The sequence below is a fragment of the Larimichthys crocea genome, chromosome XX (genome assembly GCF_000972845.2).
Source record: "Larimichthys crocea isolate SSNF chromosome XX, L_crocea_2.0, whole genome shotgun sequence".
Classification (NCBI taxonomy): domain Eukaryota; kingdom Metazoa; phylum Chordata; class Actinopteri; family Sciaenidae; genus Larimichthys; species Larimichthys crocea.
This window is the reverse complement of record NC_040030.1, coordinates 2,324,569-2,394,371: the sequence shown is the minus strand read 5'-3', so window position 1 is coordinate 2,394,371 and position 69,803 is coordinate 2,324,569. Positions and strand designations below refer to the sequence as shown.

At 42.3% G+C, this 69,803-nt stretch overlaps 6 protein-coding genes across 7 annotated transcripts in view; 3 read left to right on the top strand and 3 right to left on the bottom strand.

Moving 5' to 3' along the window:
• igf1 (insulin-like growth factor 1) overlaps positions 1-3,027 on the top strand; it is a 16,562-nt gene extending 13,535 nt beyond the window's left edge. The window contains 1 exon segment of the mRNA NM_001303334.1: positions 1,565-3,027. Coding sequence (NP_001290263.1) covers positions 1,565-1,624 — 60 coding nt within the window. The 3' untranslated portion in view covers positions 1,625-3,027.
• An 11,658-nt stretch (positions 3,028-14,685) lies between these two features.
• On the top strand, positions 14,686-19,129 carry pmch (pro-melanin-concentrating hormone). Of its 2 annotated transcripts, none has more exons than XM_019276862.2 (3): positions 14,686-14,961; positions 18,029-18,170; positions 18,932-19,129. In XM_019276862.2, the coding sequence occupies exons 1-3, from the start codon at positions 14,755-14,757 to the stop codon at positions 18,979-18,981; spliced, it is 399 nt and encodes a 132-aa protein (XP_019132407.1). In that variant the 5' UTR covers positions 14,686-14,754; the 3' UTR covers positions 18,982-19,129. The 2 variants fall into 2 exon arrangements, with proteins under 2 accessions (XP_019132407.1, XP_019132406.1); XM_019276861.1 differs by having other exon boundaries at positions 14,687-15,003.
• On the bottom strand, positions 19,096-34,555 carry parpbp (PARP1 binding protein). The gene is made up of 11 exons (XM_019276860.2): positions 34,464-34,555; positions 34,062-34,206; positions 32,473-32,709; positions 32,257-32,361; positions 30,495-30,665; positions 30,234-30,388; positions 26,281-26,464; positions 25,945-26,126; positions 23,977-24,058; positions 20,314-20,503; positions 19,096-19,846 (listed from the first exon to the last, which is right to left on the bottom strand). The coding sequence occupies exons 2-11, from the start codon at positions 34,197-34,199 to the stop codon at positions 19,518-19,520; spliced, it is 1,773 nt and encodes a 590-aa protein (XP_019132405.2). The 5' UTR covers positions 34,200-34,206; positions 34,464-34,555; the 3' UTR covers positions 19,096-19,517.
• Positions 34,556-34,774: 219 nt separating this feature from the next.
• Positions 34,775-49,861, top strand: nup37 (nucleoporin 37). Its single transcript, XM_019276858.2, has 10 exons — positions 34,775-34,923; positions 36,784-36,970; positions 37,055-37,176; positions 41,712-41,784; positions 41,981-42,075; positions 47,925-48,015; positions 48,935-49,116; positions 49,195-49,245; positions 49,479-49,572; positions 49,662-49,861. Exons 2-10 carry the CDS (start codon positions 36,815-36,817, stop codon positions 49,773-49,775), a joined length of 978 nt encoding a protein of 325 aa, XP_019132403.2. The 5' UTR covers positions 34,775-34,923; positions 36,784-36,814; the 3' UTR covers positions 49,776-49,861.
• A 3,229-nt stretch (positions 49,862-53,090) lies between these two features.
• Positions 53,091-59,756, bottom strand: th2 (tyrosine hydroxylase 2). Its single transcript, XM_019276859.2, has 12 exons — positions 59,179-59,756; positions 57,985-58,159; positions 57,708-57,796; positions 57,545-57,612; positions 57,412-57,462; positions 57,173-57,318; positions 56,629-56,764; positions 56,470-56,539; positions 56,332-56,388; positions 55,510-55,605; positions 55,282-55,415; positions 53,091-54,198 (listed from the first exon to the last, which is right to left on the bottom strand). The coding sequence occupies exons 1-12, from the start codon at positions 59,485-59,487 to the stop codon at positions 54,033-54,035; spliced, it is 1,497 nt and encodes a 498-aa protein (XP_019132404.2). The 5' UTR covers positions 59,488-59,756; the 3' UTR covers positions 53,091-54,032.
• Positions 59,757-61,545: 1,789 nt separating this feature from the next.
• The window catches only part of pah (phenylalanine hydroxylase), a 12,251-nt gene continuing 3,993 nt past the window's right edge, over positions 61,546-69,803 (bottom strand). The window contains exons 3-13 of the mRNA XM_019276838.2: positions 68,923-69,106; positions 66,704-66,792; positions 66,149-66,216; positions 65,095-65,291; positions 64,650-64,785; positions 64,486-64,555; positions 64,226-64,282; positions 63,310-63,405; positions 62,849-62,982; positions 62,652-62,767; positions 61,546-62,044 (exon numbers count right to left, since the gene is read on the bottom strand). Of these exons, the coding sequence (XP_019132383.1) occupies positions 62,001-62,044; positions 62,652-62,767; positions 62,849-62,982; positions 63,310-63,405; positions 64,226-64,282; positions 64,486-64,555; positions 64,650-64,785; positions 65,095-65,291; positions 66,149-66,216; positions 66,704-66,792; positions 68,923-69,106 (1,191 nt within the window). The 3' untranslated portion in view covers positions 61,546-62,000. The remainder of the gene's footprint in view (positions 62,045-62,651; positions 62,768-62,848; positions 62,983-63,309; positions 63,406-64,225; positions 64,283-64,485; positions 64,556-64,649; positions 64,786-65,094; positions 65,292-66,148; positions 66,217-66,703; positions 66,793-68,922; positions 69,107-69,803) is intronic.

Sequence of the window (69,803 nt, the reverse complement as noted above, 5' to 3'; positions counted from 1 at the left end):
AACAAAGTGTTAGGTCTAAATACAGACTCTGTTTCATCCTCGAGTTGCCAACGTGCCGGAGAGTGTGATCCTTTTAAGATTTGACCGTGTGCTTTTTTACCCTTCTCTCAAAAAAGAAAACCATTAGCAAGAAAAGGAACTAAGTGGTTTTTGTGGTAGACCCAGTGGCACTCCCGCTCCCCAGGCAGAATCCCCACTCTGCTACTGTACATTATGTGCTGAAAATCTGGCATCTCACCAGAATGACACATGCAAGGTCCGGAGATGAAGCAGTATCTACATACGTGTGGAGTGGCTGTCCACATCACTCATCTGTTCTCATTAATTTGTGCACTGTGAACGGTGTTATTGGCGGACATTGTTTGTGGAAACAGTGTCTAACATTCAAGCCATTGGGGTGGACAGTTCTTGGCAGTTGAGGAGATGGCAAGGTAGCATAACTTACGATAGCCCTGCAGCATGCAAACATAAATCAAATCAAATCAAATCAATTTTATTTGTATAGCCCAAAGTCACAAAGTACATTTGCCTCAGAGGGCTTTACAATCTGTACAGGGAGTGACACCCTCTGTCCTTAGACCCTCGGTCTCGGAAGTTGTTTCATAGCATGTACCATTATCAGTTTAATACATCTGTCCTTTCCCTTAAACATTCAGTAAAGTTTGTATTTAACTTGGCTCCTACCTTGCTTGCTAAGTTTAGCAATGATTCCCACTAAAAGTTTCTTTTTATTTATGTTATTTAAACCCTTAACTACCATTCAAAGTGATTGAAATAAATGCCATTAGTCATTTATCTGCTCCTTTACCACATTTAATATTTGGGAATTAGGCTGGTTTTATTGGACTGAACAGATTGTTAGCCCTCCAAATGTCACCCAGCAATTCGGATCACAACATATATCGAGTACTAAAATCAAAGATGGGGTTAAGTTAACATCCAGCTTAATGGCAAGAAGAAGCTAAATATTACACTGTTAAGAAAGCTTAATTAATTCACTCTTGAAATTAGGCCTCTGAGCTGAGGATCATGGGTATTGTAGTATTAAAAGCCATGCCAAATTGATGGAGAGTTGCGTGTTTCTGTGTCATGGAAAATTGAGGATTTCAAGAAGAGCGTGTTTCTGTGTCATGGAAAATTGAGGATTTCAAGAAGATTTTTGACTTTGCAACAAACTATTTTTAGTGCCCACCCACGGAGATCTGGTCCTGACAGTTTCATACCAGAAATTCACACTGCTGCAGCTTAAATTTCTTCTTTGTGTAATTACAATTTGGACCAAATAATTACTCGGATCAAAACAAACACAGAGGATATTATAATTTCTCGGCAAACATGACACTTAATTTTCAGTTTGACTTTCAGAGAGTAAATACGTCTGTGACCAAGTTTTACTTTCACCCCTTCTGACGGACAGCTGTGTTTTTATGGGCGCAGATGCAGATTTTCACACCCAAACTTTGTCCCAAAGCTTTGCTGACTTTATCCTGTATCCGCTGTATCCCAGCTGTTTGTCTAAAAAAGAATAAAGGAAAAAAAATGTGTTTCTCTTTTGTTGTTGCAGGAAGTGCATCAGAAAAATTCAAGTCGAGGCAACACGGGGGGCAGAAATTACCGAATGTAGGGAAGGAGGAGGAGGAGCGAATGGACAAATGCCCAGCGACTTGGGAAGAGAGAAGGGAGTGGCCTTAACTGGTATCCCTGTGGAATGGTTCACTGTAAAACTAAACTAAACAAGGAGGCTAACAATGATCCGAAAAAAGCTCTTCAAAAAATAAAAAAAAATAAAAAAGATTGAGAGCAAAGTGGTGTTTATAAGGGTTTGATGAGGGATCTTGTGATTATTTTATACACTGCACCATTCCATATCGGGAGGAATTCTTTGTTAATGCAATGTAACAGACTAGTTTAGCTGCTGAGACATGAACAAGAGCTTATTATACCTCCATGTGTGAGCTGCAGCATCCCCCCCTGGCTCCAGGAAAAGGTTGGAACGGGATCTGGGGCCGTCAAAAGAGCGGCAGTCCATCCTGTTGTACCCCCTGAACTTTGCGGAGGTCAACCCTTTTACTCTGAGCGAGTGGATTCACTCACTCCTTTGGTAAGATACTTCGTCACCGGTCACATATAACAGTTACTACCCAAGTTTAAACCTGATTATCTTACCATCAGAGTTTGTTTTCGTGCACCGTAAGGATATTTTTACTAAGAATTTGCTTTCAAGCAGAAAAACCAGGTGGTTCATTACAAGATTTTTAAACATTGTTGTAGTTATTTTAGTTAAATCCCTACTTCTTATTGACTGAAGGCAGCCTTCTCCTGTCTAAGTGGAGTCCCTTGAAGGTTTGAGTCTGATCCAAATCCCTCCTAAGCCTCAGGAAGTGTTGAGAACCTGAGGTCTGAGTCTACAATCCAAACACTTCTATAACAACAGATCAAGCACCATTAGAGGGGATTTTAAGGAACAGTAGGTACTACAAAAACAAGATTGTACTTTTGCCTCAAAACAACCAGAAGCTAAATTGAATTAGAGTTGTGCTCGCTCGCTCTGCTTTGGTTGTCAGAAACGGGTCATTCATTGGATTCAAAGTGCATTTGGCATAAGTCGGCGGAGTAAGTCAAACAGCGACAATCAGGCAAAATGTCTGTCGTGTGTGTCTTCTTTCACATGTCACCGCCGTGGCCAAATCTAAATTTTGACGACAATCCAGATCAACATTTGAGTCCGATTGGAGGCCCGCGTTCAAGGTTAAAGAGACCTAACTAGGGTGATGGTTTTTTTCCTAGTTTTCTTGAAAAGTAGTTCCCAAAATCTGTCAACACCAAAGTGGAAAGTTTAATGATTAATCGATGTTGGCTTGTTATATTTTGTTGGCTCAAGGGAAGCCGAGAACTTTGCTACTTTAGTTGTCGCTTTGGACTGCATTAACCTGCCATCAAAACTTCACAGCATCCATCGCAAAGTCCACCACAAACACACACAGATTACACAGATTTTGGTAAATATTGCAAACCAAAAAAAAAAAAAAACGACCTGTCCCTTTTTTTTTTTATTATTTCTTTTTGTTTTTTTTGTGAGATATGACACAAACACACATGCAAAGCACACCACAGTGTAAATGAAAACTTGTGTAACTGTGAGCAAGGGTCGTGCACACACAAACAGTTCTGAGAAGTCCTTGTGTGGAAGTGTCATGGTTGTTTGTTCAATTCTTATCTCACAAACCCGCCCCCCATAAAAACACAAAACAAAAAAAAAACAACAAAAAAAAACGTCTCATCTCTGGCTCTGCCTCCTCTGCCTGTGTATAATCAAACAGTACTCCCATTTATGTTAACCTATGCATTACTATCATTCATTGTACATGATGGTTTCATATAACAAAACTGTATTAAGAATCCTATCCACTGTATAATGGTGCTATTTTGTAGTTTGTTACTTGCAAGAGATGGCTAAGACAGACAGATGGCAGGGCTTACATTGGAGGTCTTCCCTTTTGCACAGCCTTGTGGCCACCATTTTAATAGTGTTTTTATTTGTAAGCTGTTTCAATAAGGTAGTAGTGTAAGCGAGTAAATGTATCTGTGTGAAATCTGTGAATGCATGGAGATTAAAGAAGAAAAAAAAACAAAATAAAACAACAAAAAAAAGAAGAAAAAGAAAATAACCATGTGGTCCCAAGAAGGCAAAATGCTATTTTTTCTACTGTTTTTGAATTATTTTCTCAACATAGATCCCTTATGCCAAATAACTTGACAAAAGTACTGTGAACTGTGATTCTTCCAATTGTATTGAGATTGTTAAAATTCATTCATGGTGTGCTTTTGTCTGTCCTGAGATGTGTGTGTACATGCACTTCACTGGAAGCCAAGGTATCGATTATTAAAAAAAAAAAACACTTAACGCGAGACTACGTTAACCTTTTGCTTGTGGCTATGGAATATTTGCCTACACTTCCCATGACTCTCTCTGGGTGAGACGTTTTAAAAGACACCGTTATGTTTATGTGATGCTAAACGTCTAGCTTATAAGAATAGTTACGAACTTTGGGAAAATACGCAATACTATTTACTTTTAATACTGCTCAAGCTGGCAGCCATTTAGCGTAGCTTGGCATAAAAAGTGGAACCAGATGGCACCAGATAAACAGATTCTCAGTCTTCCGACACCGTTACGTTTAAGATATTTCTTCCTTGCGTTTCAGATTCAAGCCTGTGCGTTGACAGTGCTTGAATATGAGACCAAGCCTTGCGTTCAATTAGTCTTCCAGCATCTTTAAAGTTCACCAATTAACACCCCATGTTTGAGGGTGATGTCCCTTTGGACAGAGCCAAGCCAGAGCGGTTTCCTCCATGGCTGGTGAAGTGAAGCGAACACGGAAGTGCCAAAAACTGCAGTTCCTCAAACGTCCACTTGCGCCACTGCGTCTCCATAAGTCCCCATGTCCACAGCAGAAATAAACATGTTTACAGCCTGGTACAAAAAACAGTTTTGGTCTCTATAGCTAATTTGAGGCCACTCATTATGCTAAGCTAAACTAATTCTGGTTGTAGCTTGATATTGAGCATCATCATCTAACGCTTCCCTCATTTCCCTCAACGTCAAACTGTTGCTTTAAGTTTGTTAACATTAGCATAAGCTACTGGTCATACCAGACCCCACCAGAGTGAATCGAATTCAGCATTTTAATTTGTAGGAGGAGAGAAGACTTTAAAAGTTGCATAGTCTCGCTTTAAGAATAAGCCAGGAGTTTAATTTATTTCGACCAAATCATTCGTAAGCAGCTCTCTGAATTTAAAAACGTATCGTCAACGGTTAATTTAAGCGTGTTTTTAGGGTTTTAAAAAACGGTCTGTCGTCAGTCGAGCCTGGCGGCTGAAATGAAAAAAGAAGCTGGTTGGAGTTTGTTCCTCCAAGATCTTCAAACATACAGTACAAACCAAAGACTTTTTAATGAGAACAAAGCCTCACTCAGCATTATTATGTCATGAACTGAACCCAGATCATTAAATATGAATTGATGCCATCTTTATCCTGCTCTGCACTGCAGCTGTCGGCACTGCACTGTCTCTGGCAATACAGCTTGTGTAATAGATAGCAAAGTGAGCCAGACAAAGTGTAATCTGGGGCGAAATAAATAAATGAAAAATCATGCGACTACGAATCATTCAAAAGAAAAAAATCTGTCACTTTAAACTCAAATGTGGGGGAGTTAGTGAGACAATTCACGACTCCGTGAGGGGTTTAATGAGAAAATCTCACTGTCCAAGAAACTGTTTGATTACAGCGCTGTTATTATATGGTGCTCGATTGCCTTCTGTAGAAAAAAAAAAATACTGTCAAATTGTTCACCATTCCTGCTGAATAAACCACTTGTCAACGTCACAGAAACGTCTAGAAAGTTGTTGTTTTTTTCATGCATGTAAGATTTTAATGATCACATAAGAAGAAAGTCATGCTGATGTTAAAGAGTCCGACAGCTGTTGGAATGAAGGACCTGTGGTAAGCGCTCCTTCTTACATGGTGGGAGTAGCAGTTTGTTTCTGAAGGAGCTGTTTAAGGGTGCATTCAGCTGTGTGTTGTGGGGTGTCCGCCAAAGGTCGAGTGACTTAGAGAGTGAATGAGAGTGAGGGAGCGCCGGCCTCGATGAAGCCCGGTTACACTGACTGGACCTCTTGACCAGTTTGTTGAGGCTTTTCCTGTCCTTCTCCAGCAGACGACCACCACAGTGTCTTAGAAAGTTTGTCCTGCACACTCCAGAGGACGTCAGTGTCCTCAGTAAGTGGAGACGACTTTGACAATTCTTGTACAGGACCAGTCCACTTTATTGTTGAGGTATTTGCATCAGAGTTGCACGATACCCACGGTTCCCCTGCGATCCAAATCGTAACGGTTCCTACTATACTAGACATTCTACACGACGGTACTACCGTGGATTACTACCGGTGCCCGTTTCTGCTACATAGCGGCCATCTCTACGCTCCTCCCGGCTTCTCACTGCATGCTACTCCCTTGTAAACAAACCAACATGGCAACTACTGCAACCGAACTACGCACCCGTCTGTTAGCTGATTGGCTGTTTCCCTGTTACTGGTGACGTGCGGGGATACGATAGGCTGTTTCCGCACGCTGGGTCCGCCCGTCTGTTAGCTGATTGGCTGTTCGTGTGTTTCTGCCGGCAAGAACAAACTCCATGAAGACCGCTCCGCTTTGATAGAAATTCGCTTCAAAACAAACAACAAGCTACGGGCGTACGGCTTACAGTTACAAACACGAGACAACACACTCACCGTGTCAGAAGCACACAGGATCACTGAGTCTGCCACGGCGTCATCGTCCGTGGCGCCACTTATTTTGCTCAAAAAAACAAACTTGTTGCACCAAACAACATTATAAGTAATTAATAAGTATTTTTCTAACTTGTACAAATACATTGCAGTTCATAAAAAGAGTAATAATAATAAAAGGCCGTAGTATCGCGATAATACCCAGAACCGTGATACTTTGTCTGGTATAGTATCGTGGTTACTTATTTTGGTATCGTGACAACTCTAATTTGCATGCTCCCACCATTTCAATATCCAATCCCTGGACGTTCAGCGGCGTGGTCTGAGGCGTCTCCCTCCTGAAGTCGATCACCACCATCTCAAGGTGGTCTGGATCGCACCAGTCGATGAAGTCTGTGATGACCTCCCTGTGCTCCTACTCCTACAACTGTGTTGATGTGTACAGGCTGAACTCCTTACTTGCTCCTTCTGTTTTACGCAGCATCACACTGGTTAACTCTATATGGCTTTTATGAGGAACCCTGTGGATTCAGACACATAAACAGCACATAATTAGAGGGCATTTCGGCTGTAGATGAAGCCGTAACTCAAAGCTTTGTGCAGTATGAAACCGAGCATACTGTGTGTGCTGAATGACAAAGTGATACTTCCTAAGACGTGGCGGGGTCTGCCAAAACTAACAGCGCAGGGGCGTGGTCCTCCGCTGAGGCCAGAGCTGCATGTTCAGCTCTTTGGAGGGATGCTCGCAGTGACAGCAGCGAGCTCGCACTCGCTCACTGTCAGCACTTTTTTCTTTTTTAAACGGATGTATACGGGACAACAATCAAACTGCGGCTCTCTGGCCGGCGCTCAGCAGACGGCAAGAGAGATCAAAATGTGGAGCAGCGAGCTGGGCGAGGGGAGCAGGGGGGGGAGGTTGGCGAGGTCCCGGTGAGCCTCGGCCATCCTGGATGTTATTTCATCCGTCTCTATGACTAATACAGAATCAATTATCTCACCCTAATGGTCCAATTGCAGGCTGCAAGCTTGCAAGATTTAGAGTTCAAATAAATCAGAGAGAAATTGTGCACAGAGAGGCCTGGGCAGTGACCAAGCCATAACAAATAAGCCAATTATCAAAGTGAATACGGATGCACGGTATCATCCAGTTGTAATTATTCTAAAACACACACACCGTCAGGATGTCTTAAAAAAAAAAAAAAGATGCTCTGTTTATGCTCTCATATGTGCTAATTTTGGATTACACAGTGACTCAAGGAGGGCAACACAAACATGTTTGAATAACCTCAAGAACCAGGATGGTTCTGGAAAAGAACACAATCCGTTCCCATTGATCTACGTGCACTCGGGGATCCAGTGCATCTAAGGACACAGATTTTGGACCGAGCCCTGAAACACAATCTCTCCACACTCAACTTCAACTCCTCATCTTAAGCACACAATTGTCTTTTGAATGACCTTGTGGTCTGTTTTACTACACTCACCAATTTTACTACTTATTCTACTGGTTGTTTTACAGGAAAAGTGGTTGTAAGGCTTCATCAGTGTTCAACCATTCATTTTTTTTCCAACAGGACACACAGGGATTTTCAATTTTTCTGGGTTTTAACGCTGAGTTGTCAACTCAGCGTTTGTTGTCTCTAATCCCAAATATTCTCATACCCCGAGGCTAGCGTTCAAACGTGGCTGGCAACAAGTTTACAAGTAGCCTTGTGTCACATTTTATTATATAAAGAGAATATGTACTACCCCAATGCTAACGTCAGCATCCTAATCCTAGTTTGGCATGATAGCGTGCTAAAATTTGCTAATATCTTTCTTGTCGTAGCTTAGCATAAAGATTGGAAATACAAATACAAAAAGTTAGCTTGGTTTTGGCTACTAATTAACACAATATATCTTGTTTGCTACATGCTAATGACTCTGTGTTAGGCTATACTTTGAAAGAGCATTTTTTATTTTTAATAAAGCTAGTATAGCCACATTTGCCAATATATTTATTCACTTTCTTTCCAGTAGCCCGTTAGCTTAGCATGAAGACTGAAAATTATCACATTTTACTGTGTAAAGAGCTACGGCTACTGCTAATGTCAGCATGCTAACATAGCCACAATGACAAAGCTGACTGATGTTCATCGTCTTAGTTTAGCATGTTAGCATGCTAACATTTGCTAATATGCTAATATCTTTCTTGTCGTAGCTTAGCATAAAGATTGGAAATATAATTTTAAAAAAAAGTTAGCTTGGTTTTGGCTACTAATTAACACAATATATCTTGTTTGCTACATGCTAATGACTCTGTGTTAGGCTATACTTGGAAAGAGCTAATGTAGCCACAGTGACAAAGCTAACATGCTGATGTTAAGCAGATTTAATGCTAACCACGCTTAGCATCTCAGTTAGCATGCTAACATTTGCCAATATATTTATTCGCTTTCTTTCCAGCAGCCCGTTAGCTTAGCATGAAGACTGGAAATTATCACATTTTACTGTGTAAAGAGCTACGGCTACTGCTAATGTCAACATGTTAACATAACCACAATTACAAAGCTAACTGATGTTCATTGTCTTAGTTTAGCATGTTAGCATGCTAACATTTGCTAATATGCTAATATCTTTCTTGTCGTAGCTTAGCATAAAGATTGGAAATATAAATGAAAAAAAGTTAGCTTGGTTTTGGCTACTAATCAACACAATATATCTTGTTTGCTACATGCTAGTGACTCTGTGTTAGGCTATACTTGGAAAGAGCATTTATTATTTTTAATTAAGCTAGTGTAGCCACAATGATGTTAAGCAGGTTTAATGCTAACCACGCTTACCATCTCAGTTAGCATGCTAACATTTGCCAATATATTTATTCACTTTCTTTCCAGTAGCCCGTTAGCTTAGCATGAAGACTGGAAATTTTCACATTTTACTGTGTAAAGAGCTACGGCTACTGCTAATGTCAACATGCTAACATAGCCACAATGACAAAGCTGACTGATGTTCATCATCTTAGTTTAGCGTGTTAGCGTGCTAACATATGCTAATATCTTTCTTGTCGTAGCTTAGCATAAAGATTGGAAATACAAATTTAAAAAAAAGTTAGCTTGGTTTTGGCTACTAATTAACACAATATATCTTGTTTGCTACATGCTAGTGACTCTGTGTTAAGCTATACTTGGAAAGAGCTAATGTAGCTACAGTGACAAAGCTAACATGCTGATGTTAAGCAGGTTTAATGCTAACCACGCTTAGCATCTCAGTTAGCGTGCTAACACTTGCTAATATATTAATTCACGTTCTTTCCAGTAGCCCGTTAGCTTAGCAAATTATCACATTTTACTGTGTAAAGAGCTACGGCTACTGCTAATGTCAGCATGCTAACATAGCCACAATGACAAAGCTAACTGATGTTCATCGTCTTAGTTTAGCATGTTAGCATGCTAACACTTGCTAATATGCTAATATCTTTCTTGTCGTAGCTTAGCATAAAGATTGGAAATAAAAAAAAAACAGTTAGCTTAGCTTTGTGACAAAAAAAAGTGACAAAATATGTCTGTTAACACATTATATGTTTGTTTAATCTAAAACCAAACTGTAAAAAGATGTTAGTGCTTTGAGATCATGCTAACTAATCCTAGTTTGGCATGATAACGTGCTAAAATTTGCTAATATCTTTCTTGTCGTAGCTTAGCATAAAGATTGGAACAAAAAGTTCACTAATTAACACAATATATCTTGTTTGTTAGGGTAAACTACTGTGGTGACATTAGGGGAGACGTCAGGATCAGGACTCTTTAATCACTGATGCGGTGCAGCTGTGAGGGGGCGTGGAGGTGAGACAGGTTTGATAAGGGCCGGAGATGTGGCGCGGTACTCTGTCAGCGGGGGTGGGTGTCGTTCGCAGCTAGTTAGAGCTGCCGGCGACGAAGACAGGTAGCCAGGGGGAAGTTAGTGGTGCATGTGTCAGGAGGGGAGGCCTGCTGCCTCCTGTAGTTAGACCGGGGCCTCCGTAGAGAGTGCCGTGTGGGCATCGCTCTCTGGGCAGCCGCCGCAGTGCCCTCCGGATCGCCAGTCAGTCCCTGTCCTCGCCGTCCAGCGAAGCCGTTGCCCCGGGGAGTTGGACGGCGGCACAAGCGCAGACCCCGGGGGGTGCACTTTAACATTTTTATATGTGTTTGTCATTTAGTGTTTGTGTGGTGTCTGAACTCTGCGTGCTGTGTTAAAGCGTGTCTTTAAAACCTAGTGACCCTAGCCCAGACATGGGCAAACTACGGCCCGCGGGCCGCATGCGGTCCGTTCGGCTTTTCAATGCGGCCCGCCGAACTTATCCACATCCAAAAAAAAAAAAAAAATCTTACAAAGATATGTGTCTCATCACTGTGCGATGAAAACTCGGCGAGCTATCCCCCAAAGAGTAGCAACAAACCCCACAAAACGACACAGTATGTCTGATCTTTGTTGTTTGTGTCAAAAGTTTTATTCCAGCGTGAAGAAACGCTGCTAATGTCTCTGCTTTAGTTTGAATCCGTCACGAAGCTCCTGGTTGTTACATAAAGACAAAGACGCTTTGACAGTGAAGTGAGACCTCTTGCTGCGATATACCACCTTTGGGTTTACTTCATTCTGGATCGTCATTGGTGGGTCAAAGGTGAACGTGGGGGGTACTAATCAATTCTCCTGACTCTGATTGGTCGACAGGTGACAGGTGTCAATCCTCCACACTCTGCTACCTGCTGCTTCATATTCTTTAATACCGCTTGTTTCAAACATCGCGTCGTCTTAAAACTCGAAGTCTTCTTTCTTCTGCCACACTGGTGAAGACATGTTCATTGTTAGTCTGGCAGAGACGGGGCCAGGCTTGGGTTCTGCAAATAAGGCGCGATAACTTTTGGGGCTCCTCTGCCTCAAACGTCTGATAAATGAACATGTTTAAAAAATCAGCTGAAAAGATAAATTGTGTAAAGTTGAAAAGTGAAGCTTTTTTTACAAAAATATGTTTAAATATATTCAAATGTGTTTAAAAACACACATATGTTGAAATGTGTTTTAAAAAGACATTAATAGGAGGTCCTGGCCCGGCCCCTCTGTCAAATTTTAGAACCCAATGTGGCCCGCAAGTCAAAAAGTTTGCCCACCCCTGCCCTAGCCTGATGTGTAGTGGGTTGTCACTGAGTTACATTAGAGGTGAACCTGCTGTTGTGACCCTCCAGAAAGAAGCCCGTGCCCCCGACCGACATCTCCCCGTCAGATTGGAGCCCCCACAATGTTTTATGAACTTTGCTAATTATTAATAAAGGCTGTTATTTACTGTAAATCATCCTGTGGTTCTGAAGTCATCAGCTTTCATAGCTAAAGATAAAACCCACATTTATTACACTATTTTAGATAAAGCTAGTGTAGCCACAATGAAAAAACATGCTGATGTTAAGCAGGTTTAATGCTAACCACGCTTAGCATCTCAGTTAGCGTGCTAACATTTGCTAATATATTTATTCACTTTTTTTCCAGTAGCCCGTTAGCTTAGCAAATTATCACATTTTACTGTGTAAAGAGCTACGGCTACTGCTAATGTCAACATGCTAACATAGCCACAATGACAAAGCTGACTGATGTTCATCATCGTCTTAGTTTAGCATGTTAGCATGCTAACACTTGCTAATATATTTATTCACTTTCTTGTCGTAGCTTAGCATAAAGATTGGAAATAAAAAAAGAAAACAGTTAGCTTAGCTTTGTGACAAAAAAAGTGACAAAATATGTCTGTTAACACATATGTTTGTTTAATCTAAAACCAAACTGTAAAAAGATGCTAGTGCTTTGAGATAATGCTAACGTCAGCATGCTAACATAGCCACAACGACAAAGCTAACTGATGTTAAGTAGCTAGGTGTAATGCTGCCATGTTCACCATCTTATTTAATTAGCGTGCTAACATTTGCCAATATGTTTATTGCTTTCTTGGTGACAGTTATCATTTAACCGTCCACCGTTTGTCGTCTCTAATCTACATGCTAGCGGCTTTGTGTAGCCAAAGCAGTGCTAACATGTAGCATAGCATGTTAGCGTGCTAACATTTGCTAATATGTTTATTCACTTTCAGCCTGTTAGCTTAGCACAAAGATTTGGAAAAACAACAAAACAGTTGATTTCAAATTTGCTGGGTTTGTTGTCAACTCAGCATTTGTTGTTGTCTCTAATCCCAAACATTCCCACTTGGACTCTTTAGCGATGAGTCGATCATGACAAATTTACATTTAAAGTTCGCCTTGTGTCACATTTTATTGTCATCGTGCAAGCCAAGGCCAGACGTAAAAATAAATAAATAAATAAATAAAGAGACTAACAAGTGCACCGTGAGCCTCACACTACAACAACAAGAGGAATGTTGTAGCAGTTAGATTAAAGCAAAAAATTGGAGGAGATTCTCCCCTCTTTCTCAATTTCAGTCGACAGTGGAAATTCACTGAGGCCTGATTATAGCAGGAGAGTGTTGGCTCAGCTGTGTGCTTTAAGAACCCATGATGTCAGAGCCTTATTTTCCTTGGAGAGACTCTCATCAGCTGCATTGTTCCAGGAAACCATGGTCTGTTCTCTGGGCAACAAAAAAATCCTGCCCAAAATGCGGTCCTTACCCCCCCTCCAGCCCACCACCCACCACCCTTCTCCAACAAACCCCGCCGCCACATTTTGCACCCGCATCTCTGCTGAATGCAGCACGCCGGCCTCTGGCACAACTCTGCAGCACAAACACACACACACACAGATATCAAAGATCACGCATGGAGCATCGGTGCATCACATTTCCCTGGAACCGGAGCCGTTTCTTCCCCTCTGCTGCTCGCTGCTCTGACAGCTTTTCCCTTTTATATTTTCTATTAGAAGACGAGTGTCGGTGATGAAAGGCAGCGTGTTAATACAGGATGAGGAAAAATAATGTGTTTGCCCCCCGGAGGATTATAAAACAATGCTGCTCCCAGACTTCTGAGGCGGCGTAGGCGGTGTGATTGAAATACAGCACCGGGGACTGACAGGTGACGCAAGCAGCTGACAGAGCTGATGAAATCAAACGGTACAACAGGACACGAATCTGCGACAGCACACTCAGTAGATGACTAAACTTTACTGGCAACATAAAAGATTTAGTAAATAATGTTTGTGGACAAGCATTGAATCACGAACCCCAGAGGCGTTTGGATCAGGTGGACTTTTCATTGATTTGCAGTGTGTCGGGTACATTTAATACAGTCTATATCAGGAGAAATATGGGAAAAAAGGGAGGGAGAGATTTATCAGAAAGAGCGAGAAAGGTTACAACAACAGAGCACGAAGCTCACAAGTTCAGTTGTGCTTCTGCTGGAACGGCCGTGCCCCTGTGGACTAGTTCAGTCCTTCAGTAGAAGTCCTCGCCCTCCAACAATAATACTTACAAAATAAAGGCTGACCGCTCCAAGTAAAATCACTTCAGCTGAGTTCAATAGCTATTATTCATGTCCTGGTTCTCTATCCTCTGTGCTACGGCTCCTGTGATGTTAATAAGGTAAGCCTTTGGAGCCGAGAAGAAGAAGAAGAAGAAGAAGCCTGCGAGGAGATATGTCAACATGAAGGGCCGCCTTTTTATCATCAGCTGATGATCGCCACCTTGATGTGGGTGCTTGTCGCTAGGGGCACGCCAAATTCCATCCAAATACATCCATCAGCTTGTTAGTTTAGGGATCTAATCTGATCTAATCAAATCTACATGCTAGAGGCTCCGTGAGGCTATATGTAGGCAGAGCAGGGCTTTGAGATGATGCTGACAATGCTGACAGGGAGTGTGGTGCCAGAACTGGAGCTAGGGCTCAGCAGCCTCTATTGACATGATGACGAGGAGAAAAGAATGAAGAGGTCATCGACGGAGGAAGCTAAGGAGAGAAAAGGGATTTTCATCATTATTCTGAGGAGTGTCCAGAGTTTAGAGGTTTCCAAACATGTTACTGACCTTTGGTGATGGTCCGTCATGGGATTTGTCTCAAACACTGATGCCATTCAGAGAAAATGACTCACTATGAACACTCAATGTTCGTCTTTCACGAGGCTCAGACAGTCTTTGTACTGTTACCTGCTGCTTTTCATTTTAGCAACGTGGATTTTGGAGGACAAGAGCTCCACGTTTAATCCCTGCCCCTTTGACCTCTGGTGGGCCTTCTTGACACCACTGTTGTGATTCGGTGGAAATTACAGCCCCCCATGTTTCACCTCTTTTATCCATTTGAATTCGTCACATCCTTAAACAGACAAAAATGAGCCATTCATTCTTTTTCTTCATGAAAGGAACACATACCTAATGGATCAGTGTGACCTTTGGCTTTTCAGATGCTTTTCAGATACGGTAACACCCTCGCCCTGAATATATAAGGCGGCCAAGAGCACAGTCATAACAGTTGTTAGGCGAGAGAACATTAGTCAAAGACTGCACCACGAAATCTTCTAGATAGCATGATGTCCATCTACTCCGTCCTGTATACTCTAGTGCTGTTCTCCGAGCTGAGCAGCCACCTCGTCACCGTCGCCATGCCTGCAAACAAAGTAGGAGACGGCATAATAGAGCAAGACGGCCGGGGTTTGTTACTGGAGGACGAGCCAATGTTGGAGCCTGTTGTGGTTCCCCCCGTGTACAGACGAAACTTTGTGCTGGACAACAATGTGAGTAATGAAGATGGAAGCCCTGAAATCATCATTGTCTCAGTAAGTGTGTATATAAGCTGTTTAAATGGTCACTGATGATTTAATTCATGGTTAATGAATCATTTAGTAATGCTTTATCGATCTGTTTGGGTTGCCAGGTTGAAATCCCTTCATAAACCCAAATATCTGTGGCTTATAACTGATTTATAACTTAAAGGGTGACTAAAGAAAGTGGTACCATTCACCAAATATAGCTTTTTAGATACCCATGTCATAGATTTCAGCTTCCACCCCAACAAAATGGGAATACATGGACTTTCACTGGTGTCTTTCCAGAAACAACGTCCTAATCCACAGATTTCACTGTGAACAGATTTCATCAGGACTATGTTTTGGATAGAAAGTAGTTCCAATGAAAATGTCTCACCGTGAGGTCTCAGTGAGGATTTATAATAATGGGGAGATTGTTTCTTGAAAGACATGCTGTTGCTTTTTAAATCTAGTTTTTCAGAACTTTGAGTTTGATAATAAATCAACAAGCTCAACCTCCCCGATATGTGTAGAAGGGTGGAAGAGCAAAAATGACAAGCTGGACGACACTCCGAGTTTGTTTAGGCACAACGCTTTGGGCAGATGCCCTTCCACACTGTGCCAACTCGCAACAATGTTCAGCTATAAAATGAACTGCACCAATGTAACCAACAGGAGGATCCACACTCTACACTAAAGAAGAACTCACAATTGTAGTTTGGCGTCTAGGCTCCGACATCAAACTCCCCATAGATGTAGGTATACAGAGAGATATCTGGTGGGTCGTCCACTAATCAGATGATCGGCGGTTCGTTCCCTTCCAGTCTGCATGTCGAAGTGTTTTTGGGCAAGATACTGAACCGCAAACTGCTCCCGAATCCAAACTGATGAGCAATTTTCACCTCGCATGGCAGCTAATGCCATCAGTGTATGAATATGTGTGTTAATGGGTGAATGAGATATGTCCTGTTTGAGTGGTTGGAAGACTAGAAAGTACAGTTCATTTACCATATTGAGGAGCGATGAGTAAAAATATTAAACCAGAGCCTGCAGGTGGCGATGTGGCTGGAGAACAGGCGGAGTAGAGGGAGATATGAGAGATTTTCAAAGCTTAGACTGCCAAATTGGGTAAGTGTGATTGAATTGGATGATTGTGGAGTGTGACGCATGTTGTGTATAAATTATGCAGTGCAGCTTGAGTTGTCTGCCTGAACTAGCTCACAGGCGTCACTCCATAATTAGAAATTTTCATCACCATGCCAAAAGTCAGAAAAGTGCACAGATCGCCAATTTTTTGGCGTCCGAACATGTCTGAAATGTCGGTGCATGAATACATAATTTGATTGTAGTGGTCTTGAGGATTCAGCACTTTCCTAACACGGAAGAATCAAAAGAAAGAGCTTGCAACATCATGTCCCTGAACATAATTAATAATATCACAACAAAAACAGAATGAGAAACCTTCAGTCATGTCAAAGTGTGTAAATAGCGAATTTTTGGCATCCGAAGGTGTCAGAAATGTCAGTGCATGAAAACATTATTTAATGTTAGTGCTTGCTGCCTCTTGACTTCAAAGTTGAAGTACGCTGTGATTGTACTATGTTGAGCTATATAATGACCCGCAATAATATAGCCAATCTGAGGATCCATATTCTAAACAAAGATATCAAAAGAAAGAGTTATTTCTATTAATATCACAACAAAAACAGAAGGTAGCTGGCAACAGAAACCTTCCTTCATGCCAAAAGTCATTAAAGTGCACACGTAACAAATATTTGACGGGTCAGAGATGTCAGTACAAGAATACATAACCGGCTTGATCTACGCTGAAGCTCGCTCACTCTCATTCACTGTCTAAGTCGCTCGACCACAGCTCGCTCTATGAACGTAAACCAAAGGAACTTTATTTGTACTCAGAGTATCAGAGTTTAGTCCATGAATCCACCTGGATAGTCTCAGTTTCAGAGACATTTCAGGCTAACTGTGGAGGTTTGACTGGTCTGATCATCTGATTGGCGGCCACCGCTTGAAGTCGGGTCAGGTTTTTCCAAAAGTTTGATTCGGCTGACTCAAATGAATGGAAAAACCGGACCCAAACAAATAGTCCCTATGACAGTTCTTTGAGTAACACTTGTTATAAGATGGAGAACCTTTCAAGGCTGCAAGCGTTTGCTTTCTGTCTTGTTATTTGGGTGAACTGATCATTTTTGGCCCAACAACAAATTAATCCAATCCAAAGTTACCACCCATTTGGATTATTCTTAGTTAATTTATTCCGCATGAATGTATCTGGCTAGTCTCTTGTTGCAGTCACTCTGCCAATGACAGTCATGCATCATAACTATTCACTGTATGAGATTTCGTTCTATGAAACAACCGCAGCTAACCATAGTTCAACAACAACAAAGAGAACATTATCTCCATCCTGTGTCTGAACATTTGACCGCTTTCAATTGGTCACCGTCCTCGTGTCTGCTGTTAAGTCAATATTTCATAAACATCTATGAAATTCTTTTTACAGCAGCGTTGGAAAACCGGGAAATACCATTAGCTGAAAAGGTCAAATGATCACAAGCCTATAAAGATTTATTGCAGTCACAGTGGGAAGAATGATGATATATCTCTGCTCCCTCAAACGTTTGGCTGCGACGTGTAAAGAGTTTATCTGGCGGCTGCGTCTCCTGTGTGTCATGAACATGGTGGTTATCTCTGCGGTAATGGGGAACAGGCAGCCATGACGGAGAGAACAAAGCCATATGGGTGAACCGGGGCAGTGGAAGAAAACGGGACACAGTGATGTAGTAAAAACGAGGGGGGAAACACATTTCTTCCATTTGGGGTTTTTCTGTGGTTTGGATCAGCTGATGAAGACAGATCCAACACCTGTGCTACAAAGTGAAAAAGATGATCTTTGAAAGCAAATTTTCTGCAGCTTTGACGATGCTGTAAATTTGGAAATGCGTGTGGTTGAGCGGTGTTGCATGTAATCACTTACTGGCGCTTGTGTCAGTAAGTGATTACACGCAACACCTATGCATGTGTGTGTGTGTTTCAGGACATGAGGCTGAAAGGACACAGCATTCGTGGGCTGAACCCGGCCTTTACCCGGAGCCTTCCTCTGCTCACAGACCGAAGCTTGAGCCACGTTCCCGCCGAGCAGAGTTTGAAGATCGATCGCAGAAACTCCGACCTGGACAGTAAGTATCTACTTCCACGTTTGATTTCTTCAAGTATACAGTACCAGTCAAAAGTTTGGGCACATCTCATTCAAAGATTATGACCTAGATTGTAGATTAACATTAAAAGACATCAACTTTTGGTATTTTAATCAGGTTGTCACCTGGTAACCCTATCAATTAAAAAGGTGTGACTTCTCAAAAGGTGTTTGACCATCAGTTGCGTTGTTCGAAGGTAGTGTTGGCATGCAGTAAATAGCTCTATTCAACTACTACTAAGAACTGCACAACTAAGCAAAGAGAATCAACAGTCCATCTTTATTTAAAGACAAAAAAAGTCAGGCAATCTAGAAAAATCAAGAACTTCAAATGTAAATTCGAGTCTAGTCGCAAAAATTATCAAACACTGGCTCTCAAGAGTTCATTACAGTTACCTCAGCCACAGAAATGACCAATTAATGACATCTCAGATTGGAGCCCACATAAATGCGTCACAGAGTTCAAGTGGCAGACACATCTCCAACACCAACTGTTTAGAAACTCAGGCCCGAATGGCTGCAAAGAAAACATTACTGATGGAGACCAAGAAGAAGAAAAAGAAGAGAACAGCTTGGACCAAGAAACACAAAGAATGGACGTTAGACCAGTGGAAATCTGTACTGATGTCTACATGTGTGGTTCCCACCCTGAAGCATGGAGGAGGTGTGATGGTCTGCTTTGTTATCATAAGTCAGAAAATGTCTTGATTTACTAATTCAAATATTCTTTCCTTCTCCCTTCAGTGCTGCGGTGTATGATAGGACGAGTGTACCGACCCTGCTGGGAAATATAAAAGTCCTCCCGCGCCGTGATGCCGCCCTCCATTTGTGCCATGTGCTGTAAAGATTTCTTCCATACGTGTTACGCTGAAATGCATTTCCTTGTAGAAAAAGAGCGCACAAAAATATAAAACAAAATAAAAGTTTATTTAAAAAGGAAAAGTCTGAATCATATTCACAGAGTTGATTTCATTGTGAAACATATTACAGTGTGACACCTCGTGATTAAATTAAAACTGTACGGATCAAATCCAGACTCCCGTTGATCTGAACTGATTCATTCACATTGCAGCTACCCCAGTTACTGCGAAATGGGTAAAAAAATAAACTAGTGTGGAAACATGAATGAGTGTAATTTTAAAAACAGAAACAATAATTTTGATAGGTGAGTTCACAGTTTCATCATTCGCTTCTCAGATGTAAAATTTATACCCGCCTAATTTGTTTCCCTCCAATAGATTTAATAAATTCATTAAAATAACTTTCAGATTAACTGAACTGAAACGTTCACGTACTTCACAAGATTTGTCAGTGAGAGAAAACATCAAAACTAAACTCTGAAGAAGCTGGTTAGCTTTCCCTGTCCGGCTATCAGCTTCTTCTTACTCGAGGCCTTGCCGACAGCCTTTGCGGGCATTTTAACGGCGGCGGGCTGTTTCTTCTGTGGAGGCTCGTTCTCTGATCCTCCATGTTGGTCCAAATCCACCTGCTTCCTCTTGTTGCTCTTGCTCTGCGTCTGAAGTTTGCCGGTTTTCTTTCCGTTGCCTGCCGGGCCTGAACTTCTGTTTTGGGCATTTCCACTTCTTTGCCCGAGAGCAGGAGCAGCCCCCCGCTGCACGCCTCTCTGCTCCCTATTTGGACATCCAGAGGTAGACTTGGCTGGAAAGATTGAAACAAAGCAAAAGGCGAGTGTGACAAGCTGATCGAGAAAAAAAAAGGGGGGAAAATGTTGTGACGAAATTGCTGACGTTGAGGCAAGACTGTGTTTATTCTACGAAGCTTAGATTTAACATTTGTCATGTAACCTGATGGAGCCGAGCCTGAATTCCCACGGAAACAAAAGACAGAAGGGGAAATGGGCAAAAAGTCTGTGTGCGAGTGTGTGCGCACTGTTCAGTTTTCACTACAGATGTAGATGTGAGCAGGTTTTATAGGATGGGGATTCATTTAACGGCTGATGGTAAGCACCAGTCCCAGGCTGGAGATGAGAAGGTGTGCCTGGGCCGTCGTCCAGCCGCGTGGCGTCAGAGGAAACAGAAATCTATCCCGGGAACGCTGCAAGGCTTGTGTTGACTCCTTGAGCTGTTCTCCGTATGTAAAGCACCTGTGGGATTTAAAACCTCTACCTGTTGTTGCGTCCTCCTCCAAATCCAAGCTGCACTCCTCCTCGTCCACAGCTGGGATGGTTTTCGGTGCCGGGTGCACACATGTAGGGACCTGGCTGGTGCTGGGGAACTCCAGGACTCGGTTGAGTGGCAGTTCTTCGTCTTTGTACGTGCACGCAAACTGGGATCGAATGACGCGAATGTCCTTAGGCTGGAATAAACACACACACAAAAAAAACAAACTGATGTGATATGGTGATAGCAGATGATCAGTATCAATAACCTGAGGGCAGGTGGCCTCGGTTTCCGGCTTTCAAAACGAACTTTCCGGCTTTTACTTGTTGGTGTTTGGAAGCGATTTCCTACTCCAGCATATTTCAACAGCTCAACAAGAGGTCACAAAGTGTGAGATATTTCACTGGATGAGTTAAAACATGCTACGTGGAAAGTTGAACGAACCATGAACTAAACACAGCAATTCATCCGATAGTCGTCAAGATACTTCACGACTCAAATGAAAAGGGAAAAACCTGTGTTTTCATGCCCTAACAGTCACACGGTTGTTAATCAGTATCAATGACTCTAAGATTCTTGGATTTCCGAAAAATATTTTCTAGCTTTCACAAACACAAAAATCAAAAAAGGAGAAAACGAGTTTTAGTGCCTTTTTACACCGATCACGGGCCATCTGACGGTTCATTGATAAAAAGGTATCATCCATTAACCAAACTTTGGAAACACTTTTATCAATCTAATCACGACTATAGCACCTCATTAAAAAGCCTTTTCAGACAACCTAGTTAGGTATAACCAAGACTACAATCGTGGACCCTAGGGCACACACACACAGATCCACATCTTTTCATCCATTTGTTTGATCTACGCCTTCTTGGGATTATCACAATCCAAGGATTTCACCCTTCAGGCCAGTGGGCCACAGTAGGGAGGTGAAATCTGAGGGAAAAATACAGCGAGCAAAGCTGGGTGGGTCCGTAAAAGCACAAAGGGATCAAAGCCTTTGTGCTTTTCAAAAGAACTTCTTAAAAAAAAAAAGCACCTAAAACAACAGTAACCCACTAAGAATGAGGCACACTTCAATAATGGAGCTAAAATTGTATGCTGCCCTGGTTGCATGCTAATAAAACATATCTGAGAACAATGGGAAGAGGGAGGGGGTTGGTGGAAGAGTGAACACGGCCAAACTATGACTGATGGAGGAACATCTAATCCAATTACAACAGGTGGGAGCCCGACGTGGCACCGTGCGGTCAGACGGCCCCCCTCATTCCTCTGAAGATGGCTGTCCTGAAATAACCTCTGCACACGCCGCCTGACACGATGCTGGAGACACCTGACCGAGACATTCCTGATAGTATTTCCAAAAGAGCAGGTGCAAGCAATTTCGGCAGCTTTTGCATGTTTTGATATGTGTTCGCACACGCAGGTGATAAAAGTGAGAATCAGAGGCTGAGCTGAAAAAGATGAACTGTTGTGTTAGAAGGCGTCTTTTCACACGTTTTTTAAATCGACGTCAGATGGGAGCAACACTAAACTGGCATTAAGAGCTTATAAGTGAAGTTTTTTTCTCTATGTTTGGATCATTTGTGGCACTGGGAAAGATTTGGAAACGTCCCAAAAGCAGAACCTAAATCTGTCCATCTCCGTGTGTGCCAGTTGACGTCAGTGCATGATGAAACCGCTGGAGAAAGTCTGGGATAAAGTCATTCAGCAGACAACAGGAAACAATAACCTTTCAAGTTTCCCTTGCTAGTCGAATTACGCGACGCGATATGGCATCTTCAAAGTGAAATTGATGCAGAAAGCTTCCGCTCGCAGAGTTCAGGAAGCGGTGAGCTGCCCAGGGACCATTACAGCGCACTCAAACAGAAAGGCAGCCAGATTGTGGTGAGGTAAATGACATCTGCTAGCGCAATCAAATAAAGGAGCCATTTCACAAAATGTGTTTAGCATACATGTTCACACAGCGGAGCTACTTCATGTTAAAAGATCAATTCGACCTTAAAAACCTGAAGCTAAAGTCATGCCACTGTTTTTCTTTGGGGTGACTCGGCATTCAGGCAACGGTGGGAGAAGCAAAGGTTGCAATACCACACTGCGTTACCAATTCTACTCATCTGGGTGCAGAACAACCCGTCCGATGCACCAGCATGTTGTAGCTGGAGAAGCCTGACCAGAACTGATGTTGATATTTGGTGAAAACGACCCGATTTATGCGCGTCATGTTGGTAGCACCGAGCAAGCAACGATTACAAGAGGTCTGGTAAGATTTACAAGGCTGTGAAGCCAATGTTGAAGTGCCAAAAACTGCAGTTCCTGAGGCTGGCTCCAGAAGTGAGTCAGTCTCCATAAGTCCCCATGTCCAAATGTCCAACTTCACAGCAGAAATAAACATGTTTACAGCCTGGTACAAAAAACAGTTTTGGTCTCTGTAGCTAATTTCCCCGTTCATGACAACTGTACTGAGGGTGAATTTATATACAACTCACCTGTTCACGTTATATTAAGGCTTAAAGACACTTTGACAGGTCCACCTCTTTGCCCATTTTTTTGATCAGCCAGGAGGCGGTAGAGGCAGGATTGCTAAGATGGGGGTGACTAAAACTGCATATTTTGAGCTTCACAACACCTCTTCATAAACCTCACGGATATCACATCCATTGTTTTTTACAGTCTACAGCTGCAATCAGCAACTACACCACTAGATGTCGCTAAATCTGACACACTGATCCTTTAAATCAACAAACGTGAGTGGTATCCTGTCGTCTAATGGAAAGTGCATTTTGTAGCTTCACGACGACTTTTTTACAAAGCAATTAGTCAGACTTTATATATCTTATACGACTACTTTCACATATACAGCCGTACTCCCCAACAGACTCTGATGTCTAAAACACCGGTGGAGTTATTGTGACATCGACTGTCAGCGCTCTCTGGTGGATAAACTAAACAGAGACACTTTAAAAACCTAGTTTGACATTTCTGCTCTGCAGTTTCTCGTTACTTATCTTCTTCTTTCTGCTGCATCTTAGTCATACAAACGTTTCGAATCCAACATTGTTCAGGGTACACGGTGGAAATACTCCAGGACTCCAAGCACTTTAAAATCCCTTTAAGCACAGTACTTGAGTAAAAAAGATCAAGATACACAATAAAGCCGATGCACTCAAAAACCTCTTGGCAACAAAAGGCTGTATAATCATAATGAGACAGATTCTCTCACGCTGACCCCAGAAAACATCGATGTAAAAAAAAAAAAAAAAAAAAAGCTGAGCTCACAGCCAGGAAGGAAGGAAGAGGTATCGATATCGGATATACTGTGTGTTGTATTGTGCACCGTAAGCAAATGGACCTGAGCCCTGACAATAGGATAACTTATCATCAGGATTGGTTAATGGTTTGAATCCCCCACGAATAACTCGTTTTATGCCACGGATTTAAACAGCACCCTCAAACCGACACTAAGAGCTAAAACACAGCTGTGCAAACGGGAACGGTGGAAGTCAGTTAAGATGTGCGCTTCAGCTAAGAAAATAAATAATATAATACCAGGGAGAAATTACAGGATGTAAAGACATTATTTTCAATGTTTGTACATCTGATTCAATTTGAAGTAACTGATGGTTTGGATCTGGGGCTCTTAGAGGATGAAGGGGCCCACGTTACCTTGGGTTTGAGCAGGTCTAGCCGGCTCTGGACTCGGTTCCTTAGAGGTTCTGGAGAACATCCAGTAGACACTTCTGGGGATCTGAGGGGAGAGCCACAATGAGAGGCAAAGACAAGAGGTTTATAAATTAGAAAAGCTAGAAGGTTACAAGGTCACGCCTACAAAGAAATCTATTTCTTAAAAAACACGTTTTCAACCAGTGTCACGCCGAGCGGACGTTCCGACAAACTGGATACGAGCCATTCGACGTCGTCCGCCTCAGACATAATGTAGGTTCCCCTCGCTACCACAGCCAGTGACTGTTTTGTTATTATTTTTATTGCAGATGTTTGACCAGAGAAATTGTTCCAGCGTGGTAGTGTGGGAGGATTTTCCTCCATATGGTTTCAGTGGAGTCGAGTTGTAGAGTCTCATGTTGGTCTAATTGCCGGTTCGGGGGCTTTCCCACTCTAACTGAATCCTGTGGTAGTGGAAATGCTCAAATCTAATTCAAATCTCTGCGAGATCACTTTCACACAGTGAAATATTTTTTGTGTGTGTAGGATTTAGGGGAATTTAGGAGTGCAAGTTGCTGAATTACAACCACCTCGCCTCAACCTACCCTTCAAAGCACGTAGGGAAAACCACGTGGCTGAGATATGCGCATAAAAAGGGCGAAAGGCTCCGTTAAGAGCCAGTGTTTGGCTTGTTTGCTCCAAGTTACTGTAGAAACATGGCAATAGAGCCCTCCAGATCTGACACACTGGACCTTTAACCTTTATTTTACTAATGTTTACATGACCTCTGCCGCTAAGTCTTTCCCTTCCTGCCAGACTTTGTTAGCGTGCTCAGATTCTGTAATTTTCCCCTTTGTTCATGTGCTTCTCCCTCGAGTAAGTAAGCCGAATAGTTAAATAGTTTCCCGTTTGTCTGTTTTTACGATTAGAAGTCTGCACAGTGTTTTGTTTTGATAATCTATGACGTTTCTGTGTCTGACTTCCAGTCAAGTCAATCTGCTCTGTGCTGCTCGACACGGCTGGTCGAGGCATCCGTTAAAAAGCAGAGACGCTTCTAGAACGGCTGTATCAGGTGTGATTGAGCCTTTAAGGTCGTTCATCCATCCGATAGTTGGGACGTTTCATTCAAAAAGTACGTCAACTTCACGGTGGCATCTAGAAGAAAACCCTAAGAACACCAAAGTCAACAGAAAATATCATTAGAGGATAATAAACGTCCCTTATGTCTCTGCTTTTTGCAGACGATGTGGTTCTGTTGGTTTCATCTGACCGTGACCTTGCATGGGAGTGATTTGCAGCAGGGTCCTGAAAGTCTGAGGCCTTGATTCTCTGCTGAGCGAAGGAGTTCAAGTATCACTTGTTCTTGTTCATGAGTGATGGGAAAATGGAGTGTGAGATGGACCGGTAAGGGTTGGTGCTGCATCTGCAGTACAGCAGACGAATATACCGGACCAAGAAGACGGCAGAGCCTAAAGGCAAACTCTTGATTTCCCAGTCCATCTATGTTCCAACCCTCACCTATGGTCGTGAGCTTTGGGTAAAGACTGAAAGAATGAGACCGTGGCCAAAATGAGCTTCCCCTGTCGGGTTGCTGGACCCAGCCTCAGAGGTACAGCGAGGAGCTCAGATACCCGGAAGGTGCTGCTCCTTCACGTAAAAAAGGAGCCAGCTGAGGTGGTTCGGGCGGATCCTACTCAAGGGTGGAGGGACTTTATAGCTCATGTGACCTGAAAATGCCTCGGGATCACCCAGGAGGAGCTGGAATGTGTTGCTGGGGCGAAGGACGTCTGGAGCGCCCTGCTAAACCCTGCTGCCACCACGACCCGACCCAGGAAGGAAGTGGATGGATGAATTAATGTATGGCCAACACTGACACCCCTAGAGCTCCTGCCAACATAACTAGACCTCCCTGTTAGAAAAGGGGATTTCAGTTTTAAGCCCAGCTTGTGCTGCGCGACTGTTTGTGCCAACCTGAACAACATGAGGACGCTGGTCCCCTCAGCCCCGCTCAGGACTGGCTGGTCCTCGGACAACAGGTCCGCCTTGTTCTGGCACAGAGGAGCCGACGCTTCTTCATCCAGCAGAGCCATCAGCACCTTCACAGTGTCCCGACCTCCGTACGCTGTGGCATGATTGACCGCATACGCCTTTGGCTGGAGAGGAACGGCAACACAAGCGCAATCAGCGCACTGTCAGCTCACATAGCTGACTGTATAAGAAGATGAAGTGGGCTTTTGTGTGAACGTATGTAGACATAACAGCCAAAAATTGTAGCTGGCTGGCTGGAGAGCAGAGGTTATACATTACCCTGGCAGGGCTTATCCCCGTTCCGCTCCCATTAGCGGTCTGTTTCTGGATCTGGTGGAGCTGGCAGATCCTCTCCTTCAGCTCCTTGGTCGTCTCTCCGGCTGCAGCGTACACGGCGTCTTCGCTGCTGCGTCCCTTCACCAGCGCTGCCCTGATGGCGGCCACCAGCCTGGCTCCGCATACACTGGAGGATTGAAACAGTGACAGTCAACAATAACATCTGCTGAGAGGGCTGCATTGTGAAAAAGAAAAGAAAGAAAAAAGCTTGAATTTGTTTTGGAAAGCGATGCTCTTTTCTTCTGCAGAACACACACACAGACACACATACAGGTTTTCATCTGGATGGAATTAATAGTGTTCAAGAGTTCAGCCAATATTTGCCAACATGAATAACTCTCTCCTAAAACTGAAAACCCAGAAAAGCCAGGGCCTTCGTCTGAATGTCTTCAAAAGATATACTGCAGCTTCACTTTCAATTAATTGGACACTGACTTTAAGGGCTCAGAGTAATTGTTGCAGTGTTAACATCCAGTTGAGCTTTATTTCACTGTAACGCAGCTTTGCCAATGTTAACAGTTATGAAGCAGAAAATATGCTCCAAATCCCTGTTAATGTCACCCTGGGCACTGTCACTGCGCTCACCGATGGACTGTCAGCAGAGAAACTCCAGGATTTTCCCTCTTTATATATATTTTTTTTTTTCCACGCGCTCGTCTTGTTGCGTTGAATTGCGTGTCCAAAAATCATAGCAACATATCACTTCTGTACGTTTCCAAACAGTCAAGTGCACTAAAAGCACGCGAGAAAAAGATCGCAGTAAGGTGGAGAGGCGGTGGTCCGACCCTGACCTCGGGCTCCGTAACAGAATCATTTGGGAAAACAGATGTTCGGCGAACAAGGGGCCCTGAACTCTCCGTAGAAGGTGTTTGTATGAGGAAATAAAGTACTCCACTGAGAGCGTAAAGGCACTGCCTTGTTGAAAGACACATGTTGGCCGAGTTCATCGGCGTTTCATCAGACGTGGAGCGCTCTCATCAGCCTGCATGAACTGAGAACCCTCAGCAGAGCAGCGAGAGGCGAATCCACTATTACACAAACATCACAATGTGTTGTTAACGCTACTGGGACCGCTTCACCTCAAAGCCTCGACCCCCACCCTGACATGACTGATCATTTCTGATAACCACTTTTGTTGTGGTGCCAAATGCTTTGACATCCAAAATAATCTATAAGGGTATGGACAATGATCTGCGGAGCTCCAGGTTTGATGATAATTCATCAAAGTAAGAGGGGGGACTAGTTATTTAACGGAGACTTTGATGTAGCAGAGATGAACATGCTTTAGCAATCCAGATGTTATCACGAGGAGCTTTAGATGGGAGTCATTACAGGTATTTTGAAGGGAAATAACGAGCTGCGATGGGACAGGTGGATTTTCGTGATCACAGGTGTGATTTCAGCGCACAGGTGTCTGCCAGGCCGATGCATCCGGCTGGAAACGCTCCTGCCGGTAGTAGCAGCTGCAGCAAGCGAGGAGAGACCCCCCACCCGGAGCTGAGTTCAGTTCAACTCTCAAAAATTTAATTCAATTCATGAGAATCAGCCGTGGTGCAGAGGAAAACACACACACACCTGAACTCGAAATTGCAGGAAGAAGTGAAGCAATTCAAAGAAAATCCCCCTCTGTCATAAATCAGAAGTTTCTTCTCCGTATTTGACCTCAGGCACTGCCAGATACCGGAGCGTGCTGAACTTTTTCTTGGAAGTGTCTGAATTCCCCTAATCTGCTCAGGATGATTTCTCTGGGATTTGAATATGTTTATGCGAGTATTAAACTACAATAAAATAAACTCAGTGTTTTGTAACGGGTGCATTATTTGAAATGGAAAGTTGCTCGTACAAGCAAATGCAGGATTAGCTACTACAAATAGGTGATTCATCGCTGACAGCTGAAGGAAAAAGACTGCTCTAACCATCAAGCTTGCATGATTTCAGTCTGGATTTTGGAAAAACTTGAGTGATATGTCATCAAATCCCACGGATGTATACGACTAAAGCCTGATATATTTTCTGTCTGTGCCACAGTTGTCAGAAAACACTATTAAAAACACATCAGTGAGCCACAATGATGCACAGGGATTACCATGAACACACACACGTTCAATCCTATGTACACAGTCCTGCAGTGTGTACGTAAAAGACGCATGAGTGCAACAAATGCAGTCAAACAAATCCTCCATTTACTCCTATATTCGTGAACGGGTCAAGAGTTACTGTGTCTGGCACTGCACCCATTGTAAAATGGCTAATTGTTTTTGTACAGATTAAACGAACAAGATAGGATGTGTTAGTCAGCTTTAGAGGTGCTGGTAGACCCAAATTCAGACCAGCGGTCTCCTCGTTTCCAGTCTTTATGCTACCTTGTACTAAAAACAGGCTCCATCTACAGAATATGCATGTTTTCATCAGTGCGCGATAACTACAGGTGCCACGTAATCCGCCACACTCCTACAGTAGGTCCACTTAACACTGGCCCCTAGTGAAGGTAGCAAGGAGAGGGTAAAGTTGCAATTAAGCGGCGACCTCTGTGTGAATGTGAAGTGAAGTCATTGTTGAAGTGCATGCGAGCCGTATCTTCTCCTCTCTCTCTGTGCCAAAATGCTGAACTTTTAAGAAAATGAAAGATGTGATCATTCAAAGAATGCACATTTCAAGAAAAACCACAACACTGTGGTGACTTTGGTTACTTTGTAGATGCCTTTAGAAATTGAGCGCGTCTCTGACTGGACCACAGACAAGACGACTGCAATAACTCTTCACGGCTTGATGGTGGAAGCGTCAAACGGTCCAGTCCTTATGACTTCTGAGAATTCTGCATGCCCCATGGTGATCCAAAGATCGATTTCAGACACAAATATGACAAAGTGTTTCAAAGTATTGTAGTACCAGGGACATGAGTACTGGGAAAGGCTCTGGAAGCATCTCTCCTTCTGTAATTATCCCTTTTTCCACCATAAAATAACAGATTTTAAAATCATGTTGACGCTGCACTTGTAATCAGGTGAACGGTGTCTCTGACATTCGTACATCTGTTCTCACACTGTGTAACTTTGTGCTAACGAGAAGTACGTAACGCTTTAAAGTCACACATCACCAACTATTTCACTGATTCTGCTGAAACTGGATCATATTTTATGGAGAAAATGTTTTCTGGTTTTCCCTCTGATGTCCTCTGGCTGCTCCGCCTCAACTCTCTGTGATTTACATAGTTTCCTGATGGACAGTGAAGTAAACTGCTGCCAGCTGTAGCTGCTGTTAGTCAATGTTAGCTCAGTATGTTAGCTGTATGAGCTCAGAGCACCGGGGGAGTGTTAGTGTTCAAACTACAGGTGTTTTGGACCACCGGAAAGAAGAAGAGGAGGTTTACAGCCAAGGGGGAATGCTGATGGGGAGGAGAAACCAGTGTCGTGCCAGAACCGGAGCTGGGCAACCAGACTCAGCGGCCTCTATGGACATAAAAACAGAGGTGAAACGACCGGAGGACGTTGACAATGAAAGCTAAGGAGAGAAAAAGAGAGAGTGACTGGTCATTGGTGAAGAAGCTTGTTGTTGTTGGACTAGTAAGTAATATTAGCTGGCTGCTATGTCGTGTTGTTGTCGACTCTTTTGCTAGACATCATCTATTCCAAGTGAATCAACTATAGAGGCTTAGATCTACAAGCTTTGTACAAGTTTTAAGTCACTCACTTCTTCTCTCTTCGTCTAAAATTTGAATTACAACTCAGACATTTTTTACGACTACATTTTGGTTTTAATTCAGAAGTTCAGCTGGAATGCACCAAGAATTTACAGTTCGGCCCTGAACGGAGAACAACCCGGCCTCCCAACATTCACAGCCAGAAAACAGTAAGACAGGCAGCGAGTGGAAGCTTGTGTTAAGCTGCATTGTGTACCTTGGGTCAGGAATCTCTCCCAGTATTTCTTCCAGGTTGTCTAGAAACTGGACAAAGTCCGACAGGCCTTTGACATGTTTCCTCAGTGGGTCAGACTCAGCTGGAGCGTAGCCTTTCCCACCGAGCTGGACGGCCCGCACAAAAGATGTCACAGCCTGCGAAAACACCAACGAGACCCAAATGTGTCACGCGAGAGGATTTACTCTAATTTTAATCTCATAGCTTTTAGGCTTTAATGTGTAAAGACTGTGCACATCTTACCAAGAAGAGGGAAGTGTTGTTGTTCTGTGCAGCGTGCTTCACGTCGGTGAATGCCTGTCGTCCGAGAGCGCGACTCGGGACGTCGAGCGTCAGCGCCAAGGCTAGGTCGTTTTTGGTGTTCACGAGCAAATTTAGATATGAGCAGAAAACTCTTCTCACTGCCGTCTTCACCTATCGATGAGATAAAAACAATTAGTTTCACTTTGTTGGAGATTGACACCACTCTCATGTATGTCTACTAAATATGAATTTAGCTTAGCACAAAGACTGGGACAAACGGTTAGCTTAGCATTGGCCAAACTTCAAACAACTCTAAAGCTCACTAATTAACACATTATACATCTTATTAATGAGCTTTAGCGATGTTTAAAGGAAGATATTTGAATTCTTTTCCAGTATTTATGCTAAGCTAAGCTAACTGGCCTTAACGCCAGATACAAATGTGGCAGCGATAGTCTCACCAACTCTCAGCAGAAAAGCAAATTACGGTGTTTTGGGGTGCTGGAAGGCTGATTTAAACCGGAGCCAAGCCAGCTGCCACCCTTGTTTCTAGTCTTTATGCTAAGCTAGGCTAACCGGCTGTACCTCCAGATAAGAGTGTAGCAGCAATATTCTTGTCTAACTCTCAGCAGGAAAACAAATACAGATTTAGAGGTTCTGGTAGATTGATTTTAACCCCTGGACGGGGGTCAGGCCATTTTGAGACGCCATTTACTGTCCTTGTGCTAAGCTAACTAGCCGTAGCTCTAGATATGAGTGTGGCAGCGATAGTCTCACTAACTCTCAGCAGGAAAACAAATACAGATTTAGGCTATAGGTTCTGGTAGGTTGATTTTAACAGGTTAGCCATTTTCAGACGCCATTTCCTGTCCTTGTGTTAAGCTAACTAGCCATAGCTCTAGATGTGAGTGTGGCAGCGATAGTCTCACTAACTCTCAGCAGGAAAACAAATACAGGTAGGTTGATTTTAACCCCTGTCTTTGTGCTAAGCTAACTAACCTTAGCTCTAGATATGAGTGTGGCAGCGATATGAGTGTGGCAGCGATATGAGTGTGGCAGGGATATGAGTGTGGCAGGGATGTGAGTGTGGCAGGGATATTCTCATCTAACTCTCAGCAGGGAAGCTAACGAGGGTATTTAGAGGTGCTGGTCTGAGCCAGGTTAGCCATTTGACCCCCCTGTTTCCAGTCTTTATGCTAAGCTAGGCTAACTGACAGATCTGCCTTATCAGTTTTCTCACAGAGAAAAGCTCTTTGGTAAAAACATCTGGCTCCAGTCCAGCCTGTGTTGTCTTTATAAACTACTTAAAAAAAGGGGGGAAGTAGCTTTATTGCCTGAGTACAAAAAAACCCAAACACACACACACACTAAAAACAGCAGCTGACAGCTCGTATTAAAATCCACAAAAAAAAAAAAAAAAATTACATCACTGTTGCTGGTGGAAGCAGCAGCAGCAAGACTCCGCTAAAAACTCATAAATTCACAAGTGACGGAAAAGAGTGGCTCTGTTACAGAAGCTCTTGTACAGCCCCACATTGTGTTGTGTTTTAAACATCTGCCTGGCTGAATTGAATTCACATCACGCTCTTAAATCTTAAGCGATATGATATAGTGTTCCTGTCAATAAAGAGCAGGAGGGATTGCAGACACAAGTACACCAAGAGAGTGAATGCACATGTGAAAACCATGGCGAGAAAGGGGTGTTCTTATGAATTAAGTTGCACCTTTTTAAATCAGTGTATGAAAGCAGGACTGGGCCTACCTGTGGGCTGCAGGACCTGCTTTTACTAGACGGTGTTGACGGGACCGAGGAGTCTGGCAACTCTGAGACTTCCACGTTGCCTGATAAGAACTCAAACAGCTGGATCTTTGGCGAAAGAATACAAAAGAAAAAAGCGATTAGAGAGATAAAATAGATTAATCTTGAAACTCAGTAGCCAAATCTGATCATCCACAATCAACCAGCTCTCTCTCTCACTGGGCTCACAGGCTCCTCCGGGTCCAAGTCCACCAGCCTCAGCTGTTTGTACATGAAGAGGATATCAACCAGGTCCACAGTGTTGGAGCGCTTCAGGAAGGATTCGTATGCCTTCAGGATGAGATCATAGTTCTCCAAGCGTGCAAAGTTGGGGGGTGGCAGGTGAAGTTTGTCTAACAGTAAGTGTTTCCAGGCCATCAGGACATCACTCAGAGCCACTTTGAACTCTGCGCCGTGCTGTCACAGGAAGAGAGAAAACAGTGAAAGCAGCAGCCGTAATTACAGACAGCCTGGAACCAATCAGTTCAAAAGCAGAAAAGACCTTCTCCCGCAGTCCAAAAATGGGCCATGAGCGGTCTCAGCCGGAAATCTGCGGTAATGTCATCAGTTATAGACGTGATGACAGTCAGCCTGATGGTTCAATTGAACTAGGCTGTGATGATGATGTAAACTGGGCTCGTAAAGACTCGTTTTTGGGGGCCGCCAGATAACTAACAGCAACAACAGAGAGGATATAGATCATGTTTGAACTCTTTTGTTAGTTTGCATCTCTCTGCGAGAACTGACTGCAAGCTTCAGCTCTAAAAATCAACTAAACATAGTTTGTTTACAGGCGTATAAATGCACTTTTTGACGTAACGTTCCTTTGTTTGTGTTCGATATGGTGTTGCATGGTCTGGTTTAGCAACTCGCAGGTGCGCTCACTGGTACATTTTCATATTCAAGCAGTTCTCTGGTTGCCTTTTCATCCTATATTTTAAGTACTTCTATTTCTTAGAAGTGTGGTGGACAGTAATCGTTTTGTCTGAACCATATGGTCTTACAGAGGCCGGTCAGAACCGGGGCATTACAGGAAGGACTTAGCCTATTTAGATTCATAGTATTGTTCTGATCCACCTTGTACATTTGTAAAAAAATAAAAAGTCTATCTTAGAAATTGGCGAGATGGTATTTGAATGCTTTATTATCTGATTTGCTTGAATGTTTCTGAATCTTTCTTGAAAGACCTGGAGACAGAATTGCCACGGTGCCAATACTTAAACTGATATTGTTTGATATATGGCTTGTACGGCACCTTTTCATCTTTGACTGTGCGTATGAGTGACGTTTTTAAAGTGTTTTGAAGCTCAAAATCTGTGGCTTGGGCCACCGCCAACTTGGCAGTCCTGCATCGGCAGGCTGAACCGTGCCTGAATGCTCAAAAAAAGGGCATCTGTAGCAGCACCAACCTGTCAATCAAAACTTTAATCCTTAATATAAACTGAACAGGTGAGCTCTATATAAACTCACCCTCAGTACAGTTGTCATGAACGGGGAAATTAGCTATAGAGACCAAAACTGTTTTTGTACCAGGCCGTAAACATGTTTATTTCTGCTGTGAAGTTGGACATTTGAACATGGGGACTTATGGAGACTGACTTGTTCTGGAGCCAGCCTCAAGTGGACATTTGAAAAACTGCAGTTTTCGACACTTTTGTGTCTGCTTTAATGTAAATGTTCTCAGTTTTGTGCTGTGCATGTGTGAACTTTTGACCACAAAATGTGTCCTCGTTGCAGGATTCAACAAAATAAAACCAATCAAAGGTTACCTGCTTGTTGACTTCAGCCATAGCCAGCTGCAGCAACATCAGCATTTCATCCGCTCCATAGATGGTTGTCCTCTCGGAGCGTAAAACCCTGTGGCACTCTCTCCTGAAGACTTTAATCATCACCTTTAGACGGTCCATGTTCACCCTAAAAAAACAGCAGCAAAGTGACAAAATGTTCAGACAGTTAATAGGCTTAAACAACTTTTAAATAACCAGGTTTTAGTGCAGACAATAACCACACAGGTGAAAGGAAATCCTCACTGGCCTCTGTGGCTAAATAAGATAAATAACTAATTAAAACACATTTATGTCACCTCCTGTAAGCAGCACACATATAACTTAGAGCATCTTATATGTATGGCTTCATTAAACCACATAAAATGTTAATTTAATGGTGCAAACCTTTAAATATTTGTCGTAGATTCCGTGCAGACACGTCCACAACACACAGGCAGCTGTTTTGAATTTTTAAACTGCAGATGACGTTTGTGCCTTTCGACCAATCAGCGTGCGGGAGACACCAACGGGAGCGGTTCATATAAAAACAAAAAAAAACATATCTCTCCTTTATTATAGATTTATAATTCAGTGTAACAGTAGTATTTAACACAAGATAAACTTAAATAGCTTAATAATATATCAATATATCACGACGTGTGTTTAAATGTTTTAATTTACGCCCCCCTCCTCTTGACGTTTGTTCTTAATGGTACAGTCCAACACGGAACGAGCTTGCAAACGTCTGAAGCACGCGCACCGTTTGATTCAAGGAGGTCCTTGAAAAACAAATCCTTGAAAACAAGGTTTTTTAAAAGTATATTAATTAACACTGCATCCCGACACGGAGTCTCATAACCAAGAGGTAATTATTATTATCAGCCGGAGCGTTAAACTGTTTAAAAAATCAAGTTACGTCAAGTTTTGTGTCTCTAACCGTCAGTTAGCTTCAGTCTGTAGCTCAAACACAGACTTTATTTAAAACATAAACTTTATTTAAAACATAAACATGTTTCATGTTGCTCACAGGCTTTAAAAACTATGTAATTTAAACTGCAGAATCATATATGTCGTTAATAATATTATTATATTCGCCACACTTTAAAACAGGGGTCCTAATAACTGACAGTCTTCACTAAAATATGCAATAATAAGCTACTTTTGACAAAAAACATAAATTATTATCAATCATAAACACATACTGGCTAAAAACCCAGTAAATAAATAGGTTAATATGGTGAAATTAATTAAATAATTACACATGTGGGGCTTCCTGTTCTGTTTATCTGTTGTCCAAGTGTTGTGGAGAAATTGCTGAAAGTCAAAATGTCAACGATGAGGTCAGGAGGGAAGAAAGTGTCCCTCTGATGTCTTATGCTGTATTATTTATTGACGCTTGGCCAAGGAGAGAATTAGAGACACTCTTCAAAGTTCATCAGAAGTGCCTCAGTCGAACTCATCCTGGTGGATCGACTTTAAACCCCCAAGATAACACCACAAATACAATACACCCAGAATTAGTCAAAGGTTTTTATTCATGCAGGTGTTATTGTCGGCATATTCTAGTCTGGAGACACAGATGTCTGTTTACGCAGATTGGGACGTCAACAACAAGCTATCTATTATGTCTAAAGGCAGCAACAGGTCTCTTTGACCCTGGACACCACAGTGTTGCACCTACTGTTCCCAACCAAAGCCAAACAACTAATACTGAGGACCTCAAGGCCCACACGTGACCTTGTGTAACCTAAGGATAGAAAATATTTATTTTATTTATTGTATTTACAGTTGAATGAGTGATGCTGACTGTGAGTTATGAGAATACAATATTGCATTTGTGTCCGCTGAATATAATGCCAGCTAAATAAGAAAAACACTGTGCACTACTTACAGCCTCATATTTAATGTTAAATGAGATTTTTCTTTTAAAAGGACAAAAATGCAAATGCAAAATTTCAAATTCACAAACAGTGGGCTGCCCTGTCCTTGTGTAATAGGTCTTAAAATCTTGAATTTATTTAGCCTATTTGTCGTCTGAGACCGTGGAACTGACTCGAATGACTCGTAAGATCCGGATCTGTGACTCCATAAAAGGATCCGAGTAACATACATATTAAAGTTAGCTCGCCTTGCACCAAAATAACTCGAATACAAGCCCTCCTAATGCAGCTGTACACCGCCTAGTTTAATATGTGAGTATGTTAGTTATTGTTATGCTAAATTCACTGGTTCATTGTGCGTTCATATATCGATATGACCTTCATCTAAAGTTTGCCCTTATAGTATTTAGTGTTGATTATGTCTCAAATAAACAAACTTATTTGTGTGTTTTATGTTTGCCGAATTAAAGGGGGACAGATATAGTTCAGTAAAAACCCTCTAAACATGTGCAGACAAATAAAATATCTAATATAAATAAGAAATAAAACTGCAAATAAATTTAGTAACTGTTTATGACTAAAATAACTAGACAAGAATGGCTGTTTTTGTCTCATCTAGCTAATTAATGCACTGACAAATAAAAGCACTTCATCATATTAATGCAACATCCAATGTAGGTAGATATATTAAAGGAACGGCTACCGTATTATAACGTTTCTGACATACGTCAGCTCAAGCTGATGCATAATTTCATTCAGTGTTCGCTGATTTATTTAGCAGACGTTGCTCTTTTTACAGCGATTAACATAATTTGAGTGATCATACCTATTTTCTTGTTTTACAGTGTAAGCGCTGACTTTACTGGGACGCACATCATGCAGGAGGACTCGAGCCGCAGTCCCAGTTACACGGTAACATGCGAGGACTACGTTCATGTGGTTGAGTTCAGTCCTTTCAGCTCCGGTACCGCTGCTTCTCTCCTGGCCTATGGTGGAAACCAGTATGTCGTAGTGGGCACCTGCTTATTCCAGGTTAGAGACTCGGCTTCACACAAACCGGTTTACCAACAGTATCGCCAAGTGTATTATTTCCTGAACACACACTTGTTCCCGCAGGAGGAGGACATGGAGATTGAGGGAGTTGAATTCAATGTTCTTCGAGCTTTCCACCATGAGTTGCGTGTTGACGCCCTGGCCTGGAGCCCTGAGTCCCGGCTGGACAGGATACCCAATATCAGGTACTGCTGCTTTATTTTCATTTGGTCTGGTTCCCACTGAGTTACACAGCGCAGGGCGGCATTGTAGTATCTGGGCCTCTGACTGCAAACTGCATGAAGCTGAAATGTGTATACATGAACTGACAGCATCAAAAATGGACAGCATGTGAGTGACGCCACACACACAGTAACAATCTAAATAGATTAATAGCACTACAGGTAAGAGGGAAAATGTGTTTTGTATTGGGTGAACTGACCTATTAAAGCTACACTGCGTAGAAATCTCACTGTGGTAAATATGGACAGCTGTACTCGAGTATTTGTTCTGATTACATTACTTATGATCAAAAACAACACAAGACATAGCAGCCAGCTAATACTACTCACTAGTCCAGCAGCAGACAGCCCAGCTCGGCGACAGTTCCAGATTTACTCTTGTCCGGCGGCTTCTTGCTCGCTCGCTCTCTCCTTTTCTCTTCTTAGCTTCCTCTGCCATTATACCCATAGAGGCTGCTGAGCCTGGTTACTTGCCCCAGCTCCTGTTCTGGCACGACAGCGACTCCACATTCACCTATAAACCCCCTCTTCTTCTTCTTCTTCTTCCCGGTGGTACAAACACTAACTTCCCCCAGTGCTCTGAGCTCACAGTGCGGGCAAACTGAGCTAACATGAGCTAACAGCAACTACAGTTAGTGCCGTAAGGCGTTCCGTACTTCTTGCACATGAACCACGTACTGTTAGCATCTTATTTGAGAGATGCAATTTCTATTTTTTTCCCCACATACACACATGAGTTGGGGATTCAGTGTTATGTTTGATGGACTGTCTACCAGCTAAGCCATCGATCTATCATGTGAAGTGTGTTGACACATTTGCTAAGTCAGTTTAAATAATGACCTTATTAGCACAGCAGGCTGTTTTTTTATTAATATTTTTTAAGTTTTAAGGTGTTCATGATGGGACATCTGCAGCTCTTTGTTATGCATTGTAACATTGTAACAGGATTAGGAAGCCGTGCTTCACTCCCACATCAGAAACCTGACATCTTTAAACACAACAGGATGATTATTCACAAACACTCCTCTTGTGACCAAGAACAAGAGGCAGTTTGTAGAGAAAGCACAGCAGCCCGCGCTGTGTGAAAGTAGTCATAACCGCCTCTCACTGTCACACTGCAGCTGCCAGGATGTGAGCCAAGTTATTTCAGGTGGTCTTGGACAGGAGGGAAGTAAACCTAACTGTAGATTGTTAGAAAGCAAGAGTTTTCCTCCTAATTGGAGTGGTGGATGGGAAGGTTTCGCGGTCCCCCCGGAGGTGTTTAAGCTTTCTGTAATTGAAAAGGAAAGGCAGCGATAATTCCTGGCCTTCTGTGGTTTACTCCACAGGGTCCTCGAGCCAGCCCCGTGACGTGCGCACATGTTATTGCGCTGATGACTACCCACTCAGGTTCCATCCCTCCCTTCGATCTGCACGTAGCCGTGCCTTCCAGGAAAAGTACAACATTCTCACGGGCTTGCCTCAAGCAGGGGCCCAGAGAGAGAGCGAGAGAGTGTGAGAGAGTGAGAGGGGGATGGAGGGGTGAAGAAGAAGAAGAAGAAGAAAGGGGGCTGCCACCATCCACCACAGCAGCTTGTAACACCACGCAGAACGACTGGCTGCCACCAAATACGCTGATTTTACGGTCTTTACTAGAAAGAAGCACATGTAGAACAACTCGCTGAAGGTAAACAGACCTCTATTAAAGAGTGTTCGAGTAATCAAAGTTCAGACACGCTGCTACCCAAGGTCGACACCCAGGTCGACTTAGCATCAGTGAATTCTATGCCTTGCTGATGCAGCTTGTTCGAAAAATAAATATATCAATATGATATAATATATTAAAGTTTGTCGTGGCATGGCTGATTGTAAGAAAACAAGCCCCCCTCTTGACAGCTTTATTTCATTACATTGTGGTCACTGGTAGCAACTAGAGAATCGCAGTCATTCCCGGGGCAGATTTGTTCAGCGTACAATGGAAAAACAAGCTAACGAGGAGTAAAGAGGAGCTGTTGTGGAAAGAGAAATGTTACATCTGCTATTTGGACGTGTTTTGGTCTGAAGAAAGTTCATGTGGAACGACGGCAGAGACTTTCTGTCCAAACAGAGGTGAAACCTAACACAATATTGTATGAAATTATGTAGCTTAAAGTCCCTGTGAAGTCAAAATTGATGTTTTTAGCACTTATACTTCAGTATTTGGCCCAGCAATGACAAAAAAAAGTAGTTTTTTGGGTATTCTTCATGGTATTTTATCTGATGACTCATCCTGTACTCAGTGATTTTGAGGGTTGCTACGTGCATCTATGGCCGGGCCTCACTAATTACTGTACAAAAGCACAACTTTATAACTTTATACAGTTAATTACTGTACAAAAGCACAACTTTATAACTTTATACAGTGGTTTTGGTGATTTTATACAGAATATATTTGCTGCTTTTCCCTCTGCTGCTATGTGAATCTGCCGTTAGCAGGCAACAGAACCGGGCTCAGTAAAACCGGACCGGGTTTGAGACACAACAGACAATAATGCTACACTACCAAGGTGATTTACAGACTTTATGATGGAAAGATTGCTAAGTAGCGAACCGAACTGACTCAGCCCCGAGATGCCAGGAGCCAAACTTTACCAAGAAGACCACCTCTATAGGATACTGTACTCCCCACCACACTGGCCATGACTATTTGAAGCCAGTACAGAAACTGCAGTTCCTCAAACGTCCACTTGAGGCTGGCTCCAGAAGTGAGTCAGTCTCCATAAGTCCCCATGTTCAAATGTCCAACTTCACAGCAGAAATAAACATGTTTACAGCCTGGTACAAAAAACAGTTTTGGTCTCTGTAGCTAATTTCCCCGTTCATGAAAACTGTACTGAGGGTGAATTTATATACAACTCACCTGTTCAGATTATATTGAGGCTTAAAGTTATGAATAATTAACAGAGTTGACGCTTTGATTGACAGGTAGGTGTTGTTATAGATAGCTTGTTTGAGCAACCAGGTGTCAGGTCCACCGATGATCCACATCTTTCCTGATTTTTAGATTAGCCGGGAGGCAGAAGAGGCAAGACTGGCAGGATGGTGGCGGTCAGCGCCCTTCAGAAACCTGTGGGTGACGTCACGCATTTGCTGTCCATTCTTTATGCTCAGTCAGTGGTCCGGTCTTTATGCTAAGATAACGGCTGCTGGCTGCAGCTCATGGGACAATAACAGAAAGTGCCAGGTTTTAGAGTTCAAGTTCAACATTTTAAAGTTCTCCTGTCTCTGTTGAGGTGATATCACATCGGAAAGGATAAACTCTTGTCTGTCTGTGCTCAAACGTACCGGAGAACGATAAAGAAACTGGCTCTGACATTAAAGCAAAAGAAGCAGAATGTGTTCCATGCTTTCCTCCAAAGTACAGCACTAATGTGGGGTTAGAGGGCCTTTCCTAATATAATCTAATCTACTGTAGCAGTAATACCCTGAAGCATGTTAAGGGTGTTTGTAGTGACATCATGCCAAATCCATCTGTGCCTGCGACTGCAAATGTGTGAACCGCTTGTCTGTTTATTCTGGTGATATGTGTGTGTTTTTCTTGTCATAAGTGAGTTAGTGTAATTGTGTGAATAATTGCAGGCGCTGGTGTATACTACGACTGATTAGAGGGGAAAGTCCTCTGCCTGGCTCTGCGTAGGTTTTTGAACAGAGACATGCGTGAATGGCGTGAGGGATCTTGTTTTTCTGCCTGTTTATCTTAGCTTGCAATTAGAATCTCCCTGGCAGCGTTTGTACTGATCGCCGTCCAAGTTTTTACCACACACACACACACACACACACACTGACACTCTCATCCAGAGGTGTCAGTCCGGGCGGCTGCAGGCTTGTACTGCAGAAGGAGATGTCGTCTGTCATCGGGTCTGTACAGTCTGACTCTCGTATTGATGTTCTCTCTTTGTTTATTAGTGCGCCTGATTTTCAGATTGCTACGGCTTATTCTACCCACCGATAATATGAAGAATGGACGGCGTATCCGTGACGTCACCCACAGGTTTCTGAAGAGTTGTGAAGCTCAGTGTGGTGGCTCTGACTATCTTTTAAAATGATCTAAAAATCGGCAAAAATGTGGATCATCGGCGGACCTGTTTGCTCAAATAAGTCACCTAACTGTCCTTCAACGCGTCCATGCTCTTAATTATACATAACTTTAAGCCTTAAAGGTCCAGTGTGTAGGATTTAGTGCCACCTAGCAGTAAAGCTGCAGATTGCAACCAACTGAATACTCTCCTACACCTCCTCAACCTCTCCTTCTTAGCATGTCGGAAAAACTCTGGCTGTGAAATTCACATAAAAAAAACAAAAGTCCATATCTAGATCAGTGGTTTGTCTGTAGATCTAAAGGGCTCATTTTAATAACACAATGATTCATATTATACATTAATGAATATTATATTCCATTCCTGTGTGGTCTGTTAACACCGCTGCTTCAGGCACACCCAACATTTTCTATTTTTTATGTCCTGTCTTTCGTTTTTTTGCAGATTTTGCACGGCCGCCGCCGACAGAAAGCTTCGCCTGTTGACTTCTGACCTTCAGGACAGACACGAAGTCAAGGTAGTGCAACAGCTGGAGCACGTTGGCCTCAAACTGCGCTTGTATCAGCCGGCATCAGACTTTCTTAACTCATCCCTGACGTTTGGTACTTGGCGATAGAGGAAACGTAGACGCACACAGTGTTGATATTTGTTTGTTTGTCACGTGTTTGCTGTTTTTTTTTGTTTACATATTTTCTTTCTGTGCTGTCGCCTAGGTGATGGAGGGCCACACCAGCTACATTAACCATTTGGTGTTCGAGCCCACGGAGGGGAAACAAATTGCTTCCGTCAGTGATGACCACACTTGCAGGTCCAAACCGTTTTATTTCCATGTGTTGGTGTGTGTGTGTGTGTGTGTGTGTGTGTGTGTGTGTGTGTGTTCCCAGCTTCTGATTTTCAGTTCTGTTCTCTGTTAATGGTGCAGAAAGTCCTGACTGTGTTTCCACAGTGAAACATGATGCTAAGCACAACATGCTCCGGTGTGACTGTGCGTAAGCACAGAGCTGCTCTGTAGCTTTTCTAGCTAATTGGTTAAATATGGAAATCCAATTAGCTGCAGAAAGATTTTCCTCTCTAAGGGGGACCTATAACAAGGTCCCCAAATTTTCCTTTTCAATTAATGCAAGAGGAGGGGAAAAAGTGTGTCGGTAGCCAGGGTCACCTCAGGGACACACGCCCCCCCCTTCTACATCAGCAGGCTGGTTCTCCTGCAATATGCAAGCCTGTGCTGCAGCACTGGGCCCGGTTCTTACATCTGTAAAGGTTATAAATACTTTAGTAATTTTGATACTTGAAGCAGAAGTCGGAGGCAGGTGACGACCGGCTAATGATTAATATGCCGAATCTTTCAGTCAATGAAAAGGGTTAGAAAATAGTGGAAAACGTGCGTCACAGTTTCCCAAAAAGTCCAAAGTGACATCTGCAAACAGGCCAAAACCTGCTGGGAATGAACAGCATACCTAAAAACTGAATCAACTCACTGATTTAAATAGAAATCCTTAAGTTCATACTCACTTATATTTGAATTTATTACGGTATGGCGATGAGTAACATATCTATAACTCAATATATAATGATGTAAATGTTATCAAAGGTTAATGAACATTAAATGAAACATCCAGCTTCAGCTACACAACCTAAACATTGGCGTTGAGTTTGAATGAAGGAAACAAAACACATTGTTTGAAATCATTGTAGCCTAATCATAAATAATGGTAGCATTCACAGGCAGGAAGCCATGGTTCACCGGCTGGACTTTATAGTGTCTTAGAATAGTATCTTAGAGCTGATAACTGGTTTAAACACTGACAGTCACCGGTTTGATGGTCGTCCTTGTCCTGCCACATCAGGCTGTTTGAGATCGAGTTGAATGAGTCTCCCCTCCCCTCTAAACTCCCATCCACTCCCCTCTTCCCCTGCCTCCCTTGACCAGCCAGAGAAAACAGGAGTGCGCTCCATCTGCTGAAAGATTTAAATTCTGTCATGTTGAGAAAATATGGGACGCGGGAGGAAGACAGAGGCGGAACAAGGGATAGATCAAGTTAACAGGAGAGGACCTTCAGTCGGCCCACACAAACTGAGCCCCGATACGAGAGGAGGAAACCGGGAGGGAGGGGAAGTGTATGCCGACATGTATAGGCTCATGACCTCTCCATCACTCTGTTAGGTTTGGCAGCGTTGCCTCTACTATAAGTTTGCTTAGCTTTGTCATCGCTGTCCCCTGCAGTTGTGGGAACTCTTGCCGTTGCCAAGATGCAACCTGACGCTGCAGCATCTAGGTGGGGAACCGGACTCCACTCCTTCACGGGAGTTTACATTCGGTTCATGTAGTCTAAGCAGCTCGTGGTATCAGTATAGACAGGAGAGGTAGGTTTGTGGGAAAATGTGCCCCCTAGAGATCATAAGGGCGCACTGCAGGATCCTGATGGGATTTGGGGTTGAATGAGTTCACAGATGAACTCTGGATAATGCACACCTGCTCCTGCTGCTGCTGCGTTATGTATAGTTTAAAGCATTTTGACCTGTTCTCAGTGATAATCCGTTAGCTTTTCTCAATCTCTTACGTTGTGTAAGGGATACAAATTACAACAGCTTGAAAACTCATCCTAACCTACCTTCTGTCTCCAACTCTTTTTTGACTGACGTACAGCCAGATGAGCTATAATACCTCTTCATTAACACCACGCGTCTTGTTCTAAATATGGATAGATTATAAGATGTTATTTAACAAGCGGTTTATAAAGCAGTTGTCAGGGCGGACAGATTTGACATTGCTTTCAGAGCATATATATATCCATTACTTTTGCTAACATTTCCGTCAGCCATATACATATTGATATACTTTTAGCAAATATATTTAAATAGTTCACCCGGTACTTTGAAAGGTGTCAATCTGTACTGTCAGTTTCAAATCCCCTTACATTACTTTCAACTCAAGTTGATTAATTTAACCATTTATCCATTGCTTTCAGCTAAGGCTATTTAATTTTAAACTGTTTGTCCTTTCTATTTAGCTATTTCAACCATTTATCCATTGCTTTTAGTTACAATTATCTGTTAACGTTATCATCTAATTAACGTTACCCATGTTAGCTGTTAAGCTATTACTTTTAGCTGTCCTTTTTTAAACTGTTTACTTATATAACTAACTAGTTAACTAGTTTCCACACACTTTTTAACCACAAGTAACCCTGACGTTATTTAATTCAACCATTTATCCATTGCTTTTAGTTGGCGTGATCGATTTCAGCCATTAGCCTTTACTTTTAGCCAACGTTGTCCATGTTAGCTGTCCTTTTTAAACTGTAATATAACTAACCAGCTAACTAGCTTTCACACACAAACACAAGTAACCCTAACATTATTTAATTTAATTCAACCATTTATCCATTACTTTTGGCTAATCTATTTCAGCTGTTGAGTTATTACAGCTGGGGGTGGCTGTGGCTCGGAGGCAGAGCAGGTTGTCCACCAATCAGATGATCAGCAGTTCAACCCCCGGCTCCTCCAGTCTGCATGTCGAAGTGTCCTTGGGCAAGATACTGAACCCAAAATTCTTCTTAATTCTTCTTTATAATCAAATAATAATAAAAAGCTAATCCACAAGGCAACTATAGAAGTACAAGTTGGAAATCACTGTTCAATCCTACAAGCCAAGCTTGTACTTTTTTATTTCTATACATTTATCTTTACGAGGCGTTGCAAGGGGATCCCTGAACTCGCCAGATGTATGGGTCAAATGTCTCAACAGTAAAAGTATGAGATTTTTTTAAACAGATAGTCTGTCGAAATCAATCAAAGTCAAATGTTGAGCAGATCCTGTTGAAATAGGTGCTGATCCAGACGTTGCCCACTTCAACCAGGGCGATCCTGCGAGGCACTGTGATGGGATTATATTATCCGACTCTTCCAGTTCTCTCCCTCCAGTCACCTTCGATTATTTACCCTGCTCTCTACAATAAATCAGATCACACATCGCTAACGGCATTTCCCGTTTCCTCCACTTATGGGAAACATTGACAAACCGTAATTCTCTCTGGCCACGCTGTTTTTTTCACTTAGATAACACAATACAGGACTTCAGATGTTCTTTTCAACTCTGTTGCACATGGAAGCAAAGTGTTATTGCTCGATGTAGTGTTATGCAATTACACAGTGTTTTATCAGAGGCGTGTTTTCGTGTCTCATGTCTTTCACCTCCTTTGGAAAAGGTTATGTTTTTTTGGGGAGCCGGTGCTCTCCATTTGAAGGGCAGAGTGGTTGACCACAGTTTGGCCGTTGGTGGTGTAGCGTGCAATTGAGCTCTGCTTGGCTAGTGGTCTGAAAGAATAGGGTTTAGTCGTTGTTTTCCTGGTGTGGTCTGGGGGTTTTTCTCTTTTTTTTTCATCCCAGCCTCACTCATGCTCCACAGTGGAGATGCTGGCTGAGTCTGCACATGGGCAAAGGAAAGAAACCCAGAGTTTCAACAGGGCTCTATCCTGCTGCAGGGGAGATGAGGCAGGAAAAGTTGAGTGTTTACTGAGGTCTTCATCTGAGACGGGGCATATCCTCCCCTACACCGCACCACTGAGGACATCAATCTCTCCAACAACACACTTGACATTTAGATGGTCTTTGGAGGTACTTTTTGGGCTTTATTAGATGATGTCTTCTGCATGACCTCATCAGTCAGTGCCTTCCCATGCTTCACAAGCGTTTGTTTTATGTTCCCAGAAACACTTGCAGTCACCACCACCACCCCTACGTCCCCATTCCCACCTTTTCTTCTAGTTCAGGGATCGTTCAGATGTGGTTAACCATAGATCCAGGTCTCAGGACCCGCAGTTCTCTCCATTCAAGTGATCCGTGGTGTTTCGCAGCTGCTTTTGCTATCATTGGTCTTATTTAGCTTCAAGAATCTACTCCTATTTGAATGAAGATTGGTCAATAATAATCCTTACACGAGCTTTGATTCTTGGGTTTTGCGTTTTCTTCCTCGCTGTTTTGATTTGCACAAAATAGGATGCTGTTCAACTTCTCTCTGCTGCTCTTCCTCAACTGACGTGCCGCCCACAGCGAAACATTTGCTGTAATGTGAGTGGAGCGTAACGCCGACTCAGGCGAGGGTGATGTCCTCCCCCCCACCACCACCACCACCACCACTACCACCACCCCCCTGCCCCTGCTATCATAGCTCAATGTAATGTGAGGCTGGCGTTTTCCCTGAAAGACGAGTCCAGCATAAGTCTGTCTGTCTTCACAGCTCAGGGCCCAGATCTGAGAAACGAGCCCTTTTTCCCAGGAAAACTCATGAAGACCCTGTACATCACAAGCAGGAGTTAGATAAATTAGGAGCAAACGTGAACTTGGATGAAAACATGTCGTCTATCATTGCCTACATCATGTGCCATAAGAGCCTAAAAGTGTGTTGTACCGAACCACAACATTTATCGGAAAAGTTGAGTTTGAAACAACTAAATACAGTTTAGGTACGTCAACGAGGACTTGGACAATGAACTATACAGTACAAGTCAAAATTTTGGACACATTTGCTTGTTTTTCTTTATTTTTGTTACTTTCTTCATTGTAGATTAACACTGAAGACATCAAAACTATGAAATAACACACATGCATGTATGTGGCAGACAAAAAAAGTGTAAACAAAGCAAAATATGTTTTATATTTTAGGTAGACACCTTTTTATGGAGTTCCAATATATGATGGAGCACTTGTTGACTGATTTGCCTTCACTCTGTGGTCCAGTTCATCCAAAACCATCTCAACTGGGTTAAGCTTGGGTGATTATAAAGTCCAGGTCATGTGACGCAGCACTACATCGCTTTTCTTCTTGGTCAGATATCCCTTACATAGATTGGAGATGTGTTTTTGGGTCACTGTCCAAACAAATGATGCTCCCACTAAGCGCAAAAGATATGGGCTGACATGCCACTGAAGAATGCCATGGTTGCCATTCTGGCTTGAATTTTGAATAAACAGTGTCACTAGCAAAGCACCTCCATGTCATCCTCCAAGCTTCAGGATGGGAACAACACATGTAGATAACATCTGCTCTCTGCGTCGCAAGTCTGAAATTTGGACTCCATCAGACCAAAGTGTAGTTCTCTTCTTCTTCTTGGTCTCCCTCCAAAAAAAAATTCCACTAATTAATCTGCAATGAAGAAAGTAACAAAGAAAAAACATTGAAACTTTTACTGTACGTCAACGAGGACCTTGGACTTGTGTTCCCTTAAGCTGTGTGGACGTCAAACTATATATCATTTAGTTTATTTAGAAATAAACCTTGGGAAGGTGAATTCTTTCAGGTATTATGTAAGCAGGGATGGTTGAAATACCAATGCTATTCTTGGAACTGCTCTAAAACCCCATCTTTGTTGCTAATTAGAGGTTTATGTTTTGGATTTAAGAGCCAAGAGCGGTTCACATATCAAGTTGAATCAATCCACAACATTACTAATGAGAACTGATTAAAAGAACTGTGTTTACTACCCCCTTCACAAATAACCTGAGAACTATATGGGACTTATAAAAGGTTTTGCAGATAAAATGTTAGTACCGGTATACTAAAAGCAAACCAGGTCATAAAAGGTATCACTCATCATTTGTGTTTTATTGGTGCTTATTTTAATACTTGTCTTAATTCATCTTACCCTTAAAAAACAGGGTATGGGACCTGGATGGAAATGAAAGCACTACTCTCAGACTTCGCTCTCCTGGCATCAGTGTGTGCTGGCACCCAGAAGAAGCCTTTAAGGTAGGTCGGGTTTGTTTCAGCTACATGCTCATATTCTGAGGTCAAACTCTTAAATTAGTTGATATGAGGTCAAGTGAACTGGGAAAACTTAAACTGCCAAGCCAAGTGGTCATTAGAGGATCGGCCAGGTGATTTGGCCATTATGGTTGAGTTTTCATAGCTGGGCATTATGGAGCCCATTAACTTCCTTCTTGGTGGGAAGGTTGGAGCGCCTTAATTGCCCTCCTGTGCTTCTGACTTTATTCAGCCATCCTTATTGCTATCCAACAAACCTGATAATTTCGTGACTGGTAAAATGAGCGCAATTAGGGGTCTGCCCAACCATAAAACAGAAATTATGCTATAAATTTTTGTGTCATGAAACATTGTCTAGTAGATGGATGTCCTAAAGGCAGAAGTATGATCAAAAGAAGACTGTCTGTCTGAAGGGAAAAAGTGTTTATAACTATTGAGCTTGAGAGAAATTCAAGCCCTGCAGCCAGGCATCACATCAATCGCTTGAAGAAGACGTGATTGTCCATTTCGGAAAGTTTTAGACATAGTTGGACAAAGGCCTTCGAAGGGTTTAGCCTTTTTTGTTTGACAAGCTCTTGGGTTCGCGTCCTAAGAGAACGAGTAGGTATTGGAAATGGATGGCAATAGTCCAATAGTAAGATACACGGATGGACCGAGAATGAGGTGGCCCTTCCAATTTCCTGCAAGTGTTTGAGGAAGTTGAGAAGGTTCGTAAATCTGATCAGACCCAGTGAGGTCCAGAGCCCCCTTGAAGGGTCCTCAGATGCCACCTCCACAGCCCAACATGGCCATAGTCCTGTTTATTTCCAGCCTATTTACCAAACCCAGTTCAGTTGCACCTTCTGTTTTAATCCATGGTTAATAGTAAGATACATAGTTTAAAGGATCCATCTGTCCTCTCCAGTTAATGGTCGCAGAGAAGAAAGGAACGATTCGCTTCTACGACCTGGTGACCCAGCAGGCCATTCTCTCATTGGACTGTGGTCAGTCACCACTAATGTCTGCTGACTGGTGCCTCACCAACACGATCAAAGTTGGCGCTGTGGCAGGCAACGACTGGCTCATCTGGGATATAACTCGCTCCAGGTGAGTACGGGGAATGTGGGTAATGTACTGATGTTACAGGATGATGATGAAATTAAACCTTGTTTTTGTTCTTTGCAGTTACCCACAGGAGAAAAGACCAGCCCACATAGATAAAGCACGTTTATTCAAGTGAGAACAACTATATTTTCACCTGTTTTTAACTGACTTTCACCTCTGAATGACGCCAACAACCCCACTTCATGAGTCAGCAGGTTTTGTAGACATAGATGAAACATTTTCATATGGATTTGTGTTGATTTTCATCAGTTTTTAATGTAAAACACTAGTAAACTCCCAAATAAACCATTTTTTGATTTAGTTGAATCGTATAATGACATTTAAAGAGACGCTTTCGTCCTCAGGTGGTCTCGAGCCAATGAAAACCTCTTTGCCACCACCGGATGTCCAGGAAAGATCTCTAGTCAGTTACTTATCCACCATCTTGGCCACCCACAGGTCAGTATGATGCTTTTCATAGTACCTAGATTATCGTTTTAATGTTCTTTACAGCTCCAGTGTCATATCACATACTGATGTCGTTACAGCCGGTGATGATTGGATCCGCCACAGTGGGATCCGGCCTCAGCTGGCACCGGACGCTCCCGCTCTGTGTGATTGGTGGCGACAGGAAACTTTGCTTCTGGATGACTGAAATGTAGACATCTGTACAGCACTTTTCATGATGGATAACTAGATCCCTCTGTTTCTATTCTAGTAAATGTTCAATAAAATATTTTTCTGAGTATCTGCACTGTAAGAAATTGGATGGAATTTGGCCTTATGCCTGAGCTCTGTTCTTTTTTTTTATTTCTGTCTACCTCTTCAGGTCAGCCACAGATAAACAGCGAGCTGGTCAGGACTGCGAAGAGCTCATTTTTCTTTTCTCTTAAGAATAAGTTACATCAGCTGTCTGTTATGTCCTGCCAAGAGAGCTACAGTTCAAAGGAACTGCATCAAGGAATCGGTGCCAACTCTCCACCATTCAAAATCACCATCATCATCATCATTGTCATCCTACAGGTGTTCTCTCTCTGACCTAATTTTCTCACTATCAATGGCAGAATCATATCAAGAATATATCTCTGTACGAGCTGTTCCACCTGCTGTGGTGTGCCGTAAATCCAAAGGAAGCTTTGGATGAGGGAAAAACTAGGAGGTCTGGCCGTGCTTCAGCTGTTGGACAAACCCTGCAGGAGGGTTAGGGTAGGAAAAGCCTTGGGAAGCATGGGAGTCTGAGGCCATTTCAGGTCACCTCCAACTCCATGACATGCAAAACAAGTGGTTCACGGAGGAGGAGGAGGCGGGAGAGGAAGAGATGCGCATCACCTTACCTTGGCAAATAATTATCGATGCTCCACACGGAACATGGAAGACGAGGGATCGTTTGGCAGAAACTTTGTAATGCCCTCCAGTGAAACAAGGACTCATTGTGCTGTCACAGGAATGCCATGTGTGAAGAACCACCATCTCCTTTTTCAAGGCGGCCGTACGCCTGCTAAGCTGCAGATGGCACTCATTTAATTAACTTAATCATGAATCATTCGAGGCGACAGCTGATCACTTATTTCCACACATGTACTTAATCTACAAGGGTGGGTGGATGTGCGTTCATACTCGGGCGTTTATTTACTTTATTAATGTATATGTCAGCTGGAACACTAGGTTGTATTGTACAGCGATTCCTCTGCACGACAGAACGGAGCAAGTAAAGGCCGTTGGAGACCTCCACTCTTTCAAACCAGTTTGTCAACCTCGTATATTTCTTGGACGGGACACTTTAACCGCCATCCACAAAGCATAACATGCTACTGCTCTCCTGGTCCACGTTTTTGTTTGAACAAGTCCAATGTGGTCTCTCCACTCTCTACGTTTGCTGTGCTTTAGGTGCAAAGTGGTGCTGGAGCAGCTGCGTATAACACGGGAGACGTCAATGTCGGATGCAAGAAGCTGCCATTTTTTTGTCCATGCACACTCTGAATGCTTTCCAAAGAGTATAAAAGCTCCCTTAGAGGGCACTGGAATCTAACTGAGCCAACTTTCTCTTGAAACATGAGTCATGAATCTCAGTGGCTTTGCAAATCCCAGTGACTCGAGGACACCATCTGATGGCAGATGAGCGGAACAGCAATGAAGATTTAAATCTTGTCTGCGAGCTTGATTTCTACGACATTGATCCATCTTGGAGATCTTACAAGTTCACCTCTTTCCTGGAAGCACGTCCTCAGATGTCACTGCCCTCAAGGCCTCCGTGTTACCTTTGATGTAACCTGAATGAAGCTATTATGCCTCACAAACAGTTTGATCTCTTGTGGTGTGTGGACTAATAAAAACTGTCAAATGGATGAAAGAGGGATCAGACCGCCTTAAAATCCTCACCAACTTTCTCCTTAATCCTCCCCCCTCCTCCTCCTCGTCCTCCTTTAGATAATTCTTCTGCGGCTCTGCCAACTTTAAGCCGAGGCTCAACAAAAACAAAGCAAATAAAAATAATGAGGAGCATGATATAAAGGGAAACAAAGAAAGAGATTAGAGCTCTTTGAGGCCGGTGTTTGATTTAATCTCACGGCTGGTTTGTTGTATAATGTTTTTCCCAGAATGAAACGATTATGTTGATCTTGATGAGTAGAAGAGAGTCGGTCGAGAAAGTGCTCAAAAAGTGCTGATCACTATTTTTGAGAGGAGTTTGTTGATCTTCTAAAACTGTTGCTGCAACACAGTGTGACACCTGCAGGATGAACTTCTGGGTATCACTTTCTCAGTTGTGAAACCAAAAGTCCTTTAACCAGTCATTGACATTTGGATTATTGGGGCACCCAGGTGGCTCACCTGGTGCAGCCTCCATCACGTTTAATTAAGGCTAAAAGTCTTGACCACATCGACCCAGGATTGGATTCCAGCCTGGGTTTTTCTCTATCCTGAATTTCCAGTCCGTCTCTCCAACTGTTTATGTCCAGAGGTGCCCATTATTACCATCCAAGATGGCAATGGCTGCTATTGGACTCATCTTGTGACCCTTGGAGACATATACTGTAGCGGGAACTACCACTTAAGTGATTTTTCGTATTTGGCTGTCTGTGGATAGATCTTGTCGACACTATCGAATCGAATTTGATTGACAGATGGGTGCCGCTACAGGTGGCTTGTTTGGGCAAACAGGCTTCATTCAGCCTGCCTCAGCCTGATGATCTTTACCGATTTTTTAGATTAGCCGGGAGGCGGCAGAGGCAGGATTGCCAAGAGTCACCACAATCTGAGCTTCACAACAGTTCTTCTCATTGCAGCGATGTGCCAGGACACTGTGGTCTTCCAGGTTTTCTTTTGCCTTGAGGAGTCCATCTCAGCAAAACCTCAGGAATGACATCTGCCTTCATTCAAAGCTCCAGCCATTGCAGGAGCCTCGTCCTTATGTCAGTGATGATGATCATCTACGTAGATGGATGGTGTAGCATCCAGGGCTTTCCGCAATCTTACATTGATCATTTTACCTTGTTGCCCAACTTATAATCGCAATTATTTAGCTGGAACATGAACAGAATTGTTGCCAAGAGATTGTTCAAGCACCTACAGCCACAAATTGTTGTTTTCAGAGTTCAGGTACTGGTAGTATGTTGAGCTGTCCCTTCAACGACTTATAACTGATGTTAACTGTTAACAAGGCACACTCACATTTTGTTGAGTATTTTCCTTTTTAAACTCTCTAGCCAGAGGACAAATGAACCTTCTGACCTTGTTTTCAGCCCGTAGGAGTCAACCAAGCCAACGTAGAGATGGGACGGCCCTGACATCAATAAAAGAAACACTTATGGTTGGAGCTGGGATGATACAACATTTGGGATTTGTGGCGAATACGCGAGTTTAGCTGGATCCCTCATTGGTCGCCCTGTTGCTGCAGCAACCCAGCTTTTGTTTAGCGCTCAGCAGATTTGGATCCTGGCGGCGGTTTCATGGGGATTTGTGGATTTGAGGGCGCTGGATGTAGAGTGAGATACAAGAAATTATAAAGTGTTTGACTTTTGCTTGGAGAGATAGAGTGTGCGCATGCATGTATGTGTGTGTCCCTGCACACTTGTCAAGTAGTAGATCACTCTTTCCCTCCACTTGCTTTATCCACCCCCCCTCTCTCTCCACACACAATCCACAAACACAGGGTTTCCTAGTGAGGCCGGAGCAGGGCTTGATTTACTGTACATTGGAATTATGGGAAGGGAAAGCTTCCTAACACAAGGTGGCCAATGGGAGGGTCTGCCAGCCACCGTGTTGATGCAGTCTTGATGATTCCTGCACATGGAGAAAAGCTTGCTGGTGCGCATTGTCGCCTATGTGGAGATCAAAAACACTGGACATCCGTCAAAACCCAGCGAAGGCCAAATACTCCGATCGCACGAAGAAGAAACCCCAAATAAAGCAAGAAGAGCATCTGTCAGCAGTGCAGCCCTGCGGACCGTGCTGTGGTTGACTGTGAGGTCCCAGTGACCTGGCCCTACTGATGTGCTGGGCCCCAGTTCTGGCTCTGGCCTTGACCAGCTGAGGGAACATGATACTTAAATCATTCATAATTAGCTCCTTCCCTTTTGCTTAATAACACATGAAGATAAATGGGTTCCAAGAATTTTCCCAAATGGAAATAGTCGGTTTGGAATTAAAAGCTAGAAAATGGACCTACAAGTCTTGTATTGTAGTGGTTCACTCTCTCCGCTGGCAAACACTGGACGTCTCTCTTCAGCTCATTTTCTATCTTTTCTGTGTCTCTGGAATGTAAAACTCTGACGTTTCTTCATGAAAATAAACATTTATTTCTTTTATACACACAATTAATGGCCACGTGGAACCTCACAAATTCGTCTACGTTGTGTTCAGGATAGTAAATCTCATATACATCATCACTTTTGCTTGTAGTTCTTATCTCCTCCTTGTCTTTAAGATGAGCCGAGCTTCTCCAGGGCGCCGTGAAGGGTCTTCAGGTCCTCTCTCATTTGGCTCAGAGCATTTTGGATCTTGCTGGGCTGATCCAGAACCTCCATGCTGCAGGTAAAAGGGTCGTAGCGGACTGCAAAGGGCCGCTTGATGGCTGCAGAGTATCTCCTGTGGGAAGTGGATGAAGTATGAGTGTTAATCGATGTACAATCCCGGAAAACCCATTGGCCATCGCTTACCGATGATTTAACCTCTGGGAGCAACGGGCAATGTGTAGCCAGTGGAGATCTGGAAAATGGATGTAAAAGAAGGGCCAAGACGTCCTCTCCAGTCCAACTTGTTACACAAGAATATATTATCAGATGATAACTGATGGGCCTCTTTTGCTGTCCACACGAACTGTTGCAATCAAAGCATGCTCAAATGTGACTGATCAAGACTACTCTGACTTCTGGCACCAAAATCTCGGTCCCTTGCCTACAGATCCTGCACTAACATGCAGATTATGTCTGTCTATAGAGATTACCTGATGCATAGCTGCAGATGGGTGACAAAAACAAGATGTTTGGTCCCCGGAACAGCTTTCTCAGCTTGAGCGACATATCCTACCTAACATCCCTGCCAGTGCTTTGACCTTATTCCACTGATTTACAGGTGAAGATAACGGCGGTAAGAAATGCACCAATCTACTGCCATCGCCAAGAAGAACAAGAAGACGGGCAGCAGGTAAATATTGATGTAAATTAAGCAGGTTTCTAAATGTAGAAAACATTTATTAAGACCTCGATAAACACTGAATGAAAACTCTAAAAGAAAACCTTCAATGTCGACTTTCCCTTTAATTTGTGGCCATCCATGTTATTATGTTATTGTTGTACAAAACAAATGATTCATGGTTGGTAAGAAAAGGTTGTTAGATAACAAGAAACACTTTAAGAACGTAAACTAGTAAACTATGACTAAATATGTACTTAATCCCCTGTGCACGTCTAACTTTGTCATTGTGATTACACTCATATAAAAATATTCAGTCTTGTGGCAGCTAGAAATCCAGCTGAACGCACTAAAGGTCAACAATAAGGTTCCATGTTCCAGAGTAAGAATATTATATTACATTTTAAATTACATGCAAGTATTAAAGATTTCTCTTTTAGAAATGTTATGTTTAAATCTTTGGATGTATTCTTTCCACTAGTGTAAAAGAAGACATGTTACCGCAGTAACATTGTTCTCTGTCTCCAATAATAGTACCTCATCTTGATCTTTGCATCCTCGAAGCTCTCGGACACAAAGTAAACAGGCTGGTAGGTTTGATCCTGATACGGCTGCACTGCTGTCTCCTCTGGGTTAAACGGCTTGTACTCTGGCTCATTAGACAAAGCGTACTGAAAGGACAAACAAACAAAGACCGTCAGGACACACACACACACACACACAAAAATCATATGCAAGAGCATATTTGTGTGTAAACAAACTCACAACAAGCTCTCCGTAAGACGACAGGAGTCCGGCGCCGTAAGCTTTTACTGTGCCGTTCTGCTTGCAGAGGCCAAACTCCACCGTAAACCAGTATAACTATGAAAGGAAGAGAAAGGCAGATGGTTAAACTCATGTGCTGTCCTTCACTTGATCCACTAGATGGCACTAAAGATCCATTTATAAGCTACTTATGCAATGTTTTTTTATGTAGCAAACAGAAAAAGCACAATATGTTTCATATTTTAGATTCTTTAAAGTAGACACCTTTTGCTTTGATGGCAGCTTTGCACACTCCCTCAATCAGCTTCATTAGATCGAAGATAATTAGTAAGATGTGTGGCCTTTTTAATGGAGTTCAGACCATCAGTTGTGTTTTCTAGAGGTAGCGTTGGCTTACAATAAATAGCTCTATTTGACAGCTGTAGTAATCCATATTATGGCAAGATGTTCTCAGCTGAGTAAAGAGAAACAACAGAAAATGTCAAGAACTTTGCAGTTTTGCAGCAAAAACCATCAAGCACTATGATGAGCAAGCGTCCCCAGGAAAGGACGACCGAAGAGTTCATCACAGTAATCGCCGATTAACAGCACCTCAGGTTAGAGTCCACATAAATGTTTCACAGAGTTCAAGTAGCAGACACATCTCAATGTCAACACAAAGAATTAGAGCAGTGGAAATCTGTACTTTTTTGATTTTTGGTTGTCTTTGTGAGATGCGGAGAAGGTGAACGGATGTTATCTACATGTGTGGTTCCCACTGTGAAGCTTATAGGAGCTGTGATGGTGTTTTATTCAAAGTTTGAATCTTAATTAAAAACTCACCGTTGAAAGTTTCTCAATGTCTTCATCTGAAGCTCCAAGCGAGGCGAGTCCAATCTCCTAAAAAAATGCTCAAATTAATCAGTATTCAAGGTATTTCGACTCAAATCAAAGAACATAGAGCCAGAACAACACGGTTACCTGTGAAAACTGGGCGAATTCTTTATCTGCCAGCATGGGAATATGGCCGAGTAGCTCATGACAGCAGTCTCTGTGGGAGCAGATTGAACCGAGTCAGTACGAGAAGAAACAGATGGATGTATGAAGACATAAGTTCGGTCTGATGAAACGAGGACTCACGGCTCAGGCGAGTGCATGGGTGCAGAGGAGTGACGGATGTACTGTGTGCACTGAAACACCCTGAAGGCCAAACTGTTGAGGAAGTCTCTGGCTGACAGCAGGCCGGCTACTGGACGCAACTGGAAACCAGTTTTCTCTGAAAACACAGACAGTAATGTAAGGTAACTAAGTACATTTCCAAGTCTTTTTTAGTTTGCTACTTTTCAGATTGAACTCCTAAAGAAACAACACATTGTTAAAGGTTAATCCAGTGACTCCATGAGTCGTTTTTGTTATGTTTTCTGCCTTTTTAAACCTGCTTTGCTTCATATTAGATCTTTTTTGTGGTCAAAAATAGTTTTATTTCAGGGACAAATACAATAGGGATCAAGTGAGGTCATTACAAGTCATTAAATTGGATTTATGGAGGTTGCATGTGTTTAAGAGATGCATGTTATGGGCTTTCTTAATCTGTTTGTTTCATTCATAATTCAACCTTTTCTTTCTCTTTCAGAGCTCGTAATATCTTAACAACAATTCATTCCAACTTTTCCGTCTTTGTCACCTTTCAGGAAGGCAGAAACCTCTCTGAGTTGAGGGATTCGATCCTCTCCATAGCCGCACTCTTTCTCCAGCTGCTGCAGACTGTCCATGAACTGCCTGCAGGCCAGACTCGGGTAAATACTCCTCAGCTGCTGGTAAACCTCCCTCCTTTTAAAACACAACATCAACATCATCACATCACTGCACTTTGAACATCCTCCGCCCGTGAATCTGCGTTCATAACGGGCTGTTCGTTCTCACCATGTGGACACTTCCTCTGCTGTGTACTCGACGGTCGGCAGCGGGTCCCCCCTGTGACAAACAGAGATGATTTACGGGAGAATATTCGAATGATAACAGCGCTTAATGACGACAGATGAAATATCTGACTCACTGTTTGTGTCTGAAGGCAAGCTCGGAGATAAAAGCCCGTCTTTTTCTGTATTCTGGATCACTGTATCCCTGCAGAAAAAGACATTAAATCACAGTAAACATGCAGTTTTTTTTAGCCTGATAAGTATAAATATAATGAAAGTAGGTAGCAGGTAAACACTCACTGGATGCTCCTGGTCCATGTCCGGATCAAATTTGGTTATTAACATGTTGCATCTGTCGAGGTCTTTTATCTGTCGGGGAAACCAGGGAACTGTGATGTTGACAGGAGACAAAATAATTAGTGCTTTTGTCATCGGTTGCATGTTATTATCATCTGAGAACCTTAAAATGAGCTTTTAATTAAATTAATAAGGCCTGTAACACGGCATGTGACAGCCTAACATGAACATACCTCATAAGAAATGTTATAAAAGTGTAAAAATAAGATCAGATATTTGCCTTTTTCCTCCGGGATCGAGCGAACGTCGTCGGCGACTCTCTTCAGGGAGTTGATGAAGACGTCCAGGTCGGAGCTGTGAACTTCACACTTCATGAAGAACTCAAGATCCGTCGTGCTGTTCTTTGACTTCCTCCCCGGTCGACTTTCGATGTGGAGAAGTTTGGCTTCGAACGTCTACGAAGGAGAAAAAAAGATCAGAATAAATCAGGCTTGAAGTCCAACGGCTGCCGAGGAGACACAACATCCAATCTGCCTTCTTTAAAAATTCAATTCTCTCATCCTGATCTTGGATTTTTGGACGTTAAAGCCTTTGCTTATGCATATTTAGTGACTTTCTGCTTGTTCTTCAAGAGAGAACTCGAAGCCAAAACAAAGATTGGAGCCTCAGGTTGGGACTAAAGGACAAACAAAAACCAGATGATGAATCTTTGGGACTTTTTTTCAGCTTGTTATTTAAATTAATTCATAAAAATAAAAGAATAACACTTGTTTATACGGTCAAAATGACTCATTAAATGTCACTTTTACTATTTATCCCACTGCATTTATGTAACTGGTTATCTTTCAGCTCATAAACTTACAAACAAAATGTGATTGTGGTGTAAAATAGATTCTTAGTCGGTTACAGAAACTGGGTGGACGGCCTGAAGATGCAGATGAGTTTAAAGCCTCAGGTGATGCATATTATAGTGACCTTCTGCCTTTTCTTAAAGATAAAAATCCATAATTCAAAATTCAAAACAAAGATTGGAGCCTCAGAGACTAAAAGACAAAAACTCCACCAACAAAACCAGGTGATGCATTTTAATTGCAAAATTAATCAAAAATATTTGACGGTTTCATCCTCAAATGTGAGAATTTGCTGCTTTTCTTTGTCTTTTTTCATCTTAAACCTATAATAATACATAATTATTAATCTGTTGATTATATTTTCTCCTGTTAATCTGAATCTGCAATGTAACTTCAGTTATATAGACGTAGTTAAGTAGTAGCAGCACTTCAAAATTACAGCATAAAACATCAGAAAAATATAATAAGTATAATACATGAGTATGAGTGATAATAATACAATTTCTCTGTTTGATGAGTACATTTATTTTATTTCTATGATTAATTCTAACGTTATTTACCTGGTGGTACATGATAACAGGCATTTTACTCCATAAAATGATCTAAAAAAAACTGAGACTTACCTCAAATATCTTCCCAGTTTTGAAGAACCCCGCGTTTTTCTCGTTGCTGAGCGTGAACAGGACATTCACGGTGACCCTCCCGTCCTTCTCCTCGAACACGAAGCCGTCTCCGTACCTGGAGGGCCCCGGAGAGCCCGCGGAGCCGCTGCTGCGCTCCCTGCGGGCATCCTCGATCAGACTCTGCTTCCTCCCGCTGAACGGCGCCGCCTGCACCGCAACACTGTCCGTCTTCATGCGTGCGGGGTGTGCGGGGAGCCAGCACTTCTGTGTCACTTGGGGAGTCGTGCACAGGTTTATATACCCTGTCATCTGAGGGGCTTTTAGGCCTGTTTTGCGTCATGACATTACATCTGTTTATAGGACAAAAATAGTCTATTACAGGAGGAGAGCATTTAAGAGGTGCATTCAATCAAATGAGGTCATCGCAGGTTGCATAAATGTTACATAATCTTATCGATAAAAGTCGGATTTATGGAGATTACACGTGTTTGTTGGGATTTCTTAATCTATTCTTAATTGCAAAATTAAAACAAAAGATTAATATCAAACAAACAACCCTTCTGCTGGGTGCTTTTCTACCAAATGGTGCGTAAAATGAACCCACAATGCCGCTGGTGACCCCACACTGGGTCAGTTTTAACCGTAGTCTGCGATTCTTTATTTTAACCTTGATCAACATTTAATATAAATGCTCTATAACGAATTAAAGTGCAGTTGTAGGCAGCTATAATAGTTTTTAATTGTTTATTAATTAATTCTAGGATATAAACAGTAGTAGACAATAGTAATATTATAAATTGTCTGCATGGAAGAAGTTATAATTGTGGATAAAGACTGCATATTAATCACTGTAAAAGAAAATCCTAAAAAAAAAAGGTAGAATACCGTAAAATATCAACGTTCAAATAAATGTCACAATCTATAAATTTACAGAAATTTTCAGGCAAAGTTTTACAGATAAACACAGTGTAACTTTATAGATTTTCCTTCGATCAAACACATTCAATAAAGTAAATAGTTTTACAGAGAAACACCATCATGAAATGTTATGTTAAAAAAAGACTGCATTATGTCTGATGTCATTTTAAAGAAAGGGTTATTTATAATGTAAAAGTACACATAAATGTAAAACATAATAATTAAGATTTACCTTTAAAATTACAGAGTATATATGTAAATATTGATATTTATAAAGCTACAAACTGAATTACAAATCATTACTGTAATTTTACACAAATTTGTGTATAAATAATATAGTAAATTTTCTGTACAGAATGAGAATTAACTGTAATTTGTCATTTTTGGCTTAATTGTCCGTAATTGTTCAGGGTTCTCTATGCAATTTTAAAAAAACAGAAAACTACTGTAAAAATGTATTTTTCATAAATGTACAAAATTGTCCTTTCACCTGACCATAACTGCATTATGTGTTATAAACATTCATTAAATGTTTGTATACTGCTTATAAATGGTAACTGTCTCATATGATCTACTATAACATTTGTTAGTTTTATATAATTTAAGCTGTGTGGAAGGTAAGTCTTTCCTTCCTTTGACATTTTTATGCACAAATAATCTGTTGATAAGGGCAGCATATATTCTTTTAAGAGGAAAATTAGATTTGTAATGAGTTGCATATCATAGGCACATACACGTGGTCTATTTTTCCAGTATTTTACATACTGATCATATCATAGTCCTGAAGTAAAGGTCAGTTTCTCTGTTTTGTTTGAGTTTACTCAAGTATAAAGTAACAAAAGAGCAGCTTCTATTTCAAACTTCATTATTTATTTTGCAACTCTCGTGCTTTTACCTAACCCCTCCTGCAGCATTCATTTATCCTTCCCCAGATAACATCTTTGAATAAATTTCCAAATATCATATTATGTTTTCGTAGCAGATCTCTCTGCAGGACCTTGAGCTGGTAATCACAGCCTGGCTTTCCCTTATATCACTCCAATCACATCCAGGTATCTGCAGGCCTGACTCTGTCTCTCTTTCTCATTTTGATGTCTTTAACTTCTCAAGAGAAGAAGAAAAATATTGTTTATTTAATTAATATTTCTGCAGTATTGTTTATTAAATGGATTTTGCACCTATTTAGCCTTTATAAGCAGTAAATGAACATTTCATATGTTGTTTATAATGTAGCTTTTGTACATTTTTAGTGTTTTATTAATGCAGTTTTTGTCCGGAATAACTTCTCTCATGAAGATATACCTTACAACATCGTCATTCATTATGTGTTCATACAACAGCTTCTACAGGAGGAGTTATAACTGTTAATAAACACTAGATTTTCTTTATTTATTTTTTTACTTTTTATTGTATGGTGCGACACATATCAGAAGTAACTACCAATATGAACAATAGAAAGAAAGAAGAGTTTATTTGGTTAATTAAAACATATCATGCATGTACAAAACATTTTGTTTAGCCAAGCTAGAAATAGAAGCCAGCACCAAAGATTGTCTATCAATGTACTTTCAGGTTTGCATGGGAAAGAAAATCTGATTAGTTCAGCTGTTGTGCATATTAGAAGCAAAATTTAATGTTTACATGATGGATTTTAAAATAATTAAAGTTACATTCGTAAGATAATAATGATGACAGTACAGATAAATTCCTTATAATGCTACAATATAAGTCTACACTAGATATTCACTAATATACTAATCGGATTACAGTAATATTGTCATTATTTGACTTGCATATTTTTGTTTTAATACAAAGAAAGCCCATTCAAGTGCACACTGAACCACAAGTTGACCGTGTCAGAAATGAATAACGTGAAATGAGATTCTCGGGGGCTTCACGTGTGGTTACTCCAGTTTCCGCAGGGCTTCGCACAATTTCCCCATTTCACCTGAAATAATAATAATAGGAAGTTAAATTAAAACTAAGTTTCTTTTTACGTTGAACACAAAGAATACGTCAATAACATTTCATAAACAGGCGATTTAGACAAAAATAGCAGTGTTATATCGTCCATGTCGACAACTATTCACAGATGAAGCCTGGCCCATGCTATCATCGGTTCTGATTTAACTAAAGTTCAAGTTTATTTGATTTATATTGCACTTTGGTGGACCTGGGGGCTGTTAACGCTCTTAATTCTGCATAACTTTAAGCCTTAATATAATGTGAACAGGTGAGTTGTATATAAATTCACCCTCAGTACAGTTGTCACGAACGGGGAAATTAGCTACAGAGACCAAAACTGTTTTTTGTACCAGGCTGTAAACATGTTTATTTCTGCTGTGAAGTTGGACATTTGGACATGGGAACTTATGGAGACTGACTCACTTCTGGAGCCAGCCTCAAGTGGACGCTTGAGGGACTGTTTTTGTACTTTTTCACTTAAGGACCACCAACACGGTGGCGGACTAGCCACAGATTTCGTCCATTCTTTATACTGTCTATGGTTCACGCACAAGCTGTTTTAAAATAACAAATATTGCGCTGGCACGTACTATTGATGCTGTCGGCCAAGTTCCTGAGCTGCTGGGTGTTGTCCAGCACTTCGATACTCTGGGTGTAGGCATTGTAGCGCACTGTGAAAGGCCTGGGGATGGTGCCTGCAAATTTCCTGTAGGAGCAGAGAGAGATGTTAAACGTTAAGAGGAAAGCTTCAAACCGAATGAACAAATAAAAACAAAAGATATCTCACCTGACTTTCTCTTTGGCATCCTCAAAGCTCTCCGCGACAAAGTAAATAGGCTGGTACTCTGTGATCGGGTATTTCTGGAGGGACGTCTTGTCGGGGTCGAAGGGCAGGACTTTGGGCTGGTCTGTCAAGCAGTACTGAAAGAAAACCACCATTCCTCAATGAGTGTCTCTAATCCCGTCATCAGTGAACAGGAAGTGTGGCATGATTCAAGGCTTTTCAGGGTGCACATCCTCTCCTGACAGCCGCTGGTGTATCACTTACCCACTGAACCACTTTATCAACACATTACCCGCTGGGCTGGGAGGACGACTCCCCCAGTGACACAATAAACCTGAATCTGAGTGGACCACTAACCCACTTCCCGCAGCACTGCAGTTGTGCAACAAGGTGAATGTGTTATAACAACCGATGGGGGGTCGGAACAGTTTATCTCACTGCTGTGGGGGTCCATGACTTCTTACCTGCAGCTCTCCAAACGATGAAAGCAAGCCAGCTCCGTAAGCTTTGACCTCTGAGCCCTGCTTACACAGGCCGAACTCCACAGTGAACCAGTACACCTGAGGACAAACACACACAAGGTTAATAAAAATATGATCCATACACCAAAACCCAAAAACAAGGAAGGTTCATCTAGAGTTGGTCAGCGTGGTTCATTGAAACCCATAAACCCGAGGATCCTTGAGAAGATTTAAAGGGTCAGTCCGCTTTATGATTTTGTCTTTTTTGAGATCTCTGAGATTTCTGCTGCCACAATGGAGGCGAATACAATTTAATTTCAGCTCCTCACAACGATGGACGCTGACTTTAGCGACACGTCTTTCCAGAGACACTGCCTTCACATGTTTTTAACGTGTTTTTGAAGATTATTTACTTGATTATATTGACAGAAAACGTGGTGGGAGAGGGATATGATGAAAACCATTAGGGTACAGAATCAGGAGGACTTTATCGATGCCGGCGCTCCCTCACTCTCATTCACTCTCTAAGTCGCTCGACCACAGCTCAAACCAAATTAAACTATTACTATTTTGCAGCGCAAATTATCGAGTCAGGCTCAGATTTAGAAGCTGGGTGACTCAAATTAATGGAAAAACTTGTGTTTCCGATGCAGTGCCAGATTCTTTCTGAATGTAGTTATTGTTTCTTTGACAGAAATGAGCCCTGAATGTCTTATGGTGGCAGAAATCCATCCTTTAAGCTGTTTCAAGTTGTTTTAACATGAGTTTAAAAGCCTAAACTAACTGAGGCTGCAAACCAGCTAGATGCAATACATACTTTACATCTGTTGCATTTCTTATCCCCGTGTTATAACGTTTAATCTGTGCGGTTTAGAAGTTTAGAGGCTGTCTCTGGCTAATTAGTTTCTCGTGTACTCACCGTAGCAAGTTTCTCAATGTACTCGTCGGGGGCACCGAGTGAGGCGAGACCGATTTCCTGCAGAGAACAGAAGGTACAGGTTTGTATGGTAAGATTATATTTTAAATGCAAGTAAATCAAAGTCAGAGATCTATTTAGAGTTTAGATTCCCATAAATATATATGAGATGCACAGTAAGAACCGTGTGTATCCGTATGTAAAATCAATTTAATATTAACACAATTAGTTTTGTATTATTGTTTCATTACGTCAGCTCTTACCTGAGAGAATTGGGCAAAACTAGGGTCAGCGAACAGCGGGACGTGTCCCAGGAGCTCATGGCAGATATCCCTGAATTATAAATATATAAGAAATCTCTTTAACGTCACATAAAATATGTATTTTTTTTGCTTCTTTTTTATTTAAATTGAGTTTGGACACTCACGGCTCAGGTGTGTACGTGGGCTTGGAGCCGTGACGAATGTACTGCGTGGAATGAAAGACGCGGAAGGCGAGTCCAGCCAGGAAGTCACGGGACGAGAGGAGGCCGGCCACCGGGCGAAGCCGGAAGCCCGTGCACGCTGCGGGGGAGGGGGGAAAGGATGGAGAGATGAAAGAGGTGAGCGCTTGGTTGAGTTAAATGAGGACAGGCGGGTGGGAGGAATAGAAAGTAGATCCTGCCTCCCACATTTATACAGCAGGGTTTTCTAAATGAAGAGAACAAGGCAACGTTTCATGAACTGTACAATGATAGAACTGTTAACCAATCATTAAAACACAATCCCCCTATTTCCCCCTATTTTGACATTTAAAATCGTAAAAGTTATATTATTTTTTATTTTGTTGTCAACAGGTGAGTGGAGTTTGTCAGTTCAAATAACACGACTTACACTGCAGGAAGCGGGACACGTCCTCCAGCTGTGGGATGTTGTCCTGCCTGTAGCCGCAGTATTTCTCCAGCAGGGGGAAAACCCGGTTGTGTTCGCGGCAGGCGTGTGTCGGGTACAGAGTCTTCAGCTCCTTGAACACCTTACCCCATGTGAGCCTTTCCTCCTCTGTGTACTCCACTCGAGGGATGGGTTGGCCACTGGAACAAAGACACGAGGTTACTGTATCAGTTTGTGCTGTGCATTCATTTGGGGATAAGCATTGCAAAGTATTAGAACTATTTCACTGATTTTGGTGAAACTGGATCATATTTTATGGAGGAAATGTTTTCTGGTTTTCCCTCTGATGTCCTCCAGCTGCTCCGCCTCAGCTCTCTCTGTGATTTACAGAGTTTCCTGATGGACAGTGAAGTAAACTTCTGACAACTGTAGCCAGCGCCGGTCCTGGCCACATTTGCGCACTGGGCGTAACCGAGCTCAGCAGCCTCTATGGGCATAATGATAGAGGTGAAGAGACCGAAGAGGACGTTGACAGAGGAAACTAAGAAGAGAAAATGAGAGAGTGAGCGAGCAAAAAGCCGTCGGACAAGAGTAAATCTGGGTTGTCGACCCTGCTAGTTTTTGAACAAATACTCACGTACAGCTGAACATATTTACCACAAACTGAAACTGGGGGCACTAAATCGCGATGATAATAACAATAATAATACTGTAAACAGTATTTTTTATTCTAAACAAACTCCTCATATTTGTTTAAATTGTTGAGGTCTTTAGGTTTACCCCAGATTTTCTGCATGAGCGCAGCATCACCTCATTATTTGACACAGTATCACACAGCTATGTAAATGCACGGGGGGGTTGGCGCTCTTTGTAGTGCCTGTGAATAATACTTCTCAATTATAAACACAAAGACCAAGGTCCTTTAAATCCACCACTGACTGCCTGTAATTTCCCCCCCTATTTGTTTATGATAATTTCCCCCACTCGAATATAAACAAATATTTCATCCATAACTTCTTTCCAGATATGAAGTTTAAAGTTTTTTAGGAGTAGTTACTGTCTGTAGTTGTAGGCGATGTCAGCAAACTCCTTCCTGCGGGCTCTGTACACTGGATCTGTAAAGCCCTGAACACACACACACACACACACACACAAAGAAAAGCTATGTTAGATCTCATGATCGCAGCTCGGCCACTCACAGCTAAATCAAAGAGAGGAAATCCTCTGCTGAGGCTAAACCCTGTGGCCTTTGACAGCATTATGCACTCCGTCTCTAAAATGAGCATGCAAATACATATTCAAATTAAGCCTTTGTAGAGTGTTTTTCAGCTTATCACGAATACATTTTGCTTTAATGGCGGTGGCAAAAGGGAGCAATTATCTATAATTAAAGGGGCTCAATTAAAGCAATGACATCAATTTGTGTGTCTAGTATAGTTTCCATTAGAATAGACGGCAGAGTGCAGCCTGTCATCTCCACAGCGTCGTCTTTCATAAGACATGTGGGCGTGAGTGGACACGTATTCACACACAAACACACACACACACACACACACACATATGCAGAGGCAGGATGCGGCACGTAGACAGTGATGGATGAGTCAGTCCTTACCGGGTGATCGGCGTCCAGCTCGGAGCCGTAACTGAGGATCTGGTTGGCGAAGCGGTCCAAGTCCTGGATGTCATTAGGGAACCATGGCACTGGAGAATAATGACATGTTATTGAACATTTGTAATTCATGTTTTCATTCAGGTCGAATCAATTAACACAAACACAAATTTAGATATTCAAAATCTAGTTTTGTTTATCAAACTTAAAATGAGTAGTTCTGTAAAACTTATTTTGTTTAGATAACTTGAAGCACGCATGTTTATGCAGGTCAAATAAATGAAGTGTTCATTCCACAAACACAAATTTAGATACTCAGGAAATAGTTTGTTTATTCAAATTAAAATGACACAGTTCTTTAAACATTTAATTACGAAGGGCATATCCCGGGATATTTTTATGTAGTATAAGTTTATAAAACTCAAAATGGGTTGTGCTGTGAACTCATTTTGTTTAGATAACTAAAAAATGAACTTACAGTCCACAACTTGTTTTACAGTTTGATTTGATTAATTAAAAGAGTTTAAGGTTTTATTCCTCCGTACAAAACACTAATCTAATCACAAAGGCCATATCCAAAAAAAAAAAACACACACTGATAAACTTCAATATAACTTCTCGAATTAACAAAAACAAGGAAAATTAAAGAATTTTAATTTTAATCAACAATAAACACTTGGTCTTGGTTCTGTTAAAACAAGAACCTGGCTTGACTGAATTTTCTAACTTTAACTTACTTTTAGATTCTTAACCATTTAAGTTGCTGTTTTTACAGTGTAGTATGACTGATTGTTTTATATATTATTGTGAACTGGGTTTTCTTTCGGTTAGGACTATAATATTAATCAACATGCTTTGCCTCTCGGACATTTTTTCAGTGCTGTGACATTTTGACACTCGGCAGAACAGTAATCAAGGGTCATCTGCTTGTTCACATGGATTTATGACACTCAAAAACACTGGGGCCCACTCATTAATCTACATTTGTGCAGTGTGGTCCAGCCTAAGGCCCCCCAAGGAAGACAATAGATCCCTGCCAGGCTCCTCTATAAACAGGCAGTCTCCAAAACAGGCCATAAATATCCCCTCGTCCCCTTGACCCTGACCAGCAGACCACAGTGTCTACACCGAGGTCAAAGGAGGATCCATGGTGGCCCTGTCTATCTCCGCCTGCCGTGACCTTGGCATGTTCTCCTGCCCTGTGTTAGTCTGGGACCAGGACACAGCGTTCCTCTGTTCCTGCCGAGCCTGTTGGTCCTCAGTAGCTAAACTAATGTCGTTCTGGAAACAACTAATAAAGGGGTCGAGATGTGGGCAATGGGCCATCAGTCTCAATGGCGACGCTGGCTGTCCATTACCCAGTCTGGCTGGAGGGTGAGCGCCACCCAGCAGTTGATAAATGGACCATTTCAGCTGATTGATCTCCAAGTTATTTGATTTCTTTAGCCATGCTAGATGTGTGGCTCAACCCCAGACTGAAATATCTTAATAATATGGTGACATTCATGTTCCTCAGAGGATAAAGGCTAATCCCTTTTAGTGATTGACTTTTCCCTAGCACTATGAGGTTGACATGCCCTGACAACTAATAGACAGAATCTCTTGATCTATTGGATGGATCCCCAGATGATTAACCATCTTGCCTTTGGTAACAGAGTTTTCTTCTGGTGCCACCATAAGGTCGACATTTTTGGGTTTTAGTGAAATGCCCGAACAACTACTGGATGGACGCTGATCAGACAGGAACAGGGAAACCGGACGCCGGCGACGTGTGTTTCTGCACCGGCAGCCTGCAACGCAAGGGTTGCCGCAAAAACCGTCGCCAACGTCTGGGAGAGAAGTTGAGCCAGATTCAACTTTTGGGAAACCGGAGCCCCATGTCACGCTACACAAGCCAATCAGACACTAAGATCGATCAAACCTCTACAGACATACAGACAGCCTGAAATGTCTCTGAAGCAGAGACTATCCGGGTGGATTCACGGACTAAACTCTGATAATCTACCTGTGTGTGTGTTCTGACTTTGTTTATTTCATGTACCCAGCTTCTAAATCTGAGTCTGAGGACACAAAGAAGTTTAATTTGATTTGTGTTCGATGATTAGAGAGAGAGCGCATGAGTGCGTGACATCTGCCCACACTTTTCAGACGTTTCTAGTGAGGATTTATGCTTATCTTGTTCAGTGAACGTCTTTTCACTACAATCACACACAGTCACTAACCCGTGTCCTTCTCTTTGCTGCGTGATAGCTCGTGCACGTGGCCGCTGATTTCAGTGCGCAGGCCGTCGATGACCTCGTCCAGGGCCTGGGAGCAGGTGGCGTCCAGAGTGATGAAGAACTCGTACTGGTCCTTGTTCATACGCGACGGACGGGACTCGATGTGCGTCAGGTTGATGCCCTTCTCCTGTGGTAAGAAGAAGAAGAAGACTTCACTTGGCGTTTGTTTGTGTTTCACAGAGCTGTATCTGTTTGACAGCTGTGAATGTGTCTCCATTCCTCCACTAGAGGGCATTGCGTTGCTACTAAATGGATGTCTCTTTATCAGATCTTGTGGACTTCAGCATGACCTCGGGTCAGAGCTGCCTTGAACTCTTGTCTGTACAAACTGACACAGAGCCAGACAGACTGGACTCTCATAATAAAAGCATTCAGAAACACATTGTGGTGGTTTTAGTGCAAAATTGTGGAATAAATCATCCTGTCCGGACAGCTTTTCCTCATTCTGCGGTACGAACAGACCCTTGAGCTGTTTCCAAACTTATCTGGACACGATCCCCAACTTTCTTCTTAATGTCCAAAATTCAGAGAAGTTCTGGCTCGTGTTGGAGAGCGTGACTATCTTTAAGTGGTAATCACCATCAAAAATGTGTTTTTGTTTGCGTAACTTTGGGGAGGGAGAGGGAGTATGATGTTCTCTGTCTACTATAGGCTCAGTAAAGAGGAGGGCGTAAGCACCAGGGCCTCTCATTTTCACCCATCTGGATCCCATTCTACGTTTAACAACTACTTTTTAAGGGCCATATGGGCCTGCATCCGCCTCATGTAGTCCTGTAGTCACTCCTCGGAAATGCAGGGATCCATATGGCCAGTCCGGACCACAG

What these genes read in the sequence shown, in the direction of transcription:
- pmch (XM_019276861.1), top strand. Translation starts at nt 14,755, where the DNA reads ATGATGTCCATCTACTCCGTCCTGTATACTCTAGTGCTGTTCTCCGAG. An exon ending in CTGAAATCATCATTGTCTCA is followed by an intron (nt 15,004 to 18,028) that starts GTAAGTGTGTAT and finishes TGTGTGTTTCAG; the next exon opens with GACATGAGGCTGAAAGGACA. An exon ending in CAGAAACTCCGACCTGGACA is followed by an intron (nt 18,171 to 18,931) that starts GTAAGTATCTAC and finishes TTCTCCCTTCAG; the next exon opens with TGCTGCGGTGTATGATAGGA.
- parpbp (XM_019276860.2), bottom strand. Translation starts at nt 34,199, where the DNA reads ATGGACCGTCTAAAGGTGATGATTAAAGTCTTCAGGAGAGAGTGCCAC. An exon ending in CGGAGGAGCCTGTGAGCCCA is followed by an intron (nt 32,362 to 32,472) that starts GTGAGAGAGAGA and finishes CTTTCGCCAAAG; the next exon opens with ATCCAGCTGTTTGAGTTCTT. An exon ending in TAGACCTGCTCAAACCCAAG is followed by an intron (nt 20,504 to 23,976) that starts GTAACGTGGGCC and finishes TGTTTATTCCAG; the next exon opens with CCTAAGGACATTCGCGTCAT.
- nup37 (XM_019276858.2), top strand. Translation starts at nt 36,815, where the DNA reads ATGCAGGAGGACTCGAGCCGCAGTCCCAGTTACACGGTAACATGCGAG. An exon ending in GACAGGATACCCAATATCAG is followed by an intron (nt 37,177 to 41,711) that starts GTACTGCTGCTT and finishes GTTTTTTTGCAG; the next exon opens with ATTTTGCACGGCCGCCGCCG. An exon ending in GATAAAGCACGTTTATTCAA is followed by an intron (nt 49,246 to 49,478) that starts GTGAGAACAACT and finishes TTTCGTCCTCAG; the next exon opens with GTGGTCTCGAGCCAATGAAA.
- th2 (XM_019276859.2), bottom strand. Translation starts at nt 59,487, where the DNA reads ATGACAGGGTATATAAACCTGTGCACGACTCCCCAAGTGACACAGAAG. An exon ending in CCCATGCACTCGCCTGAGCC is followed by an intron (nt 56,540 to 56,628) that starts GTGAGTCCTCGT and finishes CTGCTCCCACAG; the next exon opens with AGACTGCTGTCATGAGCTAC. An exon ending in GATGCAAAGATCAAGATGAG is followed by an intron (nt 54,199 to 55,281) that starts GTACTATTATTG and finishes CACTTCCCACAG; the next exon opens with GAGATACTCTGCAGCCATCA.